We start from the raw sequence: 72,089 nt of genomic DNA on the forward strand, positions 1-72,089 counted from the left end.
TGATAGTTCAAGAGTGAACTATCATAAAAAGAGAAAAATAATTTACAGTGATTCATGTGAACCACTTGTAAAAGAATGATAAAAATGTGATGATTATGATAGTTCAAGAGTGAACTATCATAAAATGAGGAAAAGAATTTACAGTGATTCCTGTGAACCACTTGTAAAAGAATGATAAAAATATGGTGATTATGATAGTTAAAGAGTGAACTATCATAAAAGAAGAGAAGAGGGGTTACAGTCAGCATGCTGTAGGTGTCGAGTGAGTGAAATACTAATCATGTGGGGAAGATGACATGCAATGGGTGCTGTGAATGTGGTGTCATCAAACCATAACAGGGCTGCATTGCTGCCTAAGGTAACATAGTAATAAAAAAAAATGTATATAGCTCATCATCCTGAACCATTTACTTAAAGATGATATATTGTCATCTTAACCGCTTATTTACAGGGAATCAAAGCTACTACCGGAAGGGTTTTTGACCTATGAGGACCCAAGGTGTCCCTTTGGACAGTGTGAAACTTCAGTTATATTCATCTGTGTATAAAGGGATCATGCTTGCTAAATACTTTCAACAAAATGATTGAAGCATAATATATATATATATATATATATATATATATATATATATATATATATATATATATATATATATATATACGTATATATATATATATTATATCTTTATATAATGAATATGAATGAACTGAAATTAGGTGTGAGTCGACTCCTACATTTCATGTTTTCAGTCAGTTTTTCTAAAATGATTAACTGGTAAAAAGAATATCAAAGATGCTACTGCAGGGAATGTAACCAGGTTCCCCTTTTTCTTTTTTTTTTTGTATAAAGGACAAACTACTTCTGGTAATAATGAAAATGTTCTCTATACCTGTAGTTACAGAGGTTTCTGCCAAAGGTGACATTGATAACAAGTAATCCATGAGAGAGGTCTGGGCCGACCTCTTGTTCCGTAACCTACACCATGATCTATTGACGATGTGCTGTTACAAGGAACAGTGAAAACATGGTGCTAATTCAAATTACTACTGCTGAATCAAATCAACATCGTTAGATGCTTACACTGCTGTTATGCCCAGACCCAAAAGAAATCTGATGGAAGAGGTTTAAATGTTACCTTTCTGCTATGAGAGATCTGATGTTTAGCTGAATAAGGGCCAGATAATAAATCAGACGAGACATGAGCTCAAAATACATATTAGAATTCCAAGTGAAACAGATGATGTACAGTACATACAGGAGAAAGAAAAGAAAAGAAAAAAAAAGGACGAATGTTATTAAGAGAAAATGAGGCAGCTCAAATACATATTAGATAAACACGAGGTATTTTATGCAAAATGTGCAGAAATTAAAATCTGAATATCATGATAAAATCAAATATGAAAGAAACAACATCTCATTTCAAAGGAGCGGATTAGAAACAAATTAAACACGAGTCCATTTTTTTTTTTAATGCCAAGGATGTATTAGAACTCTACTAAATATGAGCATAACGTTAGATCATTAAAATTATGACAATCATGAATAAAGAATTTGCAGAGAAATGTAAACATAAAAAAAAAATACCCACTGTATAACTTCGGGAGGAAGCCATGGTCGAAGACCAGATCCCACTCGAAAAGGCCTGATGCTAACAGATAATGAAGATGTTACAGGAGATAGGCATGGGTGTATGCCACAACAAGGTGCCAACTTATGATTGCAGCTGAATAAAAAAAAAGCTAACAACCAAGCATGGTCATCTGTTATAAAAGGAAGATATCAACGGTGAATGGAATTAATAATGATTCAAAAGGGTCTTCTAAAACAATAAGCTGCAGTGTTTTTTTTTTTTTTAAGGGGAACACATGGACTCATACTTCAACAAGGCATGATCGTGCATTATGATGAAAAACTCAGAGGAGGCTGGATGCTCATCAGTTATGCACATTAAAAATGGTTTCCAGACTGAACATATTTTTTTTTTATTTTTTTATTTTAGATCTTGTTTGCTTTAAAGCTGAAATAACTAGTGCAGAGATTCATGACTGATATCCACCTGTATTTATGGCAGGATTACCTTGATGGCTCACACCAAATTTTTATGGAATAGACCATCCATATCAATTCGTGTCTAGGTGTTGTATTCCAGAGACAGTGAGGGGGAGGGGGGTTACAACGTGGGAGCAAACGCTGGGACTTAACATGATGCAAGAATGAATTATCAAAGAAAGTAATCAGAAACTTAAAAGTAATGAAAATGAGTTGTTCACAATGAAACAGGAAATCCAATCAAGATAGGCTTATTAAAGGATGAACAAAACATACAGACCATCGAGATATCACGGTGAAGATTATTCATGATCGAACAGGAAATCAAGACTTATTGTGATCATCAAGATCAGCTGATCATTAATTTGACAAAGAAAAAGAAAAAAATCAACATCGACATATTTTGAACTATCAGAATTCCATAATCAAAAGGAAAGAAAGAAAAAAAAGAAAAAAAGAAAAAAAGAAAAGAAGTTGAACATCATAACGGAGAATAGAAACAAAAATCAAGCCAGGGTTCAGATAAACCACATCGGATGCAAATGACATAAACACGCATTCAGATTTATGTGAACTAAAGGAAATCAAAATAAGCTACAACCAAAAACAAGAGGAAGAAAAGAAAGACAAAAGAAAAAAAAGGAAACGAATTACAAAACAGAGAGAAAGAAAAAAAAAATTGTCGTAATACGATGATTTCGTTGATGTTGCACATCTGCAGATCGATTTTTGCTATGTACAAATCGATGCTGCGGGGATGCTTTAATGGAAAGGAAAAGGGGAAACCAAAAGAGAAAATGAGACGTTAGAGAGAAGGGATGTGGGCACTCACCGTGACCTTTACGCTGCCGACATAATCTTTCTTTGGCTAATTATGAGAAATCAAGAGGAGGGTCGCAACTCAGCTGTGGGACTTCTATAGCTCTGTAGAGGTTCTGAAGGAAGGGGCTGAATGATCGAGAGGCTCGATCAAGGGGAGGAGATGCTTGATCGTGGCGGATGATTGGTTGCAGATGACTTTCAGGAGGGGGACGTCGACAGACTTCCTGTAGCTTCACAGGGGGGAGGTCGATCCTTCTCGTTACTTGGGGAAGACCAGTAAAAAAAGGGGAAGAAAGGGTGCAGTGGTGAAGAAGTGGTCGTATGAAGAACGAGGGTGCGGGGGTGAAAGGCGATCGATCAAAGAGGAGAAGGTGCAGGGGTAGAGAGTCGATCGTGTAAAGAGACATCAGAGGATGGTGGGGTGAAGACGGATGGGGTTAGGGTTCTTCCTGCGGTTTGTTAAATAGGGGAAGAGGAGGTTCGAGAAGGGAGGTGCCGTTAGGCATAGATGGCGGAGAAAAGGAAAAGGGGTTGGAGATGGAGGGTGATGAAGGTTGGTTGTGAAGGCTGAGCCGAGAGAAGAAGAAGGCGTCTGGGCGATGAGGGTTTCGAGCGTGAACGAGAGGGGGGCGATTAGGGTTTATTTGTAAAAACTTTTTGGTTTTTCCAAAAAGAGGCTCCCTTAAAAAAATTTCATAAAAAAATGGTTTAAAAATGATTTTTTTAGCTAAATCGTCTTTAAAAAGTTTAAACTCATTCATTTTTCTTTGAAATTTTCCATTTTTTTGGTTTTTGTTTTATTTTTCAATTTTTTTGTATTTTTTTAGAATAAAATCCTAAGGTTTGCGAGAAATAAAGATTTAAAACTGATTTTTTTGTATTTTTTGCAAAAATATTTACAAAAGAGAGTTTTCTGAGAATTCGGGTTTTTATTTTTGAATTTTTTCTCAAAGAGGGGATCGGATCCGATTTGGATCAAAGTTGGGTCAGAGCTAAGACTTTGGGTCCGAATTCTAATGAATCCAAGGGATGAATGAAATTTTTGGTTAAAAATTTACCCGATTATTCAGAGGACGGAGGTCAGGGGCAAAAAGGTCATTTTTGGATTTTTGGAAAATTTGGGGTGTTCACAATGTTCTCCCCCGATGATTCACCGAATCCCACGTCTGTGTTCGGGGGTCTGAATGAGCACCACGTATACAAGCACATGGGGCTCGTATTCCCGTGTATGTTGACATCACTTAGCATTAGAGTCTGGTGTGGCTGCAAAGACTTAAGTACCCTTTCTTGCTATTCTTCTCATAAAGCGATGGTTTGAGAAAATGATAAAAATACCCTTCATTCAAAAAAGAAAAAACAAATAGTTCAAAAAAAGGACAAACATGTCCTCCATCCAGAAAGTCGAGGATGATGTTGACTCTTCAAAGTCTACACAGCGAAACGAACCTTAATCAATTTACCGATGGTGATCCGGCGAAACGATGGTGAGTCGACGATCCGATGGTGAGTCAGCGATCCGATGGTCATCCGACGAAACAAACCTGAACCATCAAAAATGTCTGTTTGAACTTTTCATCGTCATCTTCTTCTTCTTCCTTCTCTGTTAAACACTGTAAAACCCTCTCTCTTTCTAGAGAAGAAATCAAGGGAGACAAAGAGTTCCCCCTAGAGAAAGCCATGAACATCAACCCTCTCACTCTCTCTCCCTTCTCTCTCTACTTCTGTGCACATCTAATAGATGATCCTATATTGCTCTATCAAATACCGACTGACCTGCACATTGACTGTAGCATCATTCAACTTGATGAGTTGTGGAGCTTGATTCATAGTTTTTTCCCTTACAAGAGGGGGTTTGGGGGCTCCTCCCAGCGTGGGTAACATCATTCAACTTGATGAGTTGTGAAGTCTGATTTAGAGTTTTTGCCCTTACAAGAGGGGGGTCCAGGGGCTCCTCTCGGCGCGGATCCCGCTGCGCGGTCAGCGGGCGGGGGTCCAGGGGGGCGGCCCCTGGCGGGCTCAGGGAGCTCGGGGGGCAGCGCCCTCCGAACCAAATTTTTTGGGGGCCTTCCAACAGTGATTTATAGTATTATCGGGTTTTCCTACAACGATTTGTAGTATTTTCGGGTCTCCAACAAGCCCTACAACGATTTATAGTGTTATCCGGCTTTTCAACAGCGATTTATAGTGTTTTTGGGTCTCCAACGAGCCCCACAGCGATTTATAGTGTTGTTAGATCTCACTATAGCGATTTGTAGTGTCTTTTGCAAATCACTATAGCGATTTGTAGTGTTATTCAGTAAGCAAATCGCTGTAAATCGATACCCGAATTAGGACCAACTTGTCAGGGCCATATCTTCCTAATCGGAGGTCATATTCCAAATCCGTAAAAAGTGGTGTCTTCGTTATTGAGTCTAGTTTATTCCTGTAAATTTAGACAATTTCTATTGTCATTTAATTTCCCATTTTAACTAAAAATCAGACCCCTATTATTCTGTGTTATTTGAGTTGCACAACACCATTCTCGCTTGACATCCACATCTTGATTCTGGCATGCTCCTTGTTGAATTTTCCATTGATTTCTTTCAACCTTGCTTGGAACAAACATATGTCTTTCTCACCACGACACCCTGTGCATTTTTTGACCACGACACCCGGGACCCGTGCCGGGGGGGGAGCCCTCAGACCCCCCTCCTGTAAGGGCAAAAACTCTAAATCAGGCTCCACAATGAATCAAGTTGAACGATGCTATCCACGTTGGGAAGAGCCCCCAAACCCTCCTCCTATAAGGGCAAAAACTCTAAATCAAGCTCCACAACTCATCAAGTTGAATGATGCTACCCACGCTGGGAGGAGCCCTCAGACCTTCCTTCTGTAAGGGTAAAAACTCTGAATCATACTCCACAACTCTTCAAGTTAATAATGTTACCTACGCTGGGAGGAGCCCCCAAACCCTCCTCCTGTAAGGGTAAAAACTCTGAATCAGGCTCCACAACAGTCAATGTGCAGGTCAGTCGGTGTTTGATGGAACAATGTAGGATCTTCTGTTGGATGTGCACAGAAGCAGAAAGAGAAGGGGGAGAGAGAATGAAAGGGTTTATGTTCATGGTCTCCTCAAGGAGAGATTTCTTTTTCAGATAATCCTGCAGTGCAGAGATTGAGTCTTAAATAATCATCTTTGGGGCACTTAAGTCTTTACAATCACTCCTTTTATAGAATCGGTATTTTTTTTGGCACCAATGGAAGAGAGAGTACTTAAGTCTTTGCAATCGCATCAAACTCTAATGTTAATTAATGCTGACAAACATGAGGATAAGAGATGCACAAACTTAAGTATGTGGTGCTCTTTGGGAACCGCAGGCTTAAATATGTGGTGCTCTTTGAGAACCCCCAACATGAGATGAAGCTACCGGCCCTGTTGGGGGGGGGGACATATAACCTGCTTCTGGAGGAGGTCCCTCCTCGTATCGCAGATCCACCCCCATGTTGCTAATCGTTCCCTCATCAGAACGGATGATCAAAGTTAGTACTCCCCTTTGTGGGTAGCTGGGGAGTCGACTTTGGGGAAATTAGGCAATTTTTCTAGTGTTAGTATCTCATTAAAGATGAAAGATTTGTTCCCAACCCCCTTCTTTAAAACCTTGTTGGACCGACCCTTAGACTGCTGCTGCGTAGCTTGACATTTGCCTCCCATCCTACCCTTATCTCCTTTTTGCGGCCCCTTCGTTCCCGAGTAGCCCCCATGCGGAAGGACAACATCTCGCCGTTGGCCGACTCATCCTTGTGCGTCACCCGGATTTCCTCCATCTCAACTTCCTCTTGAGTCGCTTTAGACCCTCTTCCAGCTCTCACCATTGAGTGCTTCGAACCGATTTCCCTTCTGCTGGCTAAGGTTCGTCTTGGATGAAGCCGCTCGACGGGGAGGTCGTTTCGCTATTTTAACAGTGTGCCAATCATCCTAGGGGAAGGATACACTCGGTTCAGTTTTCCCTTACAACTCTGTATAAGGATCCACAGTGAGTGGTAGATCCACATTTAGGGGCAAAACCTGATGCGTGATTCGTATATGATCTCCTGTGAGCAGATACGACCATCTTCGATTTCAATTTTCAAAGATGGTTTCGTCTGAAACCCTAACAGAACTTCCACACAGATTTGTGCGAACGTCAGTCTTTCTAACCCCCCCTTGTGAATGAATCTGCCCTGATGTAGACCCCTTCTAGATAGGCCATTATACCTTCAAAAAATAGTCCTATTCCACATCTCAGGTAAACGTATCCATACAGGAACACAAGTGCTCTCGTCGATCTTCATTGGCATCCCTGAAAGCCATCTGCTAGCAAACAGGGTTCTTCCAGCCACACACCATGCCCGTTTCTTCAAGATGAGTTGCACATCTGATTCACTGGACACTCTTATTGGAATAAATCCCTTGGGAAGAGACGAGAACTTGATGTGTTTGATGGATGTCCATTGTTGGGACAGGCTCTCAACCAAAAAATAGTACTCTCTCTCATTCGGGACGAAGAGCCTGGACATAAAATCTGTCTTCCTAAGATTGATTTTGACGAGCTCTCATGGTGGGTGATACTTCCATCTTGGAGGATCCTTCTCAGCCTCCTCCTCCTGGCGGGATGATTGGCACACTAGGGGGGGCTCCGGCCATGCGGCCACTCCCTCCCTCCGGACTTCATGGTGCGCGCAACCGGTGGCATTCACAAGTTGCCTCCACCACATAAACGGAGCCCTTGTGGGCAGCAACATACATCAACACAATTATGAAAGACGAGAAAAACACAAAGATAGCAGTCTAAAATAGTAAAAAGAGTGCTGTCACAAAGACACGGGTACAAAGGGTGTCAACGGGTCGGGTTTACCCGAACCCAACCTGAACCAAACCCTATAGGATACGGTGATAAGTAAGAAGACTCGTTTAAAACTAGGGTCTAGACCATAAGGTCCCATTAATTCATGGATCTGAGTATAATTTATAAAATTTTATACCAGACTCAGGCTTCACCTGAGTTTCGATTAAGACCCATAATTTTTCAATGTAAAAATAATAAAAAATATTATTTTATCAGGTATAGTTTGGGTCTTATGGGATTCGAGTATGGTTTTTTCTTATAATAGACTCAGGTTTCGAACCGATATATACCCGAAAATCTGATCCAAATCTGATTTCTCCTGGGTCCGAACCAAACCCAACTCGTTGACACCCAAAGACATACACACACAACACCAGTACGAGGGGCGTGTCGTTCACGACACGAGCATGTTGTCAAATCTGGATTTTTTATTTAAAAAAGACTATAGGTTACTTAACTTTAAAATATTTAATTAATAAAAAATTACCTTTTGATATTTTAATACATAAACTGTACTTTTAGTTAAACATTACTAAAAAAACAGTTCTACGAGTCAGCTTCTGATAATCGTATTTGTTCGTGTCCTTTCGTGTAGGTTCGGACACGATGGGAGATGCAAAAGTAAAAAAAAAAAAAGAAAGAAAGAGAAAAAAACAAAAAACAAGAAAAGAAAGAAAAACTTTAATAGTTATTTGAGGTTGTGGGAGAGGTCTGGTTCGTCCCCTGGTTGCCGCCGCCGCAGCACACCATTCTGATCCCTCGCCCATCAGAAACCAAGAGAAAGGCCCCCCTAGGGTCTCTCTCTCTCTCTCTCCTCTGCTTACCGAGATTGAATCGACTGTGTGGCAATGTCGAATCGAAGATTGATTCTCCGTTCGGTCTAAGAAGAGTGGAGGATTCGGGTGTGCTCATTGCTTCGATCCGTGCACTCTGAGAAAGTTTGGGGATTGGTTCTTGATATAATATGGCAACGTCGACGGGCGAGGAGGGGTTCCTGACGGACGAGCAGAGAGAATTGCTGAAGATGGCCTCCCAGAATTCGGCCGACCTCCTCTCGTCGTCCCCGAGGTCCCGGATCTCCCTGCTCCCTGAGCACCAGATCAAGGTCACCACTGGATCGCGCGTGCCCGTCGTCCGGCACGTCCGCCGCACGCATTCCGGCAAGCTCATCCGCGTCAAGAAGGGTGAGTCTCCCCCCCCCCCCCCCCCCTCCCCGCACGGTGGTTGGATGGGAGAGGTGCAGGTTTTTGAAGCCTAATATTGTGTGACCAAGACGATGCACGAGACCAAGATTTGCCTGGTTGTCGCTTAAAACACCAGTTAAATCGTATAAATCAGTGCTAGTGGAGTTATGCATCATTTTCACTAAATATCTTGAATTTAATTTTTTTTGAAGGATCTGTTACGGAAAGGCCAAAAAATTTCTAAAATGTCACACTGAACTGATTTTTCACTTAAGAATGAAATAAGCACAATAATGTTTTGATCCTGTCACTATGTTTTCCTATAATGTTGTTTTTTCTTATTATCATTATTTTAACCTATTATTTAGAAAATCCCCCTAGATTTGCTTGCTTGCGTTTGATCAGGGCGCCTCATTGATTCGTTATCGACTGAACTTTTATGATCAATCTGTAACCAACCTGGGAAGATCAGATATTTTTCCAATTAATACATCTTTATTTGAGTTATATTAGGCATTTGATCCCCCCAGAAGTACTTGAGTCTTTTATGGGTCTAAACATTCTGAAAGCGTCTATTAAATTTTACATGGTGTGTTCTGATATCTTCTAATTTTGGTTTTTGAATAATGAAAAACTATGTCCTTTTGTATATTTCTCGTTTTAACTTGAGAAAATTCTACATTTCACGACAATGGAAATGATATTTGATGATGGAAACCCTACAATATCATGGAGTCATTTTTAGTTGATAAATATCTCAATCAATGCAGTTTATGATGGCATACCGCAGGATCTTTTCTTTTTCTTTTTGCATGATTTTGTGGGAATTAGTTTGGAGACTTGAACTGGGCAAGTCTAAACAGGTTTGCTATATATCATGATGCACAGAATGGGTTGAACAAGTCATAGCAAGACTTAGTTCTGCTCAGTAGACCTATTCAAGTGTTGTTCGAGTTCTGTCCTTTCCATCAATTCTTGAAAAACTTACTCAATTTGGCAACCTGCTGATTGTTGCCTAGCGTCCATCTACTCTTTCTAGTGAACTCAAAGTCTTTGACTAGGCGTGGGGCCTTGATATTGATAATCTGGCAGCTTGGACTAAGGTTGATTTGTTCGGGACTTGTTCAACTTAGTCAAGTGTCTGGGTAGCACAACTAAAACTAGGGCGGAGACAATCAGGTCTGAATCAAACTTTTATTCTCCTTAGACACTCAAGCTTCAAGTTTAGCTCAGGACAATAAGTTACAATTTGTTATATGCATGAGAAGAATGTATCAAGGAGTACACTTCAAGACTTGGGGATGTGTTCACTTGATACAAAGAAGGCATAAACTTAATCAAAATATAATGGTTCCAAGTGATCTTTTGATTCTCCGACGGATCAAGTCCTACTCTAGTGTACTGAAGGATGAAAACAAGCTAATTTCAGTGGGGCCCATCTCCTGAAAAGTGACTCATTAGTTGAAACAGGCTAGAGTGATGTCTGCCGCAGGAACAATTGGTACTATTATAGGGAGTTCTTATAAAAACTGAGACAGCAGTACAAACAGGATCCTGAGGTGAACCTTGTAGTGGAACTGAAAAGGATGAAGTTGGTTTCTTACAAGCAGAAAAGAGCAATCTTTGAAATTGATCCCATATTCCACTAAAACAACATTTAAAGATTATTCCCTTCTGGTAGCTTAGCAGGGGCATCACTCCCAATGGATTCAAACCTGCATTAGTGCAGATTTGTCAATCCAGCTGTTACATTTGTCTCCAACTGGAAACTTTTCAGGCAGATATATAATTGAACAAAATGGTGCAGAGGAAAAAAATGTGTTGGAAAAGATTATGAAGAAAGGTGGGAGCTTGCTTGCAGAGACTGATTATTCAACTGGGTATTGTCATGGAAGTCTGCAGAATTTGACTTCCCTCAGTGTAGAAGTTATTGGAGGGTGCAGATTGTGCGTGGAAAATGAAATGTAAATGAGAAGAATTAGTGAAAGAGTTGATGTGAAGTGTCAGTTTCTGGTAAAGCGAGTCTCATAATACAAATCCTAGTGCACAATGATCTTTTGTGCCAGTCTTCTATGTCTGATGGCTTTCTTTTGGGATTCTTTACAAGGAGGTCTTGGCAGCTGGTGGAAGAGAAAGACTTTGTCGAATTTGGTTACATTTCATCAGGAGCTAACTCTTGCTTCACTAAATTGATTCTGGAAGAGTATGACCTCCTTTCTTCTCATCAATACCGGCCCACTTCTTTCTTTGGTACATGAGTTTTTAGATTATACAGTAAGTAGTTGGAGAGTATCATGGCGATCACTTTGGCAGATGTATTTTGGTGAAGCTGAGTGTATCTGGTGTTTGAATGACAATTAGCATCAAGAAAGTATATGATACTACGACACGCAATAATGCAAATGACTTTGAAACCTTTGATTATTTAGAAGGCTCAGTGAGATAATATATACTTATACAAGGTGACTCCTTTCTCATACATACCTATTTATTATAGTGAATGCACTAATGTCTTAAAAAAAGTACATCTTGTACCAACAGAGGCTTACATGGTGGGCCAAGGTGGGATTCATCTGGAGCACTTCCATATGTAAGCTAGGCTCACATTCATCTGGTTGATGATGATATTTTTATCTTATTGCTAATGCGATTAAAACCGGCTGAATTTTGATGGTCATCAGAAGATGTATTATGATAGAATAAAAGTTGGGTAAAACTGAAAATGTCTGCTTTCATGTATCCTAACATGATTGAAGACTAATTGGTAACATTGTTGGGTTGGGGTTTATAGACAACTTCATTTTGAACTCTCTTTTTGAAGGATAGCCAAAGGGTTGAACAAGGATTGTTGCGTTGCTTGGAAGGTTAAACTAATCAGATCCATTTCCACTGCCAAGTTGTATCATTTATGTGTAAAATATTACTAGCATATAGCATTTCTTTTCCAAACTTAGTTTCCGGAGTATTTAGCTGATTGCATTTGTGTACCAAGCCCTCTTTCTGTTAAGAAGTAGGTCTTCCTTTTCTAAACTAATCAGGTCAATTTTTATTGCCAACTTATGTCATTAATGTGAACTTAGTGGCAGGAGTATTTGTCTGATTGTGTTTGTATTCTTACCTCTATGGCTTAGCCCTCTTTCTGTTAAGAAGTAGGTCTTCCTTTGCCAATGGAACTGCCTTTTTAGAAACGATTGGTGGTTTTTCATGAAGATGTCAGTTAGTAGGTTGCAGTTTTTGCTCTTCCAAACTAATTTGTTGTATTCTTCTTGTGGAGGCTTCCTTGAAGTCTTATCTTTATTTGATAAACTATACATATCTATCAACACCAACCTGAGAATATCATTCACCACATGGAGGTGTTGCTGAGATCCAATGTCTGTCTAGGCGTCATGTTGAACCCATCCTTGTGCAAATGGTTATTATCTGCGTCTTGTTGACTGAAACTGACTACGCATACATATTTTAGGTATACAGGTGCGGAAACATCTGAATGCCGTGCAAAGTGATTTGATTTACATGTTCAATTTCCTTGATTCTCATAGTTATCTTTGATATCTTATTTTTTCTTGAAATGTGAAGGTTCTGCATTCTCTCCCTAACAGCTTCACTGTTTGCAAAAGAAGTAGAGAACAAAGTGCTTGTGTCGTTAATTCTTCCTTCATGGTTTCCAAATTTTTTATTCAACCTTGAATATTCTTCTACAGTGGTTTTGTTATTCTTGGTGCATATGTTGACTGTTCACTAATAGCTTCAAAATTAAACCAATGCTGTTAGATGGTGCCGGAGGCAAGGGAACCTGGGGCAAATTACTTGATACAGATGGAGATTCTCGCATAGATTGTAATGACCCAAACTATGATAGTGGAGAGGTAGTTATTTTCTCCTCTTACAAGTGGTTGAAAATGATTTGTCTTCCTGGTGCTCATTTGTTTTGGATTGCAGGAACCTTATCAACTAGTGGGTACTACTGTAACCACTCCATTTGATGAGTATAAGAAGTCCGTGGTTGCCATCATAGAGGAATATTTCAGCACTGGTGATGTTGAATTGGCTGCTTCAGACCTTCAAGATCTTGGATATCCAGAATACTATCATTACTTTGTTAAGAGGCTTGTTTCCATGGCAATGGACAGGCATGATAAGGAGAAGGAGATGGCATCGGTTCTGCTATCTGCTCTTTATGCTGATGTTATTAGCCCTGACCAGATCAGGCAGGGGTTTATCATGCTTCTCGAATCAGCTGATGACTTGTCCCTGGACATACTTGATGCTGTAGATGTCCTTGCCCTGTTTATTGCTCGTGCAGTGGTTGATGACATATTACCTCCTGCATTCCTTACTAAGGCTAAGAAAACATTGCGGGATTCTTCTAAAGGACTTGAAGTTATACTGACAGCAGAAAAGAGCTATTTGTCTGCACCACATCATGCAGAAATTGTGGAGAGGAGATGGGGTGGCACCACACACATTACAGTGGAGGAAGTGAAGAAAAAGATTGTGAATTTGTTGAGTGAATATATCGAGAGTGGGGAAACTGTGGAAGCGTGCAGGTGTATAAGAGAGTTGGGAGTTGCATTTTTCCACCATGAAGTTGTTAAGAGGGCTCTGATTCTTGCAATGGAGAAACGAGCAGCTGAGCCACTGATATTCAATTTGTTGAAAGAAGCTGCAGATGAAGGCCTTATAAGCTCTAGCCAGTTTACCAAAGGGTTTGGGCGACTTGCAGAAAGTCTTGATGATCTCTCACTTGACATTCCAGCTGCAAAAGAACTTTTTGAACAGATGATTCCAAAAGCTACTGCTGAAGGATGGCTGGATCCTGCTTTGCTGAAATCCTCAGGCATGGTTGGAGAAAAAAGAGATGACAATGATGAACTGAGGCGCTTCAAGGAAGAGGCTGTAGCCATTATTCATGAATATTTCCTCTCTGATGATATTCCTGAACTCATTCGTAGTCTAGGAGATCTTGCTGCAGCAAAATTTAATCCCATTTTTCTGAAGAAGCTGATTACTCTTGCAATGGACAGGAAGAACCATGAGAAGGAGATGGCTTCTGTTCTTCTTTCTGCACTTCATACGGAGTTGTTTTCCACTGATGACATTATTAATGGGTTTGTTTTGCTTTTGGACTCTGCAGAAGACACTGCACTCGATGTCTTAGATGCTTCAAATGAGCTTGCTCTCTTTCTGGCTAGAGCCGTGATTGATGACGTCTTGGTTCCCCTGAATTTGGATGACATCAGTGCTAAGGTTCCGCCAAATTGCAGTGGCAGCGAGACTGTACATATGGCCCGCTCGCTCATTTCAGCCCGGCATGCAGGTGAGAGAATTTTGCGCTGCTGGGGTGGTGGAACTGGATGGGCTGTGGAAGATGCCAAAGACAAGATAATAAGGCTTTTGGAGGAGTATGAAAGTGGAGGCGTAGTTGGGGAAGCTTGTCAGTGCATACGTGATGTCGGAATGCCCTTCTTTAACCACGAAGTTGTGAAGAAAGCCTTGGTTCTGGCCATGGAGAAGAAGAACGATAGGATGTTGGATCTGCTGCAGGAGTGTTTTAGTGAAGGGTTGATCACAATCAACCAGATGACAAAGGGATTTTCCAGGGTGGCCGATGGGTTGGATGATTTGGAGCTTGATATTCCTAATGCCGGCGAGAAATTCCAATCCTACGTTGAATTTGCAAGGAAAAACGGTTGGCTTGTAGCATCATTTGCATAACCTTCAAACCCATCTGCTCCAGGTACCTGATACCTATCCAGTTCTCATACTCACGCTTGTTGCTGTTGGAATCCTTTTAACACATCTGCCCACCGATGGCTTTTCAGTCTTCTTGCTTGTTTGATGGTACCTTTTTACAGTGTAAAAATGGTGGCTTTTGTTTCGATTCTTTTCCTTGTTTTATATAGGACATGGGCTTTTTATTGACAGTTATGCGACTACTGAATTGAAGATGCATGTTTGCTTTGCATGGAAATAGGTCTTTTCTTATCTTGGAATGGCGTTTGCATCACTACCCCGCAAATGTGGATGATTGAAGGTTTGTCCTTATAACCGGAGAAAAATTGCGTCACTCACCGAGTTCAGTGGCGGAAAACCTCGTGAGCAGTTTGCGAGGATAGCTACGATTATGATCTTTTCACAGCTAACCCAGGTCTAATTTTTTTCATTTAAATTGAAAAAACAAAACAAAATTGTTTTTGTGAAAGCCTTGAATTGCACTACTTTTTAATAGGTAGAGACCACCGTGGGGCTCGCCCGCTTGGTCAGCCGGGGGTTGTGAAGATGTTGAGTTCCCGGAGAAATTCCTACTGGCGCATGGGTGTGTTCACATCTTACGCAAGGGAGGGTGGTCGTACTCGTGGGGACCCACCCAGATTTTTCCAATCTTCGGTGAGGGTCCCTCGTCATAAAAAAAGAATATATATATATATATATATATATATATATATATATATATATATATATATATATATATAGAGAGAGAGAGAGAGAGAGAGATTCTACTAGCACATCAAAATGAAAAAAAAAACGGTGAATCAATTTAGAATGCTAATTCCCATAAAAAATGAAATAAAAACGTTTATAGGGGAATTCACCCAAAGAAGGTAAAAATAGGGTTATTTGCCAAACAATACCTCATTCTTTTAGATAATTCAAATTCGTAGCAAATATTCAGAAGTACTAGTTTTTAATCCCTCATACAAATACACGCTTACTACAACAGCCACTATTTTAAACGTGGTTAATGTTTAATTAATTCAAAATTTTACCTATTTCTCTCATACAAACTCTCTCTCTCTCTCTCTAACCCAGCACTTCATCCAAATGAAAAAAAAATCGTACAAATTCAAGGTAAAAAAGGAGAAATAGGATGATCAAATTGGTTTTATCCAAGCATAAAACTAGCGCAAAACCATTACAAATAGGGACACGAAAGGAGACATTAAGGTGGACCTTTCATTTGACAAGGCATTCCCAAAACACTAAATCAAAGTAAACTGAAGACAGCGCTCACTTGTTCAAATTTGTCTTCTACAGTCTGCTATTTGAAAGATCACAACATGAAAAACAAAGAGGACATTGGGCGGGCCAAACTAAAAGATGTGATTGTTAATCACAAGGGCAGTCCTTTGACCAACTTTCACAAGATTCAAGGGAGAAGCGTTTTCAAGTGAAAATCACATCCACAACTTGCACTTACTCATAAGTCACTAAACTTGAGAATGAAGCCTTTGGTTATAAAGCTTTCCACACAGAACGAATCACCCATTAACACCATCAATATTATCAAGAAAATTCCACTAATGTCCTCTCTCTCTCTATATATATATTCATTCAGCTTATCTCAGTTTTGTGTTATTGAAACATTGAAGGTCCAACCCATTTGGTATACCTGAATCCGACACTAATGGATGGTTGCAGAAAGTGAAAATATCTTATGAGTAACAAAGAAAAGAACACAGAGAAGGGACAGCGTAAAAGAGACAAATTGCCAAGTTGAAAGCTAAACCTATCTTTTTCAATCTTTGTAAATGTGAAACCTTTACAGGATAGAAACTTAACCCCCAACCCCAAGGAGTATTCTGGTTAACCATAAGGAAATATGTTATTGAATAATAGGATTTATTGGGTATGAATATGAATTATGGAACAGGGTATGTTTTTGCAAATAACCCCAAAAAAGGTCAAGAAATCACAGGAACCTGCTCTCTTCTGGCCACTTCCAACGGGAAGGTGCTGCTAACATGAACACTAAGTAATGCTATCCTTCCTGCATGATGCCAATATGCAATACAGCACTCAATTACTTTTCAGCAAGAAAATGCGCTAGCCTTCCCCATTTAAACAAAAAGCAAACACCACACGTTATAGCAGCCTTCCCCATTTAAAGAGAAAGCAAACATCACACATTATAGAACTGAAGGCCCAAGCGAATGACCTTTAAGGGGCATACGATACATTTAGACAAGACATTGTCACTATCACGGGCATAGAATTTTTTGCAAACCCACGATGTGCGAGCCTAATGGCCAAAGGCCATGCACCAACACTTTTTCATGTGCTGAATCATTTCATTGGCCCTGCGCACAACCTCGTACGCAGCTGCCTAATGAAAGTTGATCACACGCATTTTCAAATGCGTATTTTATCTAGAGCATAGTCGTCTCATACCAACTATCACTTCTAAAAATAGCAAAAACTTGCCTTAACCTTGCGTGTCATGGAGCGTATTGCGACTCCATGTGTACTCTACAACAAAACCTCGCCATTGAAGGAACAAGACCGTACGACCCCCAATCTGAAGACTAGTTGATGATTGAACATCATAGCAAAGAGCATCACTCAGACTCATTCGCCGGTACTTAGGCATTCACTCGCCTAGCTCTGAGTCACCATACTCAGTTGGAATCACCTAAGGTGATCCCTGAGGCAATTAAACCTAATCCACATGCACTCCCGTGCATCCAAAAGCATGATCTCTTACCTAAACAATGGTGTTCTTTCCAGATCCTTCCAAACCACCCTATTCTTGTTTTTTATATAAATATCTCGAACCCCAAACTCATCTTACCTATTGATTTTTTTCTTAAGGCAGCTAAAGATTAGAAAAATTACCTTCTTTTCTCTCTCTCTCTCTCTATGCTTCACTTGTCGTCCTTTTCCCAAAATCTGCAGAGAAGAATCATGGCTTCGACCAACTTCTCTTCAGAGCCGTATTGGTGTTACACTTATTCCAGAATGGTGAGCCCCACAAGAATCGAGGATGAACTTGAGTGCCCACTCTGCAACACGGATTTCCTATAGCAGATCACTCACAGATCCATCTGCCTCCTATTTTCATTACACCCATGATTCAGACGAGGAGGGTTGGCTTCAGCTGATAGCGTATTGCTATACCAAGATTGTGACGACATTGGATAATGATTCCTGATGTTTCGGCTAGGGTGTCGATGCTTGACATCGGCTGAGGGACAATGTAGGACCTAGTTAACAATAAAATATAATTGTGGTTAACCTTAGACATTGGGTTTTTACCTCTAAGAGTACCCATAGAGGGGTTAGGAGAAAACTTAAATTAATGGTGCACATGCATGCAAAAGTAACTATCAATAATGAAATAAAAGTTGTTCATCCATTGTATAGGCATTAGTTCATGACATTGTTTATGCATTGGTTTGTGTAACATATGATATTGCTAGCATGTTTTGAAATGAGTTATATTGCAAGCTTATCTGAATTGTTATGTATGCTTAAAGGCTTTTTTAAATGTATGTTAGTTCTGATGTATGTTTATTTTCTTATTGTTGGATTATATGAGGTTTCGTACATAGAACTTTAAGTTCTCACCCATGTTTTTAAAAGTTTTTTTTTTTTCAAATGATGAAGCTCAGACTTAGCTAAACAACGTGGTGGCAAAACTGGCTTGCTGGAGGCGATGATGTTTATGATTTAGTTGCCAAGATTTTAACTATGCAGGGATTTAATTTAAAAAACTTATGAACTTAAAGTTTGAGTTTATTAAATTGATTATGATTTGAATTAAATTTTGTTTTAAATTAATTAATGGTTTGATATAGGTGTTTGCTTGGTGGATATAAATATGTGATCTACCCCGGATCCATGGGTTTGTTTTTCACATTTATTTAAAAATGTATGGTCATTTATATATATATATAAAAAATTCATGTATTTTCAAGGGTGAGTTTGGGGTCATTACACTCTCTCTAGATAATCAAATATTCTTTAATATTAATCATGATTTGCATGTAAAAGCTCATATGCTTGTATTAAAATATAGAATTTACAGGTTTTTAGAAAATCAGGATATTATATGAGAAGACAACTTAGACTTACTCATTTTCTTAAAAATATTTTTAAGTTTCTTTTAAACCTTGATAATATATAAAAATGTATAATATATATATATATAATACATATATAATATACATATTATATAATATAATTTATAAATAAATAATATATAAAAAGTAGTGATCATGCATACATTTGCATTTTATTCATCTTTATTTATGCATGTTTTGTGTTAAAATTGCTTTAAAAACCTATTTTTATCGTTAGTTTTGAGAAACTGTATTGAAATCGAATTTATCAAAAAATTACATATTTCAAAGCTTGCCCTGCATTTTTCAGTGTTTTATTTAATTTAGAAATTTTTAATTAGTGTTTTAATTAGTTTAAAAGAGTTCAAGTAGGAGTCCTAGTTAGTTTAGGAAGTTTGGTTTTATGACACACATTTTTCAAAAGACCCTTTTTGAAAATTATTGAAAAATTATTAGACTTGCTTTGAAAAATGTGTTTTAACCTAATATTCTAATATAAATAGTCATGTCAAGGGCTGAAAACATGTTTTTTCAGCAACCCTCTTGCTTCCCTTCCTTCTTGCCTCCCTCTTCTTTCTCTCCTTGTTCTCCTCTTCTTCTTTTTCTTCCTCTTTTTCTTCAAGCTTCGAACCCTTTCATCATCGGCAACTTATTCTTCTTCATCGGAGCAGCGTGGAGGCAGCTGGATCAACCATCTCTCTTCTCAACCAGTCTGTCGAAAGCGATCCGCAAGGGAGACATTGGAACGTGCGATAGAGCCCCTTTCGTGTCCTTGAAGTACCCTCTAAGGTTTCCTCAAGCCCTCAGAAGTGCCCTCAGGGAACCCTTTATCAAACCATACAAAAGTGTTCAACCTAGAAGGGACAAAAAAGGACCACAAAAGCCTCAAGCACTGAAGACTCTTGCTTTTTTTTTTAGACTAGGCTTTTATTTTATTTAATTCAATTCAATTCAATTCATTGGGGTTGTAATAAGGTCTTTTATTTATTTTGTTTAAGCCTTTTGCGTAGGGCCATACTCTCGTAGTTAATTATTTATTTAATTAATTCTTTTATTTTGACAATAAAGAGTAGCTTAGCTTGTATGTTGAATACAAATATTTTCTGTTCCCTGAGATCGACCTGAACTCCACCACTCGTGTGAGCCATTTTTTTTATATTTTTTATGTGTGGCTTTCACTGGATTTTCATTAAAAATATTATTTTAAAAAGGGTTTTCATAAAACTCACACCAAATTTTTAGCGTCGTTGCTGAGGAACGGCGAAATGCAAGTATTCACTTTATTGACTTGTGTTTGTTATCGTATTTTAGGTTGTTAGTTTACTTTCAGTTGATTAATTAGGATTGTTTAGTTTATTTTCCTATTGATTAATTAGGAATGCTTAGTTTACTTTTCGTACTTATGATTAGAACCACGTGTTTGCACAACGTAGAGACCAGTTTACTTTTTTATGCACATCCCACCTATTAAGATACCTTTAGAGGTGACTGCGCACGATTGGTACCGTGCCCTTAGTTTGCTTTTTGCAAATTTCCTGCTGAGTGCAAGTGTGTGGTGTTTTGTTTATTTCTAGCTTTTCATTATTGCCTTTTATTTTACTCGCTTTGTGGTTTGCGTGGTTTGGCCGCTTAGTGCGTTAGTTAGGTAGAAAACCCAAATTTAGGATGTTTGTCGCACCTATCTACTCTGTTGGTGCATGTAAGGGTGGTGATCACTCGACCCCGGCTTGTTGAGCCTATTGAGGATCCCGAGTTTCTCGTTAGGAGAGCCCATCATCCTATCACTAGGGTCGACGATCAGCCTTTTATTCATCCTCTTAGAGAGTATTTCATGCCAAATCAGTACACTCCCGCCTTCTGCATCACGAGAATTGATGTAGGAGCGAACTGGTTTGAGTTCAAGGCCAGTGTAATCCAAATGTTACCATCTTTCTATGATCTTAGCAATGAAGACCCCTACTGTCATCTCGATGAGTTTATCGAGATCTGCTCCACAGTGCAGATCAATAATTTTGGGGATGACACATTGAGGTTGATGTTGTTTTCGTTCTCTCTCAAAGATAAAGCCAAGCATTGGCTAAAGGCCCTCGATACGATTCAGATTACCACTTGGGAAGGAATGCAACGTGAGTTCCTCAAAAAGTACTTCCTAATTGGCAAGATGAATCAGTTTTGTAAAGTCATAACCAATTTTTCTCAGATTGATGGAGAACAATTCTATGAGACTTGGGAGAGGATGAAAGATCTTCTCCGCAAGTGCCCCCACCACCAGGTGCCCCGTTGGCAACTGGTGCAGTATTTTTATGATAGCCTGACCAAGAAGGATAGGCAAATGGTTGATTCATCGTGTGGGGGCACATTCATGCTCAAGAGTGAGGATGATGCATAAACTTTATTTGAGAATTTAAGTGAAAATATCATGCATCATGCCTTGTCTTTACGGCTCGATATGACCACATCTGGGCCTAGTGGTCCTAGGAAAGTTGGGATTTTTAAAGTAGGGTCCGAGCACGAATTGCAAACCAAAGTTGACCTGTTGACTAGGAAGTTAGATCAATTCCTAGCCAATTCATCTTTGAGAAGTCTAGTAGAAAAAGTGTGTGAGCTATGCGCTAGCCCTGCACACTTTGTTTTCAAGTATGCGGCAACACCGCTATATCCTGAATTCGTTCAGGAGTAGGTGAAGGTTGCCCAAGGTTTCGCTAGACCCGTGCACGATCCTTTTGCACCTACATATAACCCGGGATAGCGAAACCACCCCAATTTTGACCCACCCCATCAGCTCTCCCAGATACAATATAGACAAAGTAACCTTTCACAAGGTTACTCACGTCCCACATTACTATTGATCCACCCTACGCTTAGTTTACCTTCTCCTCAGGAGCCCACATTAAGCTCATCTTTTCAGGAGAAGTTGTTAGAAGCCTTTTCTGACATTAAGGTCACCCTCTGTTCTCACACGCAGTCAATAGCGAAGCTAGAGACACTGATGGGACAATTGGCTGAGGCCTTAAGCAAGAGAAGCGAGGGAAGCCTCCCAAGTCAATCTGTTGTCAACCCGAAGGATAAAAAAAACCCATGTATCACAGCTTGCACCCAATAGAGTTCCACGATGAGCAGGTCAACTCTGTTATGTCCTTTCGGAGTGGGAAGACATTCCACCCTATTCAGAAATCGACTAATGAGCCCATTGTCATACCTACTGATCAGTCGATCTCCTCCACCAAGCCCCAAAAGAATGGGCAGGACCCGCAACTTGAGTTTTTATCATATATTTCCTGAGCCCCAGTTTCTCAGGCCTTAGGGCAACCGATTGCTTTTAGCAAGCAAGAGACGTACATTCACAAGATGCTTGACATAGTCAAACAGGTTCACAACAACCCTCCATTGCTTAATGCCGCCTATATTGATAGTAGATCGGTTTTTGGCTCTTTACCATTTGAGAATAGTTTTCACGTGGAGACTAAACTCCGTCCTTCCAGTTTATAGAGTCATCGTAAGGTGCATAGGAGTAGAGTTGGAGGAAACATAGTGCGCAGTGTCATAAATGACACTGTCTTCCTTAGAACCCCTGATTGAGCGTGACTTCATGTCCATTGATCTCATGGACGATGAAGGGTCATCAGAGATTCGTCTGGTTGAAGACGTAAAACATAGCGCTTTATGAGAGGCAACCCATATTTGTGATGTACCATTAGTAGCTTTAGTATTTTTTTTGTTTTTAGGTAGTTTTTCTTCATGAGCGTCAAGCCTAGATCATGTATTCATTGTATTCTTTTGCATATTTCTATGAGTTGTGAGACAGGTGGAACCTATGCAGAGTCATTCGCATGTCGTATCAGGTAATGTTCTACAGAGTGGATCAGGTGACTTCTACTCTTTTTTCTCTCATTTATTTTCGTTTTCATATGCATTCACTTAGTTTCATACAAGCATGGGGGAGTGTCACTGATGACAGTGTCATTCAAGCATGGGGGGAGGGTGTAGTTTGCACACCCAAACTTTTCATGTCTTTGTACTTGCATTTTTTATGTCAACTCATGAAAATTGGGGTTTTAAGGAATAAGTTTGAACTTATATGACTGCTTTGCAACATCTAATGTTTTTAGAGAATTTTTAAGCCCCACGAAAAACTTTTTTTGACGCGAATATAAAAAATCGTGGTTGTTTATGTGGATTTCAAAGAAATGATTATAGATGCATGTTAGATTCTATTTTGAATCACAAGTATGAATATGCACAATTTTATTTTTGAAAACTAAGCAAATGAACATTGCAAAGGAGCTCAAAAAGTGAAACGAGCATACGTTAAGTTGTTTGATATCTTTGTATTTCCCAGTAGTTAGGCTCATACACAAGTTGAAGTGTTTGAGTTTCATGTCGAAAAGGTTAACGAAGAAAGTCAATTCTTTGTCTACATTGATATATGTGGACTATTTTGTTTGAGCAAGTAGAGCATGAGGGGTATTTACACCTGGTGCCCTAAAGTCATCTGGTTTTGGAGCCACCGGCCCGAAAGCCCGTTACATGGACTTTATAGAGAGCCTAATAAATATTGACATTGCACATGACAGAGAAGTAGACTATACATAAACTATAAAAATATTGAAGGTCTAGTGACTCGAGCAATTAAGTCTGAGGGATACTTTGTATCTGGTGCCCTAAGGTCGTCTGGCTTGAGAGTCACTGACCCAAAGCTCGTTATATGGGTCATGAAAACTGGAAATTCGATATAGTGCTTAATAAAAGAAAGAGAAAAATGTGTGAAAATTTGAAAATCAAGAAAAAGAAAAAGAGCGTAAAAGAAAAAAGTTCACTGTTTAGAAGCAAATATTAAGAAAACCTGTGTAGAACATATATGAGTGAGGATAAGTAAATAATAATATGTATGTATTTGAATTTCTGAGAATTAAACTTAAATGATTATGATATTTAGAAAAGTGAAAGAAAATATTTTATTCTGTGGTGGCAGGTAAAATACCCTAATCATGTTTTGATAATATAATGGCATGAAATATTTGTGAAAACAAACTTCTTGGCTGTCTAATGATTTTTAAAGTTGAATTTTATGCATACATGATATAGATGTTTGTAGGTAGCATCACTGTAAATCCTCACGAGACCTTACTCGTTCACTGGGGCAACCCAGAGGTTGAAAGGGCTTGTTGCATATGCTAAATGCAACCGTGATTCCTACGAAAGTGAGTTAGGTTTTTATTGTGTCTAGTTTAATATTTTTGTTTTTGCTTCAGTTTACTCGAGGACTAGCAAACGATAAGCATGAGGGTATTTGATCATGCATACATTTGACATTTTATTCATATTTATTTATGCATGATCTGTGTTAAAATTGTTTTAAAAACCCATTTTTATTGTTAGTTTTGAGAAACTGTATTGAAATCGAATTTATCAAAAAATCCCATATTTCAAAGCTTGCCCTGTATTTTTCAGTGTTTTATTTAATTTAGAAAATTTTAATTAGTTTAGAAGAGTTCAAGTAGGAGTCCTAGTCACTTTAGGAAGTTTGGTTTTATGAAACACATTTTTCAAAAGACTCTTTTTGAAAATTATTGAAAATTTATCGGTCTTGTTTTGAAAAATGTGTTTTAACCTAATATTCTAATATAAATAGTCATGTCAAGGGCAGGAAACATGTTTTTTCAGCAGCCCTCTTTCTTTCCCTCCTTCTTGCCTCCCTCTTTCGTGTCCTCGAAATACCTTCTGAGGTTCTCTCAAGCTCTCAAAAGTACCCTTAGGGCGCCCTCAGAAGGCCCTTAATCAAACCATACAAAAGTGTTCAACCTAAAGGGGATGAAAATGGACCACAAAAGCCTCAAGCACTAAAGACTCTTGCTTTTCTTTTTAGACTAAGCTTTTATTTTATTTAATTCAATTCATTGAGGTTGTAATAAGGCATTTTATTTATTTTGTTTAAGCCCTCTGCGTAGGGCCGTACTCTCGTAGTTATTTATTTATTTAATTAATTCTTTTATTTTGACAATAAAGAGTAGCTTAGCTTGTGTATTGAATATGAATATTTCTCGTTCTCTGAGATTGACCTGAACTCCACCACTCGTGCAAGCCGGTTTTTATATTTTTGGTGCCTGGCTTTCACTAAATTTTTATTAAAAATATTGTTTTGAAAAAAGTTTTCATTAAACTCACACCAAGTAGCAAATAAAATAAAAAAATCGGTTAAAACCCGTGATCTCTTACCTAAAACGATGGTGTTCTTTCCGCATCCTTCCAAGCCAACCTATACTTGTTTTTTATATAAATATCTTGAACCCCAAACTATCTTACCCATTCATTTTTTTCTTAAGGTAGATAAAGATTAGATTCTTTTCTCTCTCTATACTTCCCTTGTCTTCCTGTTCCCAGAATCCGAAGAATCATGGCTTCGACCAACTCCTCCTCACAGCAGTATTGGTGCCACACCTGTTCCAGAATGGTGAGCCCCACAAGAACCGAGGATGAGCTCGAGTGCCCACTCTGTAACACAGATTTCCTATAGCAGATCACCCACATATCCATCTGCCTCGTATTTTCGTTACACCCATGATTCAGGCGAGGGTAGGTTGGACGAGAGCAAAACCAGGGCGGCCAGGAGGATCGGGTGAACGAGAGGATCATCCTGATCGACCCTTTGAACCAGGCGAGGAGGGCAAGTTTCAGATGCCCCTTGAAGAGCAGAAGTCGGTCGGTGGAGGGGGTTTAAGTCGTTGGTGGGGAAGGCATCAGAAAAGGGGCACCATCGGGAGTGAAATCGGCATGGGAATTGCCAACTACCACCATCGACAAATGTCACGTCAATTCCACGATTTACATATTTTTCCTCCCTCCCAAACGGAGGAAAAACCTATAAATTCCAAGAATCCACTCCGGTGCGGCCAAGATTCCAAACAGTGCCGTAAGGAGTGTGAAAGTGAAGAAATGAGAGGAGGATTGCAGGTAAGCGAAGGAAACACATTTCATAAAAACCCAATCAATTTGTGAAGGCTTTTGTGCCATCATGTGACATGCCTTCCTTTCTCATTTCTCGCCACCCATCAACCAACTGTATAGAATGCCAGTCTGCATTGATGTTGAAAAGTATGGAATCATGCAATTATTATTATTATTAGTTGAACTCTCTCTCTCTCTCTCGTTTAACATCTTGCTTGGTAGCAAAGAAAATGCAACAAGGTTATTGCTGAAGCCACCAATAACATCCTCGATAACTCAAACACATTTAGTTCATTGTAAGTTATGAGTCTTATGACCACCTTGAGAATTAATTTCAACCAATTGTTCGATCTTGAACGGGCTTTCCAGTAAAAACTTTGTGATCCGCTCCATTTACCTTGTTGATCAACTGGTTCTCGGCTTGATTATTGGGACCCAACAACACCCATCATTTGCATCTCGGAGCATCACTCTTTGTTTTTTTCTGATGCAATGTGCTTGCATCTGATCCTGAATTATTGAAATTGTATGAACTTCAAAAGACTCCAACCGGAGAGAGGTGACAATCATATATCATAGGCATACCCTTAACAACATAATTGCATGAATATAAAAGACTCCAAAAGTTGCATACCAATATATATCTTACCTCCAACCTTCAACACAGCCACATCGGAGCAAATCCAGTGATCAGGCCCAAGTACATTACAAAATACTCGGACCACACAAATTACAAAATCACTATGAGGTAGCGATTTTCTGTGGTTCGTGTTCTACACAGAAGCTGCATGCAGTAGCAATTTTCTGTGTTTTGTGTAGTCTGAGTACATTGTAAAGTACTCGGGAATGATCACTTAACCTCATGCTAGGCCAGATAACTGGGTTATAAAACAAATAAAGACTTCTGACAAATAGGCAGTTTTCAGGAATGAACCAAGAGAACAGAATGGGGTCTAGAGTTCAAATCCCACAGAGGTTATCCCCCAGCTTGCCTGTCCGAAAAAACTTCAGAGTAAAATGCATATACTGATTCATTGCAATAATAAGATAAACAGGTGAATGAATCCGCTTATGATACCTAATTCTTTCTAGAATAAGGGGCAGTAAGATGCTTTGAGCACCAGTCATGCAGTCTGCTGTTCCCCGCTTTTCATGTTAACAAATGTCGCAGTAATTTATGCCCAGCATGAACCAATAAATGGATATAAACACAAGAAAGAAAGATCATGTCTGCGGGAATAAACTCTGTACTAGCCAAAATTTCATCTCATTGACCGAATAGGCACCTCAAGTCCAGTTAAAAAAATAGGCTAGAGTAGCAGCAGAAGATAAAATTCGGCAACTGCATCATATTGAAATAATTGGACTCGTCTTGGATCTGCAAAAGTTGAGCCACTGAGCATGGGATTCCAGATATTTGCAACTCTTCCCCAGTGTTACATGACAAACCATCAGAGCATTATCCTCCTATTCGGAAGCTGTACAGTGTACAACCCACCTGATCAATCGAGACTTCCATTGACGCTGCCGCCTTTGTTTCCACAACTAAATAAGACAAATTTCTCAAAGTGAGCTCGAAATTGCAATGGTTCAGGAAACAGATTATCCAGTCAATGCCCAATCGATGGGGTAAAAATGAAAAAAGAAAAACAACAAAGAAAAAAGAAATGCATGACAATTGATTTTGTATTTTGATGAACAGAACTGGAAATAGGCCTAAGCATACCTTCCTGATACGAAACTTGGGAGCTTTCCAACAGTGCAATTTCAACCTTGACCTTGAACATTTGCTTGTCCTACAAGAATTGATGGAGCAGGCAAAAGAAGGGTCAAACTCTAAATGGTTCACAAAGCCATGCTAAAGCATGATGGGAATAGTAAATGTACAAAATAATAGATTCATTCATGAAAATCAATACTCCTAATGATTATCGAATCACCATAACATTGAGACTTTCTTTTTGTGCAAAACTTAAATTTGATCGAGCTCCATTGAGAGCGGGGAGGGCAGCAAAAAATGTGGACTTTCAACAGCCATAGGTAGATTAGATCATTAGACCACTCTGGTGGGTGAAGGGAGCAGCAGAGGGGTTTTTAACTGCTTAGGGGTGGGCTATATGGCAGGCCGTCATTCTTTCCCAAGCCCCACCACCTGAACCAGGGTTTTCCCTCATTAAATATCAAAAAAAAGAAAAGGTAGATTAGACCACAAACAACCAGCTAAACTGGAAAGACATTGGAGAGTGCTACTTAAGAATCACATAGTTATACAGGACACCAGGAAAAGAAAGACCAAGGCACTTAAATGGGATTTGTCCTTCCAGGCACTCCAGTGAAATCTTGGCACCTATAACAAAAGCTTAAGATGCAATGATGCATGGATGTAAACAAAACACTAACACCAAAATCAGAGCACTTTTAGATAACAATCCATTGGAATGTGCTTTAGCCTATTGGTAGATACCGAAATAGTCAACTGTACAGAATCTTCAATTGTGAGCTGGAAACGAATGCCTTCCAATAAAGCTACTCAACCATCTTATCACAGCGCCTCAAAGTTACACCGGGATAGATTTAACCTTTACGTCTTCCAAAGAACAATTCAATCCTACCTAGGTAGTTTTGAGATCAACACATATATATCAGTAAATGCATGCTGTATGTGACAATGTTTTATAACCTGATTGCATGTACTACTGAGCTATGATTCAGATGTAACAAAATTACCGAAATAATACAACAACAACACAACAACAACACCGAAATAATAGTCTTCTCAAATAAAGAAAAAAGAAAAAGAAACAAACTTGCATCACAAGAAATTTGTCAAATATTCTGCTAAAACTGACACACAGTCAAATTGAATTGCCTCAAGGAAAATAAGACTTATAAGGCTTCGTACTTATCCTGGTTTCTGAATTTTTTCATGGACATAACTTGTGAACATGAACTTGAAGAGGGAATGAAGGAATCATCTGTGCAGACATAGGCTTTGAAGGATGCCTCCCTGGGATCAGAATGTCCAAGCTCTTCATGAACAGTGGCTTTCGGTTCCACTGAAATGGCACCATCAGAAGGTTGTAGCCTTCTCCGGAGTTTGATGGCCATGGGAAAGCAACTTTTGTGGATTTTGGATGTATCAAGGGATTGATATTGAGGATCATGATGTTTAACCTCCTTCAAGGATCCACTTTCGAGCACAAAACCACTCATTGGATTAACATTTGATATTTTCTGATACTTGCCAACACCATCATCTAGAGTGCTTTTCTTGAGATCATCAGGAGTGGGTATTTCTTTAGGATGAAGGGCCACCTTTTGCACCTTGTTAGAATCTGATTTCTTTATACATGGCAAGAAATGGCACACATTAACCTCAGAAAGCCTGTTTTTATGTCTTCTTCTCCCATTGGTTGTTTGATGATGTCTGAGAGGTGTACTTGAACGGTTCTCATCAGCATTAGTGACTATCTTTTCCGGTCCATTGTGATATGATTGCTGAGCCTCCACACTGAATACTGGATAAGACATCGGGAGGAGATTAATTCTGATTTCCATGTCACAGCCCAACACACTCCTAAGAGAGTTTATGATATGCTTCTGTGACTTTTCAGCCCTCAAAACTTGATCAGGATGATGGAATTGCAATTCAGCTATTCCAAGACCTGCAGTCATAAATACCAAAATATGTCAACTCAAGTGTTCAGTATGCATTATCAATGATATGCATTCTGTTTTGCGATGCGAACATCACATGGATATGTCAATGACTTCAAAGATAACAGATTCAATCCCTTAGGTGAAACTTGTCAAAATAATTTCAAGGCACCATTTTCACTGATAGTCCAAATTTTACTCTGGCCATGGGAATTAAAGTCATTAGCAGCCCAAGTTGAAGCAATGGTTTAAGAATTCAGTATTCTTAAATTAAAGAAATCCAAGAATCCTGGATACTAAGCATGTACAGTTTGGTACACAACCCTGATTGGCTCCAAAATACAAATTTATCCATCGTACCTCAACCAGGGGCAAAAAAAGGTCAGATGTGGTCTGGATCATGGTTGATTGATTATTTTATCTCCTTCATAGCACGATTTTGTTTCTCAAGTCTTTTGTACTTTAACCAATTGTGCTTGTTCAATTTGACAAGAATGCTACCATTCAGACCAACTAGAGGACTAACCAATTTAAGCCACGCTTTCCTTAGGAACTGTTTCACAAAACCGTGGAATTTCAAGTAGTCTTGAGGTTAGTGTTACAAGTCACAACTTAGTGCGAAGGAATACATTTTCTATTGTAATACAAGTAATAACAATACTCCAGCATAAATGTGGCCAAATTTGCATCCTTAAAAGGCTCTTTGGCAGCTGGTCTTTTTAGGAAATAAAAGTTCTGGTCGAAAATGGTCATCATTGGGTTAATTCAGTCAAAGCAGTATGAGATCTCAATTTCATTTCAAAAGGATTTTACTTGTCAAACCATGGATGACAGCTACTTTTACAATCTTGGGATAAAATCTATAAATCAGATTAACCATCAAAAGTAGTGCAAGAAAAAACTATGTCACATATAGCAAAATGTGAAAAATGCTCCAAGAGCAGATGCTATAGAAAAACATTTTGTCGAGGGATATGACAAAGACTAGATGAAAACATGCACAAATTTCTTGTAGAATGACTGATTGGCACTTATCTTTATCAATGCAAATGGATGACAGCTGGACTTCCTTTTCTAGAAAGTCTTTCAGAGTCTTTGACTGCAGATTTGCGAGGGTTCTTCTCCAGATAGCATCCAATTTGCCAGAATTGTCACTCTGCGACTCTAGCCAATATGGTTCATTAACATCCACAGCATCAATCACTGAGTTCCGCGAGCTATCCAAAGGAAAGGATGCACACGAGAAGTTATCCTCTGCGTTTGACCATATTAAAGAGGTTATAAGATGTTAAATCCATATATTTTGACAAATCTTGTCTACTTGTGATCGACTCATCAGCAACTGCAGAGATTAAAATAGAAACCTTTCTGCAGCTTACCTCTCAGTTCAGGTGAACCCTGGGACGTCCAGGGACGGGTAGGGTTTAAGGGTGAAGAAGATTCCATATTACCAAATTGTAAGAGTGCCACAGTTAGCCATGTAGTTTGATTCTTTGACATCCTCAGTTGCTTTTCAGTTTCAGAAAGTATTTTTAGTGAATGTCGCAGTTTCTGTAAGTCAACCTCAGTCACTGCAACATGTGTACAGATATTTGTTAACAAAAGATATATACTCAAAATTAGATGTGCATATAAAAGATATTATCAGCAACAAGAAAGGGATTCATCCAGTAATGGGGATGATATGATACAGATCTCAGCCATACCAGGATAACTTCTGTATAGACAGTGAAAGTTTTGGCACAAATTATGAAGCAGTAGTGTTTTTAAATTAAGGACATCAAATGAAAATTGACTCTGCTGATAAATGAACAATATGCACTAGATGAAGGTACATCAGTATGATGATTCTGCAATCTCTTAACAAGCATCTGTCATTAGAGTTTGCAATTCAGTGGCAAAACATGAGCTGTTGCAGGCATGTAGAAAAGCTATAAACATCGTCATCATGAAGCTGAAACATAAATTTGCAGTCCGCATGGTCCAGCAAGATGAATAAGCACTTAAACTTACAGTTATGCCTCTTGAAAAATTTTCTACTGATTCCAGAGGCTTTCCATTGGCGCCAGCCTGCAAGAATGTCCATAACAAGATTTGCCAATTGTGAAACCAAGGCCATCGGATCAATTCTAGATCTCATAAGCTCCCTAGCCCTTCTTACTGTGTTGGATGTGTCCGCTGACAAGGCCATGTCCAGTAAATCCAACAACTCATCGTCAGATATAACTCCAGTCTGAAAAGCAGTCCAAAAAAAAAGGAAACAATACAAGGAAGTTGTCATTCTTACTGGAAAAAGAAAATAGCATGGATGATCCAAGATCTTTATCCTCAGGATGCACTTCATTCCAGCAAGTAAATTTATCTTATTGTGCTCAAGACATCATGTAATAAAATCATGTTTTCATAACACACAACAGTAACCTCCTAAAAATTTTAGAAGTTCTAGATCTTCTCAAGCTCTTTCATATCCCAGGTCACAAATGCTTCACGAGATAAAAAGATTGAAAGAAGTAAAAAGTACCACTTACAAGTTCATGTAGTAGAGGCAGTGTGACTCTTTGACCCAGTAAAGCCAGCTGCTCAAGCATTGTTTCTGCATCTTGAAGAGAGCCATTGGATTTACCAGCTATGTAATCTAAAGCAGCCTTATCAAAATCAATGCTTTCTTGAATGCAAAGTCTATGCAGCCTGCCTACGATCTCCTTGGGCCTTATCTTGGAAAAATTATACCTTTGGCAGCGGGATAAAGCAGTACGAGGCAGACTATCAGGATCGGTTGTGATAAATATGAACACAACATGCCTAGGGAGTTCCTCAAGGCACTTCAAAAGAGCAGCCCACGATTCCCCATGAAGTAAGTGGCATTCATCCAATATAAATATTTTATACCGTGACGTAGCTGGTGAATGGATAGTGGTATGTTTTAGAAGCGACTTGAACCTATGCATATGTTGAGTTTTTCCAAAATCAATATCTTTGATATCTCCACTCTGCCCAGATGAGAATGCTATGCATTCCAAGCAGAAGCCACACGGCCTTAGCTCTTCCGAGGAAAGACAATTCAATGCTGTAGAGAAAACTCTAGCAGTCGATCTTTTACCAGTACCATGAGGACCTTGGAAAAGATAAAAGGGGGCTATTTTCCCTTTCAAGACAGCATTCTTGAGGGACTGAATCACTAGATTTTGACCAACTAGCTCATCAAAATTTTTTGGCCTGAACTTCCGACTTAAACTTCTTTGAACATCATCGGAACGCAAACTCAGTTCTTGGTTTTGGTATGTCAATGCTAAACCATGTTTGGTACTCTCGGAATGATGTATAACACAATGATCTTCGGCATCATCAAAGACCAAATTTTCATGACTACAGAAACACCCGTTAATACGTTCCTCTCTCAAATGCGGGATATCTTGTCCCGCACTTCGTAACAAAGGAACAGAAGGGCTCGAAGTCTCAGACATGTATCCCTTATGAAAAGCAATGTCATTGTTCCTACACAACTTTGGTGACTTTTTTCTAGAGCAGCGGACCTGACTGGATGATATGCCGCACCTGCAAAGATGGGGGAAGAATCTATTCCTGAATTTCAGGGTTCTACTGGAACAACAGCAAGCAAATCCATCTCCACACTCAAAATCCTCCTCATTGTTTCCCCACAATGGCTTCACATACTTTCTACAATCCATCCTGCCTTTGCTTGGTTCAAACCCATTGCTGTGGCACTCGGACACAGGCGAACATTGGCTGCTCACATGCTTCACATCTTCTTCTAATCTATCCAATGCCTTGATCATCTTACCGCATTCCAGCCTTCTCCGGTCACTTGAACAGTTTTCCCTTGCAGACATCAAAGGCGAATAACAACGCTCACTTTCCAGCGGATAGCATGGTGAACCCGAATTCGAATGGGGAGTAGTTGAAGAAAAGCACACATCATTGTTGGAAAACACTTCTTTGAAGTCTTTCGGTTCCAATTTCTTGCTCCTGTGATTTCCATTGATCTCCTTTGGGTATTTGAGCCTGCATTCTCGCACCAACACCTTGTCATCATATCCCCCTTCTCGGCTCGATACAGACGCATTCGATTCGGCATCATGCGGCCTGCGAACACTGCCCTTTCTGGCAATCCTAACGGTGCCCGAAGCACCAACTTGATGCTCAACATCAAACTTCTTCCTTCCCCTGATATATTCATCATCTTCCGTCGATGGCGCAACTGACCGCAACCCGCATTCGCCATCTCCCTCGGCAAAGCATGCATCCTTCCTCCCACCGCTCATACCGGCATTGCACGACTGAGTTTCCCAATCAAAGTTGTTGGTCAAGGCAGAGAATCTGTTGATGGAGTTGGTCATGGGATCCCTCAAGGACCTAACTCTTCTAAGAGCAACTAGTGTCTTAGAAATCGGTATATCAACAGAATGGCGAGCTTTTTCCATGTTCTTCCTTGTGGGGAGCTGAGTGGGAAGAAGAACAACAATAAAATATCACCCCAATGCCACGACCCATCTGCATTTCATAAACCCCCCACAAAACCCCAAACTCCCTCCTGCATGCACCAACATATCCCATCCAATCAAACTCTCCATCTCTCTATTCACACAACCAACAACCATGCTAAAACTCACCAAACACTGATCTTTTCAAAAACCTAAAAGAAAAAGTAAAAAGAACATCAAAAGGGCACAGATTTTCTGAAAATGAAAGAACAAAAAGAAAAAGAAAAAGGGCTTGCTGTGTAAAGAAGAAACATACCGTGGAGAGGAGATTAGAAGCCTATCTGACGCCAGAATCTCCACCTTCCTCCTCCCCAACAGCAATCATTTCGGTAAACGATAAAAAGCAGAGAAAAACGCTGAGAAAACATAAAATCTCTCTTTCTCTCTATTTGATTTTGAAGGTTTTGCAGTTGCCAGGAGGAGGACTGACAGGAGGGGGAGCAGATGCCTTCTGAGAGGATGGGAATAAATGCAGGGGAGGAAGCAAATAGTAACGAGATATTGATAGCTCTCACCAGCAGCTGCCATTTTCTGCTCATTTTTTTTTATTTTATTAGAGAGAGAAAGAGAGAGAGGAGAGAGAGAGAGAGAAACAAGAAGGGTAGAGACAAGTTGATCAGAGCAATCACAGGCCGATGGTCTGCAAAGCCGTTGCAGATTTGGTCTCTGCCTCGTAAGAAGAGAACAAGCCCGCGTCTCGCTACGCAACGTCCCCGTTGGGTCAATGGAATGACGGGCTTCTTAACTATTTCGTAATTCGCTCAAATTGTTTATCGCTAAGAGATACGTCGTTTCCCTCTCGATTTATTCTTTTTAACCTCTCCAACTCCTCTCTGTTACTGCGCCCAGTCGATGCAATTGCAGGTCTGTTTTTGTTTTGCGGGTGAAAGTGAAACGCAAAAAGCTGTTTTACGGTTGCCATTTACGCCGTGCCGTAACACCGGCGCGTTGCAAGCTGCGCGGTGGGGCTATAAATGCAACGGACACTTCTCGTAGGTCTATTTGAAAATAAAGCCCGACGTCTTTGCGTGGACACGTGTAAACTTGAGAGGATGATATAACGAATCGGGTCGATGGTAATCGGGCAGCGGGTCTTTCTGATGCTATTCATCTTTTGTGACGAACACGTGACACACACCATGTCCATATTGTGTGACCCGAGAAAAATTTCGGGTCTCACGATTTTTCTCGGGTGAATGCCGTCTAAAGCGATGTCATCGATTCCATTCCTATCGTATGGGTCCAAAATCGATACGAAACAGAGGTGAATCGGCTTATTTTTTTAATTCATTAAAAAAAAGTTAATATTTTTTAATAGCATTTTGTTAAATGACATGTCATCTCCCAGTTAAAAACTGGCCTATTCACACGTCAGAATCCTGGATCATTTTGAAAATGGATTTAAAGCCGATACAACATTGATATTGATATAAAGTGTACATGATGGACGGCTTGAAATAAACTCAATGAACTTGATAATGGCATCACTCATCATAGAGACCCCTGACCTGATCTGCCCTTTTTCTCAACGTTGTGGTTATGCCCTGAATCTTTTGGCCACCGATTCAGCTGTGTATCCACGAGTGAATTGTTCTGTATAGGTCCAAAAAATGTGTCAATCATAATGATGTTGGGATAAGCCAACACACAGTGGCATATGGTAACTTTTTCCTTATAATGTCTCTTCCGATAAACATAAGAAAAACAAGAAAATGAACGATTAGGCTAACCCATTTTCCTGCTGTAGGAGGAAAAAACGTAAATACCTTCTCTGAGTTTTTCAGCTAAAAAGGAAAGAGGGATCCTGCTCGCCGACTGCTGAAGGAGTCTGCGCTCATTGGAGGGCTGCAGTCCGGTTGAAGAGCGAAACTCACCCTATTTTAATCACTAGTGCCACCATCATCGATCTAGTTCTCCGATGGCGGCATCAGCTTCCTCTTGTTGTGCACAGGTCCATGTTTCCCCAACATTGGGTTATGGGCCCACACCCCGCATCCGTTGCGGGCTCGATGGCATTTTCCGGTGATTGTCACCATGAGACAACAGAGTTTTTCTAGTAGAACAACATCGCCATGGGGTGACATTGAGGTGATGGCAGTCGACAATAGGTCGCCCATGTCACCAATAGTCAGCGACTGTCGCCGTGGGGTGACAGAGTAACAAAAAATTGCTCGGGTTTTTAACTGTGGCCGTCGGGCTGCAGGAGTTTTCTCCATCACCGAGAGTAGCCACGGACTGTTGCCGAAAGGGGGGCTGTTTTTGTCGGATCTCCAGTATTCCATCCGACGACAAGCAACATAAGGGTTTATAAAAACCCCCTTCTCCCAATTTTCGTCTGCCATTGGGCAGCAGGGGTTTTCTTCTCACCACCGTCTGCAGGATGCCGTGGATGCATCGACGGGAAGAGGCGACTTCCGTCTGCCGCTTCACCATCGTCGTTTGTCCAGCGTCACGCGACATCCAAGGCGATGACACACCTTTTTGGCTTCCCTTTTTTCCGTTGGGCGAGGTGAGAGCATATGTCATCGGAGGCCATTCGAGGCTGGTGCCTTTTCTCCGCCGTGAGCCGGTAGGCGACGTGGGTCGCCGGCATACGACATTGGTCGTCGGCAAGCTGAAAGGGTGAAACCCCCTTTCCGGTTTCACCGATTTCTGTAAACAAAAACCCTTAGGTTTCTGTTTTGATTTTTTAACGGTGGAATCAGATAGAGTCCGAGTATGGGTCTGATCCAGTTAAAACTGGATCCAGCTATGTCTGACCCAGATTCGGTTAATACCGGGTCTGACCCAGATTCGGTTATAACCGGGTCTGACCCGAATCTGGTTAATATCGGGTCTGACCTGGATCCGGTTAATACCGGGTAAGACTCAGATCCGGTCAGTAACCAGGTCAGACCCGAATCCAGTTATAACTGGGCCTGACCCGGATCCTGTTAATACTGGGTGAGACCCGGATCCGGTCAATAACAATGTCAAAGCCAGATCCGGTCAGTAACCAGGTCAAACCCAGATCTGTTTCATTCTGGGTCAGAATCGGATCCAGTATTTAACTGGATCAGACCCGGATCCAGTAAGGGTCCAGGCATTATTTGGCCTGAACTGGATCAGAAATTGATTCGGCCCCTTTCGGGACCGGTTCAGAGCTATTTTTGATCGGTTCCTTCTAGTTTCTCATCGGTCCCGAGCTACTAAGACCCTATTTTCATAAATATAAGAAAATACAGGGATTTTGACATACGATTATAGGGTTTTTATGAAGTTTTGTTCATACTTGACACCGGTTCATAAGGTTCAAAACTAGTTCGGACCCTTGATGACCGGTTCAGAGTTGTTTCATACCGATTCAGAGTGCTTTCAGACCGATTTATGCCTGATGACTCAGGGTTTTACCCATTTAAGCTTGACTTTTGTTATTGTTCATGCGTTTATTTATAATTATGCATGCATAAATGTGTGTATAGTAGTGGCATCAAGGATAGCTAGATGACTTAGTGAATTTATGTCACCAAAGTGACTGAATACACGCATGTTGTCAAAATTTTATACTATCATATGGATTTAGCCAATATTACTGTTGTACTTAGATTCATGAAACGATAAATGACCCAAAGGTAGTTTTATCGTGTTTGAAATTTAGGTAGGGTAAAATGAGGCAAATGTGTTGAGATACATTCACATGTGTATCCAAAGGTACCATGTGTTGATGGTCTAGCTTCACATGAGCCTCAGTTTTACCAACTATGGTCGGTAGACATTGTAATTATGCGTATCAGAGCTCTTACCAAAGTAGGACTCTGATGACCCCCTACACTCACCTAAAAATAAGCATATTCAGGGCCTTTTATTTATTGCTTTTTTTATCAAGCTTGTCTCGTATAAACTTTCTTTTGATACGTGTCTTTTGTCATGTAGTTTCTAGTTCTGTGATTTTAGATGGCTCAAGTTATATACCTTTTATTGATTGATCTAACTTTAGTGATTGAAAAAAAAAAACTGTTCTTTTTACATTAGGGTATATGGATTTAGATCTGGCCCTAAGGATAGATGAACCCACTGCCCTTGCTGATCAAAAGATTGCTTTTAAAAAGTGACAGTGATCAAATAGGCTTAGCCTATTGCTTTTGCAATCTAAAGTAGCTAAGAATATTCGCAGTGTTATCCTACAATGCAGGACAATAAGGGAATTTTTAAGTGCCATTGAGGTACAGTTTGTGAGTTCAAATAAGGCCAGGGCCAGTACCTTAATGTCAAAGCTTATAACTATGAAATATTTTAGAGGGGGTAATATTCACTAGCATATTTTGGAAATGAGGAACATAGTGTATCAGCTGAATGACATGAAGCTGGCCATTTCTGATTCTTTTCTAGTGCATTTGATTATGGCGTTCTTACCTTTGGAGTATGGACCTTTCAAAATCTCTTACAACACACATAATGATGAATGAATATGCAATGAACTTATGTCCAAGTGTATTAAAGAGGAAGAAAGATTGAAAAGAGAGAAGGTGTAAAGTGCACATATGGTATCTCATGGCTCCAAGGTAGGATCAAAGAAGAATGCATTCAAGAAAAATGCTAAGAAGAAGCCAACAGAGGATAAGACATCCCAAGGCAAACAATCTGACTCTGCTCCCATAAAGTACTTCTTTTGCAAGAAGAAGAAACACATGAAGGTTGATTGCATAAAGTACAAAAAGTGGTTGAAAAAAAAATAATTTGTCATTTGTTTCTCATGAATGTAATTTATTATAAATTCCTTAAAATAGCTGGTGGATTGACTCTAATGCTATTGTTCATATTTTCAACTGTCTACAACCGTTCTTGAACAGAAAGAAACCAACAATGCATGAGAAGAGCATCTATTCAGAAAACAAGATGTGTTCGCATGTGAAGGGTGTTGGGACCTGCAGGATCACTTTAGATACAGGCGTAAATTTGGATCTTCATGATGTCTTTTATTTTTCATCATATAGTAGAAACTTAATTTCAAATTCAAGATTGAATAAATTTGGATATTGCTTTAAATTTAAAAATTCCAAGTTATTCATATACAAAAATTCAATTGAAATTAGTTTTGCATTAGTCTATGATGGTTTGTACAAATTAAACGTGAAGATCCAAACTTAGGAGTCTTTGACTTCTGAATACGCATTGGTTGGAAATAAACATAGCATGATTAACGATAAATTCTATATGCTTTGGCATCGAAGGTTGGGTCATATCTCTGAAAAGAGAATAAAGAGACTCGTAAATGAAGGGATCTTAAAATCTCTAGATTTTATCGACAATGACCCGTGTGTTGATTGCATAAAGGCTAAGCATACAAACACATATAAAGAGGTTGTCAAACGTAGTAGTGAGATATTCATACAGATGTATGTGGACCGTTTACCCCCTGTTACACAGGCGAGAAATATTTTGTCACTTTTATTGATGACTATTCACGATATATGTAACTCTACTTGATTTTCGAAAAATCTGATATTTTTCATATGTTAAAGAAATTTAAGAAAGAACTAGAGAAACAAATCAATAAAGTTATTAAGATAGTCAGGTCTGATAGCGGTGACGAATATTATGATAGGTTTACTGAGATGGGGCAAAGGGACATACCATTAGCGTGATTTCTAAAAGAGGAAGGCATTGTGTCTCAGTATACCATGCATGGTAGTGCCTACCAGAGTGGTGTAACTGAAAAGAGAAATCGTACGCCTAAAAAAATAGTTAGGGCCATGTTGAATTATTCAACACTTTCCATGAAGTTGTAGGGTGAAGCCTTAAGGACTGTTGTGCATATTTTGAATAATGTTTCTACGAAATTTGTTCTTAAAACTCTTTATGAGTTATGGATAGGTAGGAAACCATCATTGTCTTATATGCACATATGGGGATGTCCTGCAGATGCTAAGTTGTATAATCCCCACATTAAAGTCTTTGATCCAAGAACACCCAGTAGATATTTCATTGGTTATCCAGAGAGATCAAAAGAATACAGGTTTTATTGCCCATCTCATTCACCACAAATTGTTGAAATGGATAAGGCTAAATTTCTTGAAGATGGTTTAGTAGGATTAAGTATGCTTCAAAACCTTGGTTTTGAGAAATTACAGGATTCAGTTTCACCACCTGTTAAAGAAAACATCGAAAGATACCATATTATTATTTCTAATGATGATGTAGTCGATCACCCGGATGTTGATGCATAAATCCAAAGTGAACCTATTGTGGATAATGTGAAAGAGCACAAACAGAATGAACAGGTTCAATCTGAGCCTGAAGAATGACCTGTTTGGAGATCCACAAGAGTTAGAAAATCTGCCATACATCCTGATTATGTAGTGTACCTTCAGGAGCCTAATGATTTCATAGATATAGATGATGACCTGTTGACTTTTATGGAAGCTGTTGAAAGCAAACAATCTTCGCACTGGATAAAAGCCATGAAAGAAGAGTTGGACTCTGTGACTAAGAATCAAGTGTGGAATCTTGTCAAGTTACCTAAGGGAGTAAAACCCGTAGAGTGTAAATGGTTTTTTAAAACCAAAAAGGACTCCAAAGGTAACATAGAGAGACATAAGGCAAGATTGGTTGCTAAAGGATTCACCCAGATGAAGGGCATTGATTATAATGAGACATTTTCTCGTGTCTCAACTAAGAAGTCAATGAGGACAATTTTGGCCCTCGTAGCTCATTATGACTTAGAGCTATATCAGATGGATGTGAAAACAACGTTCCTCAATGAGGATCTGAATGAAGATGTATACATGAAACAACTTTTTGGTTTCTCTGAAGATGATCGTTTGATTTACAAGCTTAACAAATCAATATATGGACTCAAACATACCTCCCGACAGTGGTATATTAAATTTTTCCAAGTCATTGTGACTTTCGGGTTTACAGAAAACATTATTGATCAATGTATATACCTTAAGGAAAGTGAGAGTAAGTTCATTATATTGATATTGTATGTTGATGATATTTTGTTGGCAACCAACGATATAAAGTTACTTTCAGAGATAAAACAGTTTCTTGCATCACATTTTGATATGAAAGATACGGGTGAGGCTGCTTATGTTCTTGGCATTGAGATCTGTCGAGACAGAGCAAAAGGTTTTCTAGGCCTCTCCCAAAGATCCTATATAAAAAGGTATTAAAGCGATATGGGATGGATAATTGTCCTCCTGGTTCAACACCCATATCAAAAGGTGGCAAATTGAGCCTAAAGGATTATCCACAGAACGAAGTGGACAAAGCACAGATGAGTGCTTATTCATATGCATCAGTTGTTGGCAACTTGTAATACGTGCAAACTTATTCACGTTCAAATATTTTCTTCGCAGTAGGGATGCTTGGTAGATTCCAGTCTAATCCAGGCATATCTCATTGGAAGGCTGCTAAAAAAGTCTTGCGGTATTTGCAAGGGACAAAAGACTATATGTTGACGTATCATAAAGTTGATCACCTTTAGGTCATTGGCTACTCAGATGCGGACTTATGAGGATGCATTGATAGTAGAAAGTCTACTACTGGGTATGTCTTCTTACTTGGTGGGGGAGCAATCTCTTGGAGGAGTGGAAAGCAGACGACCACCACTGCTCACACCATAGAGGCAGAATTCATAGCATTGTACGAGACTACCTTGCAGGCCATATGGTTGAAGAACTTCATATCACAGTTAAATGTGGTTGATTTCATTGAGAAGCCATTGAAGGTCTACTGTGATAATGAAGCTGCGGTGTCCTTTTCAAACAACAATAAAAGTACTATGTCATGCAAGCATATGGAGCTGAAGTATTTTGTTGTTAAAGAAAGGACAAAGACTCATCTAGTGCATATTGTCAATATTGGTATAAAAGAGATGATTGTTGATCCTCTTACTAAAGGGTTAGCACCGAGATTATATTCCAAACATGTATTGAGGATGGGCTTGTTAAACTCTTTTTAACATATGCACATGAATAAAGTAATCACATACAGTTTATTGATTCTCATTATGGTTGTTATTAATCTCATAAGGATTTGAGATTTAACTAAGGATCTGTAGAATAGATTTTTTTTAAAGGCCAATCTATTCATCAAGTCATTCCCATAAAGTTTATTGGTTTATCGTCGGAACAAGTGAGAGAATGTTAAGATAAGACACATATAGTGGCAGTTATCCACATATGGTAACTTTCTCCTTATAGTGTCCCTTCTGATAAACATAAGGAAAACAAGAAAGAGAACAGTTACGCTAACAGTTTCCCTGTTGCTGCTATATAAACAGGTGTCAATGAGAAACCCGTATGAGGAAAAAATGTAGAAAAGGGTTAAGGAAAAGTAAATACTTTCTCTAAGTTTTTCAGCTAAAGAGGGAAGAGGGATCCTGCTCACCGACTGCCGAAGGAGCCTGCGCTCATTGGAGGGCTGCAGTCCGACTAAGGAGCGAAGCTCACCCTATTCCAGCCACCAGTTCCATCTCCATCGATCTAGTTCTCCGATGGCCGCATTAGGTACGCACTCCATGCTTCCTCTTGTTGTGCACAGGTCCCTATTTCCCCAACAAATGTTACATGTGTTAAAACTATTAAAATAATATTAAAAAATATTTTTTTTGGTATTTTTATATTTATTAAAAATAATTGATTCAAGTATTCAGAGTATCGATTTCCTGCCGATACGATGCGTATAGGCGGATAACTCACTGATACTGATAACATTACTTTTTTCTTCCTTAAGTTGCAGTTGACTCTCACGTTGGTGTTCAAATATAAGACTGAGTTTTAGGGATGTAGACATGTCCAATTCGAGGGTTAAAACTAGGTATTAATGAAACCAACCATAAAATCTTAGCCTAATTGGATTTGAATTCAGATTCAGAGTCAAATGAGAAATAGGTAACGTTGAATTTGAATCAGCTTAGCTAATCATATATTTCTTATATGTAATCTAGTTGGACAATCCATCTTATTCGGGGTGCGAACTCGGGTAGCACAAAGTGCATTCTAAATCTAACTATTTGGATTCCAGCTCAATTGAATAGAATCCATTTACAGCCTGACATGATTTTTTTCTTTATAATCCAAGGGAAACCCCCCCCCCATCACCTCTTCATTCCCATGTGAGTTGGGGAATAACAAGAAAGGGACTTGACTTTTCCCACAAGTAGGGCTGTCAATGGGTTCAATATGTGACGGGTAACCAACTTGAACCCGAATTCTCGGGTATGGGCATGGAAAGTGACCGGTACCGATTTGACTTGAGTTTTATGTATTAATAAAAATATTTTTTAAAATTATGTTGGTTCGGGTTTTGGATTCTATTTTTGCGTCCCATCAAAACTCGAACAGAAACCCCAAACCCAATTATACATTGTACGGTTGGGGTCTGAGTCAACTCTGACCAGGCTTTGACCCAATCCATTGTCAGCCCTACGCACAAAGGCTCCACTCATTTGGTAGTGGTGATTTGTGAATGTCACCAAGTTGTTGAGACATCATAAGTTCAAAAATCATGGGTAGCATCCCTTTCCCCAAGGTCAAAGCTGGGTGTACATTCTTTGGACAGGGGTCTCATGGGTTTTACCAACCATAGGCCAACCAATGTGCTATCAATGATAGGGAAGGAAGGCCTTTTCCCTTTGACTATAAAAAAAAGAAGAAAGGGATTTAACTTTTGGGTGTTACCCCACTACAAGGATGAGGATTAATAATGATGATTTTTCTCACCCCTATTGCCCTATTTATCACCTCTATAGGTCTGTAATAACGACAAAAAATGGCCGCTAATTATTAGCCTTAGTTGAGTAATAATGGCGATATTTATAGGTCACCATTAATGTGTAACCCAACACAGGCCAGAACTGAATATACCAATAGCAGTGACCCACCCTATAACATCGACCCACCTTATATTAACGACACACCATATAACAAATATATTTTTATGTCATCATTATAGTCTATAAAGGCGAAAAGTAAGTCACTGGTATAGGCTATTACAATGATAATTAAGCCACCGTTATAGGTTCTAACGACAACATAGGGTTAAGGCTTATAACAGCGATATAGGAATGTCATCGTTATACGCCTTAAACCTGTAAAAATAATATTTTTATATTAGTTTCATTTTTTATTTTTACATTACATTAAACAAAATGACAAATATAATTCAAATATACAGTTCAAACATCCTCAAACATAACATACATTCAAATATAAACATACACTTCTCCAACTTCCTCAAACATTCGTACTCTTCGACTTCCTCAAATATTCAACTTTAAACATACATTCAAATATAAACATATACTTCAAATTCGATGATGACTCCATACCGAGAGAATAGGGATTCTATAATGCCTCGAGCCTTTTGCTCTCGCATTATTCCCTTTTTCTTCTTCACACTTCAAAAAATAAATATACATCTTCTCAAACCCTCTCCCTTACATTCTCTTCAAATCTGCAACAAATACACTCCAAAAAACAAACATACATCATCTCCAATCTCCTCCTCTACATCCTCTCCAAACCTGCAACAAACATAAAAAACAAACATATATCATCTCCAACCCTTTCCCCTATATCCTCTTCAAACCTTCAACAAAAATATTTTAAAAAATAAACATACATCATCTTCAACCTCCTCCCCTATATCCTCTCCAAACCTACAACAAACACACTTTACAATAACAATTCAAAAAAAAATTATCAAAAAGATAATTATAACAATGTTAATGATGATGTAGCAGTATGAGGATTCAGTTTGATAACTTACAATTATTTTAATCATATTACGATTGAAGACTCGATAATGTTTTTGCCTTTTCCTACACTTTCATGAGAATCTAAAAAATATAAAGATAACATTAAAAAAACATCTCTTCTCAAACATACATCCATTAAACTATAATCATACACTTCAAACATCAATTCAAATATAAACATAAACTAATAATATTTAGCATTATACTTTCTAAAAAAAATAAACTTAGACAATAAGAAACTTACCCTCGTATGATAGCTCTAGAGGTACGAAGACGATCTACTAGTTTATAAAATGTATTCGTTGTTGGTTCATATCCATCTATTTCAGTTTGTAAACAACAAATTAAGAATCTATTAGATTAAACATATTTAGCACTATACCATATGAAAAAAATAAATTTAGGAAATAAAAAACTTACCCTCGTATGATAGCTCTGGAGGTACAAAGCCTTTTATTGTACCCGACTTGATAGACTGAAGCCTTTTGTTACTTGATTTGCTTCTAATGCACAAAAGCCACTCTGGTTGTGGTGATGATATTTGGATTCGGTTGCAACCTTTATCTTGCATGAAATTACACATCAGAATATTTATCAATCATCCTCTAAATCATCTCAGTGTAACGACATGGGATCTCCGTCGATGGTGCGGGGTTAATAAATCAACCCATCCACAATCATCCTCCTAATATGCATCGTTGTCCTGTTCTTCGTCTGTTCAAATAAAGGTAGTAGAATATCATACACATTTCTTGGTATTATCTTTTGCACTATATGTATCTTGCTATTTATGAGATCTCTAATATAAAATACTTTCATAGCATGAGAGGCTAAAATAAAGGGATCCTCCTAGTTAGATGTACAACCATAAAAAAACTCACATCTTTTAACAAATGTAGAAACTCCTTCTTATGCATACTCGAAAATATGTATTATGCATGTGTTTATTCAATGTTGCACCACTTCTGTTGAAGTGCCAGTAATGACATATCTTTCTGAGCCTTAAATCTTCTTGTGCATTTTTGTTGTCCTTTATTTTCTTCTTCACATTGACTAGTGTATATAAGATATTGTCACATATGTTTTTGACAACATGCATCACATTTAAATTGTGTCTTAGCGTTAGTGATGACCAATATGGTAGTATATATATATATATATATATATATATATATATATATATATATATAATCTAGATATAGTTTGTTGTCAGCATATTCTTTTCTTTTTTCAGCAACCCATACTTTTCTCAAATCAACAATAATGTTACTTAACTGTACCTCTACTTCACCTCCAAATAATTCATTTGGTGGCCCTCTAAGCTTCACTTTACCGTCAAACTCCTTATTTTGATGACATCATGGGTGATTTTATGGTAAGAATCGATGGTATATCATGTAACACGTCTTCTTGCCAAACTTCAAGTTATCTGACCTTGTATCAATGTTGCAAACTAAATACACAAGCTTTTCCTTCGTAAATTGCCTTAATAAGTTGGCATATGCTAAAAAATCATTGATAGTCCACATTATTGCTGCTCGCATCTAAAATATCTATTTAGTTAATGCATCGTACATGCTAATACCTTCATCCCATAACTCGTATAAATCTTTGATTAACAGTTGCATGCAAACATCTATTTCATTTTCAGGTGCCTTTCACTACAAGAAACCTGTGGATTAGCGACGACCTAAATTCGTCGCTAAGCCGTCGCTAAACTGTTTAGCGACGGATTAGCGATGGATAGAGACCATCGCGAATTTTTGCTCGTTAATTGGCAAAAAATTTATCTGCCGTTAATTCCATCGCAAATTTGCGACAGATTAGCGACGGACATTATCCGTCGCTAATCTGTCGCTAAATTTAAAAAAAAAAAAAAATTTGATCCCTGTCGGGCGGTATTCCGGCAGCAATAAGCCGAACTTATACCGCACCCGACAGGCATTGCACAGACTTGTATCGTCCTCCGTGAACCGATGCTCTCCGGCATCGCCGTTCTCCATGAACCGGCGTCACCGTTCTCCAGCAATCGCTCAGCCTCGTCGCCATCCACCGTGAAACGACGTCCTCCGAAGTCGTCACCGTCGCCGTCCTCCAGCGTCGTCGCCGTCCTCTGGCGTCGCCGTCCTCCGTGAAACTGCGTCCTCCGAAGTCATTGCCGTCCTCCGGCGTCGCCATCCTCCATGAAACTGCGTCCTCCGAAGTCGTCACCGTCCTCCATCGTCGCCGTCCTCCGTCGTCGTCGTCCTCCATCGTCGTCGTCCTCCGACGTCGCTGTCCTCCGTCGTCGTCGTCCTCCATGAAACTGCGTCCTCCGAAGTCGTCGCCATCCTCCATCGTCGTCGTCTGCCGGCGTCGCCGTCCTCCGTGAAACTGCCTCATCGCCGTCATGCTCTCCAGCGCGCTCTTCGACGGGGAGAGAGAGATTTAAATCGTGCGCGCGCGGTTGATTTAAATTTCGAACGGGGAGAGAGGGAAAATTTCGCGGTCGGTTTAAATAAAAAATTAGCGAGGGATTTTTTCCGTCGCTAATCCGTCGCTAATTAGCGACGGATTAGTGACGGAAAAATTTCCTCGCTAAATCCCTCGCTAAAATGGTTTTCTTGTATTAAGAATTAGCGACAAAAAATTGTTGTCGTTAATCTATCACTAATTAGCGACAGATTAGCGATGAAACAACTTTCATCGCTAATCTGTCGCTAATTAGCGACAGATTCATGAAGAAAGTTTTCTCTAGCTAATTTGTCGCTAATTTGCGACGGAAAAAATCCGTCGCAAATTTTTATCGCTAATTAACAATTTTCTTGTAGTGTTTGGTTTAGGGATGAGTAGGAAAAGATCTTTCATACACATCCATGAAGGAAGAATATACAACAATATTATTATGGGCCACATGATATATGACAAACTCTTATTTTCGAATGGATTGAAACAATTTCTTGCTAAGCCGAGATGAACATTTCAAGATTTTGATGCGGATAATATATGTTCTCTATCAAACTCCTTATACGTTGTAGAATCTAATAGATGAATTAGTATGTTCTCATCGTTTGTATCTTGGGTCTTCTGCCACATTATATTTGATGCTGTTTTAGTTGTCATGAACAAGCATTGAAACCTCAACTTTACAGAAAAATATCATGACACTTTTTGAGAAATTTTTATTTCTTTGCCTTTGTGTGATTTTCATCTTGAAGCATTGTACTTTGGTCAAGTTTCTTTTTTCTTATACACCTCCCAAAAAGCATGCAGTCATTAACACATGCATCTATCTTCACGTAATAAAATCCGATGTGATTCACAAATTTATTCGCTTTGTAGTAAGAGTTTGACAATCTTTTCGACTCGGGCAATGCCTCCTTCAACAAATCAATCAGCATGTCTAACAATTTATTACTCCAATTATTCATTGATTTGATATGTAATAGCTTAAGAATGAATCTAATTTTGTTAACTTTTTACAACCTAAATATAGATCACTCCAGACATCACCCATTAAGTCTTAAAGGGGCTTGCGATCGACATCAATGTTTAAAGCTAGATCCAATGTTATCTCTATAATAACATCGTTCAATATTTTTTTGACCTGATCATGAACCTCTGTCATATCCTCGCTCTCATTATGATGTGCATGCACTGCATCTACGTGGGTTTGGGATACACTCACATGAGAATAAATATATTTCATAGTAGAACCACGTTCAATCAAGTGTAGTTTGATCAGTAGTAGAAGTTGGATTTTTTTAATCTTGCAGTCCCAACATGGGCATCACATTCTACCAGCAAAATCGACATGAGCATGTGACACTTCAATGAATCAATCAGTTCTCTCTCTCTCTCTCTCTCTCTCTCTATATATATATATATATATATATAAGGTTTAGAACTTCTATCGTGATTGTGTATCCATGATTGATCCATATTAACATACGGTGACCCCACTATATTGAACAAGAGAATCTTTGATCAGTAACATTTACAAATAAAAACTCAAATTTCTAAACCCCATTCAGCATGTATCATTTAGCACCTACCCATTACTCTCTCTCTCTCTCTCTCTCTATATATATATATATATATATATATATATATATATATGGCTGGATATTAATATCACACATCATGCATGATAAAATGAAATGTACATCTAAGTTTTAGTACTTGAACAAAAAAAGCATATTTCTACTAGAATCTTTATAAAATAATAATGTATATGAAGGATGTTACTAATTAACATAAACTTTGTTAAACCACATCATTGACATCTTGTGACAATAAATTAATTTTTTTCAGAAAATATGTGACAATTTAACATAATCTCTCTCTCTCACTATATATATAGTTCTAAATTTTGAAGTGTTTCACATTTGAAGAGCAAAAACTGATCCCATCTTAGTGCAAAAGATAATAGCCACAGAAAATAGTTCGAGTGTATGCTGCCCCACGAGTTTTCGAGTGTTGTGTTTGTGACGACAAAAAAAGACATGCATCGAACTAAAGAATGATCATTTTCAGCAACAGGTTCCATTAAATTCTAGTAACAAATAGTAGTTTGCCATCAACCAAGTTTGTATATTCTAGAACTGATCTACCATTTGGTATAAGTGTATCTTTCATGCCCGAACAAAGCTAAGTCTCAAATTTTGAATTGTTTTATTCATACTTTAGAACATTAAGATCCAAGGGTATATGTTTGACATGACATGAAACATCACCAAGTTCATAATATACATGTTCCTACCGTTCATCATATTATGATTTTGGTATTTCTTAAGGCATGTTTAAATGTTCTTGTTTCTGTGTTCAAGGTTGGATCTGGTGTGGGGCCCATGCCAATCTGAGGGTCATGCAAACAGGAGATCTTAGATCCGAGGATATGAGATCCCCCATATCCCCTAATTCCAAAACCGTGTATTTCTAGCCTGATCGAGGGGTCAAGCCAAAGATCCTTGGATGTGAATCTCCTAAGATTGATCTTAGATTTTCTTCCATCACATAGGAAGGGCTCGGTCACTATGGTGACCTCATGGCAATCTATTTGATTGTATCAAAATGCCCAATAAATTAGGATCTCCCTATTTGAATTAGGTTATTTTGGGACAAGCTAATCATTTATCATAAAGAGATAAACTTCAAGAGAATCATTCAGAGTTCCTGCAATGAGGAAATGTTTAGTACCATACACGATATATAGATCTTTCAAAAAACAAGCATGCAACAATGAGGAATTGTTTGGTGTTTTGGCTCACCAAACCTACCAATTCATCAATTGAAAAGTAAAGGATGCAATCTCGTGTAAAACTAAACCAAAATCACAAAAAGAACAAGATGAAGAAGTAACAAAAGAAAGGAAAATTAACGAAACAAACATGCAACTTTCTCTTGGATGAACTACAAATACCAAATTAGTTCTCACCATTGATTAACCCAGAAACCCCAATTGCAACATTAATGAATGTTAAATACCAACGATGGGAGAGAGAGAGATTGAGAGTGTGAGACATAAAGAGAGAGATGCATACTAATGATGGGAGAGAGAGGACCGATCCTCGGTCCAGCGGCACCACCTGAGCAGGGAGGAAGGAGAAGATGGTGCAACGGTCACGAGAGAGAGAGAGAGAGAGAGAGAGAGAGAGAGAGAGAGAGAGAGAGGTGGCCCGTCGGGCCCTAATTATAGACTCTATAACGGCGACATAAATGTCGCCGTTATAGAATAAAATCTATAATGACGACATAAAAGTTACTGTTATAGAGTAAGACCTATAACAACGATATTCCATGTCGTTGTTATAGAATAAACCCTATAACAACGACACTGGTATGTCATCGTTATTCAATAGACATAAAATATTGCTTTAAAAATATTTTAACAACAATATTTAATGACCACAAATGTCACCATTAAAGATATATCTTTAATAGCGATATACAAAGTCACCATTATAGAGTCAACCCTATAACAACGACATTTGCATATCATCGTTATTTATCTTTAACGGCAACATTATCTGGCTGTTAAATATTGTTGTTTAAGTGTTTTAACGATAATATTTAACAGCAAAATAATGTCACCATTAAAGATATATCTTTAACAACGACGTGTGTGTGTAGGAGCAACGCATTCACGATGCGGCCCATCTCACCATTATTGATTATCAATAACGACAAGTTTCATGGCCGTAGTAGATTAATAACAATGCGATATTTATGTTGTGGCTATTACTTAGCAAGTAGCGGGGACAAAAATCTTGTCATTAGTGATTGATCAATAACGGTGATTTTTTATGTCACCGTTATTGAGTCGCCGCTATTGATCCTCATCCTTGCAGTGCCGGTTAGCCAATTATGTATATGTAAGCTCCAAATTTAGTGGGGGTGAGGCCTTGGCTGCTAGATGGGCGGTCAAGGTTTGATTTCCGTGGATGTGGCCCCTCTGCCCAAGCCAACAGGTAACATGGGCAACAAGGGCAGGGGTCGTAGCATGGGCCACAACTGTAGGTATGACAGGCTGAGTCAGCACGACCAGGTCTTTCAGTTTCTTTTTTGAGTTATAAATCCAAAAAATAAAGCTTCACTTTTAGGCAAAACGTACGTGGTCCCTTTAACGTGACTTGAAATGAACTATTCATCCAAATAATCTCACTTCTTCTATGCAAAAAATTCAATGAGCTTTTTGTTTTGTGGGCCCTCACTTTTCTTTCACTTTCCTTTTTAACCTGTTTTACCATCAATAAGCTGAGCTTGTAGCCATCTAGCCAGTTGAGCGTGTAAGTGGGCTTGGTGAGTTCGGACTCGTCTCGAGTTCCTTCATGCCTGATTTTTTGAATTGCACTTAATAATTCAATATGAAGTCGAACTGACATGAATGGATTTTAGGGTTTGGTATTGCACCAAGTGAGGTGTAAACATGAGGTAAACCTACCTCACAATGACACACCAACTAGAGCACGTGTCATGGGTGAAACGAATGGACATTATTTTAATACATATGAACATTATTTTAATAAAATTTTAATATTTCTAATGGCATTTTATAAATACATTATTATATATTAAAATATCAAAACATAATTTCGTCAGGTAGTGATGGAACTGTTAAAGACCAAGGGAAGTTAGTTGATGAGAAGAATAGCAAGGACAAATCTTTGGAAGGCGGTGGACCTCCAAGTCTCCATATCAATAAGGCGAGCTCTCTAAAAGGATTTGATGAAGTTGGTAACTTACCTAAAGCTGATGAGGAAGGGATTCTATGTAATGAAGGTAAGGAAACTTGCCATCAAAATTGTAATTATAATAGAGGAATTCCTGAGAGTGTGGGAACGTGCAATGTAACCAAGAGAGGAAAGTCTTCCTCTCTAAGCTTATGTTATCTTTATATTAATGAAAAAACTCTCTCTGACAGAGAAAGATAGAGCGAGAGAGAGGTAAACTTGTGGATGTAGGATCCTACACATGATTGACCAGGTTAAAATTTGTGTGTTATTCTATTGTTTTGAGTGGGTTTAATCTTTCAGATGGAATCGAAGCCATCTCTTTCATCATCAGCATAGTGGTCGTCCATGGTGGTCTTCGAGTTCTCAATCTAGCTAGATAAGTTCTTCTATCAGCTCTCCTCTTCTTGTTCTTCTATCCCCAAATAATTTTCTGTATTTTTTGAGGATTAAGTTAACTGCTAATAACTATGTCATAGAGGCATCCCAATTTGGTCCCTTTCTTATTTCAATGATTTGAAGGTTTCAGAGATGGGTCTAAGCCTAAGCCGGATGAGTTTACTCAAGGTGACAACTTATTGTTGTCTCAAGAAGCTAAATTATCTGAAGGAGATGAGTGCAGATTTGATTCTGGTGAGGTGAATTTTGTGCAAAAGAATAGTCAAAATTATTTTCAAAATAATAATTGAGGTGCATTTAGAGGTAACCTAGGTGGTCAGTAGGGCCAGTTTAAAGGAACGGGCCACAATTGCTATTTTGTAGGGGGGCCCTTCAATCAATCTGGTCGGTCTTCAAGCTCAAGCTAATCAGGTGGTTCAGGGCAACAAGTGTGCCAATATTATGATCGGATTGGACACAACTAAGACATGTCGTCTTATTAATAGTGAGAACCAGTCAATTTCTGCACCCCATGCCTATCTCGCTACACCTATTGTGTCAGGAGAAGACTCATGAAACCCTGATTCTGGGGCTTCTCTGGTTCCAGATCTGAATTCCATATCACAACATTCAGAATACCAAGGTGTTGATTCCGGAAGAATCAGTAATGGTGCAGGTCTAAATATATCTCATATTGGTTCTCTATATTGCATTCTAATAATTCTGAATTTACTTTAAATAATATATTACATGTGCCTGACTTGACTAAGAGGTTGCTTTCTGTATAAAGATTCATCCAAGACAATCAAGTAGTTCTAGAGTTTCAACTTAGATACTCTTGTGAGATGCTAAAATTAGAAAGAAATTCCTGCGTGAGAGGTGAAAGATAGATTTTTTTCTATTGATTTTTTTAGTAATAATAAATTTTCTTTTGTTAGTGAAAAAGCTAGTATTAGTAGGTGGCATGGTAGACTTAGACGTGAGAGTCTTAAGATAGTTTTATAAAGTTATTGAACATTATGATTTACCTTATGTAAATGAGTGTTTTAATATTTGTTCAACATGTCAACTTGGAAAACAACATGAACAACCTTTTTTAAGAGTATATTACGATTCTATTGAACCTCTTGAAATTTTCTTTTATGATGTTTGAGGGTCAGTTCTTTGGGTGTTAATGGTGCCAGATATTATGTGATTTTATTGATGGATTTTCAAAATATATATACCTGATTATTTTTATTGAATAGTAAATCAGATGTGCTGAGTCTATTTAAAAAAATTAAGGTGCTTGTTGAAAATATTAGTGGTAAGAAAATCGTATTTATATACTAATAGCGTTGGTCAGTATCTTGCTACATAGTTTTTTAAAAGAATCAAGAATTGGTCATCGAGTTTTCTGTCCTCATACATTAGAATGGAATGGGATCTCAAAACGAAAACATATGCATGTGGTTGATACAAGATTGACTCTTATGGCTCATGTACCCCAGAGATTATGAATTTATACATTCTCTATAGCTGCATACCTCATAAATAGGTTACCTACACCAAACATGAAGTGTCCCCTTGAAATTTTGTTCAATCATAATTAATAACTTACAAACCTACTGCATCTAATTAAATAAATACTAGTTAAAAGCAAAACACGTTAACTAATATCCTAACTATTTGATTCTAATAAGCTTTAAACTAACCTAATGTGACATGTAATATATCAATGTTGGCTTAAATCAACATGTGCATCAGTCAATGTTCTCGTCAGTTAACGGTTGCATCCAATAATGTTTTCAACACTTAACGTTGCAACACTCAACGTTGATTCTTTGACAGCGTCAAACACGCCAGTTGTGTGTGTGACGTTAAGTATTTAAACTGTGAAAAGAAGAAAAAAAACGATGCAGCAGCATGGATGGACTTGATAGCGTTGTTCACGCTATGATTAATTAATTCAACCTCTTTAACGCTGGATTAATCATGGCTTGAACAACATTTTCTTGATTTACGCACTGATTGCTGCTTAAAGAACTAAAAAAAAAAACTGGATGACTTATGCTATGCTGCAAGAAAGAAAAACGCAGGAAGCTTTTTATGTAATTTCTTACGAACACAATCTAATTGAGCTAAACACAGCAATGATAAAAATTGATCTCTGCTAAAAGAATCTATCTACTTGCAGAAATCAATAAAGAAACGGTGGAGAAGAGGTTTACCTAGGTGGCTTTCTTTTGATGGAGGGGTTGAGAAAAAGAGTAGTTTTTACCTTTGATCGGCGCGTGCCTCCGTCGAGTAAGGTAAGAAGAATCGGCGACAGAGATACGTTAGAAGCAAGACGAATTCGAGAAGAAAAAGAAGAGAACGGGAGAGAACCGGTTGGAATTTAGAATGAGGAGGAAGAGAAAAGAGAGGGAAGAAGATGTGTTTTTCTCAAGAGGCAAAAACATGGAGGTGTGCTGGAAAAGTTCTATTTATAAAAAAAATTAGGTCAAAACACGATTTTTATGAAAGTTCATTTTTAAAAAAAAAAATTCAAAACAAGTCTTTCTCAAAAACATGTTTTTCAAAAGAGTTTTTTCCTAAACTAATTAGAATTAGTAACTACTCTCCTAATCTAATTAAACTACAAATTAAAAACTTCTAAATTAAATAAAATACTAAAAAAATACTGAAAAAATACAGGACAAACTTTAAATTTGGAGATTTTTCGATATTTTCAATTTCAATGCGGTTTCCCGAAGCTAACGATAAAAATAGTTTTTTAATATAATTTTATCATGGATCATGCATAACTATAGATGAATAAAATGCAAAATATATGCATGATCAATTCTCAATGAACATTGAATATCATAAGGCATGATCAGTGTAAAGTGAATTGTTATACATGTTGGTGCTTGTTTAAAAATGATCATGAATTGTATGTTGTTGCAGTCTTTATGTATGCATATGGACATATGACATGATGATAATGATGTATGATATGAGCATGTGCGTGGCTTGGGTGTGAGACAGGGTTTGGTGGAACCTATGGATGCCTATGGTGCATGAAAGACAGAAAATATATATATATGCACATAATCACATAATTGCCTCGTGGAGGCCGGGCTCACAGTATTAACTGTGGGATCTGAATTGGTCAAAACAGACTTGCTTAGAGAATCTTCAGTGGAGAGATTGGGCTGGTGAGCCTGGGTGCATGTGTTGTGAGTACATGTAATTTAATTTATGAGACCAATAATTAAATAACACTCATGACCCATTTGGAACAGGTCATTTGGACTGGGGCCCACTTTGGAGAGAGTGAGAGTACACATGATCGGATGCTTGTTGAGTTGTTTTGGAGAGTGGTCATGTCTCCTGGTCTCCTGTCTCCTGTCGTAGGGGGCCTAGACAATCATGTGTCCTAGGTGGTATGCCCAAAATCTTTTTAGAGTAGGAATCAATTTTGTGCAGGACCACTGAGAGTTTCTCTCCGTTACAAACCACTCCAATGAAACTTCGATGTGAGGTTATAGATTCTTCAGTTTAGTGAGGTTAATAAAATACATGGCATGATATACCTCTCATTAGATTGGTTGAATCGAAGTTAGGAACCCCGAGAGTTTACCTTCGAGAAAGAGGAAAGGTGGAATATAAGATTTCAAAATAAAATCATTGAAATATTTTAGTTTGTGCATAAATTGTTATTTCATTGGCATGATGCATTGTAACATATTTATTTCTGTAATATGAATGCAAGTATGATTAATTATGTAATTATGAATTATGCTTAATTTTAATATTTTGATATGGCATGGTTTATATGATATCTGAAAATGTGCCAATGTTTATTTATGTGATTGAAATATTTATGTTCACATGTTTTGATGATTACCTACTGAGGTTGTGGACTTATGCATCTACTTATAATATTTCAAGTAATGAGTAGGCTGAAGGGTGATGACAGTAGGCTCGGAGTGGCGCCAAAAGGGTCACAGTTCTTTAAGGCTTTGAGAGGACTTAATATTTTTATTATTTGGTTATTTGATTGAGTTTTGTAAACTCTGATAATGGTTGAGACTAGTGATTGATTTATTTTAAGTGAAACTATGGTTTGATTTAATTATTCTTAGTCTTACTTGTGTGTGTTGTATCTCTAACTCACCCAATGCTTGAACCGTATTTAAGAAAAGTTTTTATTGTATTTCTTGAAAATTGTGTGAAGGGTTTTTTAAAAAAATCTTAAATTTTTGGTTTAAAAAATTAGGGTGTTACAACTTTGGTATCAGAGCTTATTAAGAAAATTATGATTCTTGGCTCGTCGAGTATTCAGTCATTACTGTAAGTATAGTCCATTTTAAGTTTTTGATTTTGTTATTATTGTTGCTTGAAAACTGTAGTGTAATATGAGAACCTAGACTTATGCTAGGGACACTACTTAGGAATTTGGTTAAAATTTTACTCAGTTTTCTTGGTGGTTTAGATATCGTGGGTCAGTCGATGAAACAATATTATGGACACCCTGAACAACCTCGCAAGGGTTGTGAGCAAGCAGGCCGAGGCCATGGGAGCCAACCTGCAGCAGGTGGCTTAGGACAGACCGATCGTTGGGGGTGGCAGCATGTCTTATAAATAGTTTATGGACATAGTTTCACCTTCATTCATAGGAAAGACGGATCCTGAGGCAGCAAAGAACTAGATTAAGGACGTTGAGCGTATCTTCTAGGTTCTTAAGGTTCCAGAAGACTAGAAGGTAGACTTCAAGACCTACAGGTTTATAGATGATGTGAGGAGGTAGTGGGAGACCACCTATGCAGTTCATTATCAGAACAGACCCTTGACTTGGGCACAGTTCTGCGAAGTCTTCAATCTGACGTATTTTTTGAAGCCTATGAGGGACAAGAAGATGCAGAAATTCCATGATTTGAGGCAGACTGGTACTCTAGCAGAGTATATTTCAAGGTTCCACAGTTTGAAGTGCTTTTGCCTTAATTTGTACACAAATGATTAGGATTGGGCCATGAAGTTTGCCCAAGGTCTGAAGCCAGTCCTGAAGACCAAGGTCTTTACACGATGACAGAGGTCAATGAATGAGGCCATTGAGGTGGTGACTCTGTTGGAGGACGACTGGGCAGAGATGCTGAAGTCATAGGAGAAACAATCTAGGCAACATTCTGGCAGTTAGCGAAAGCATTTTGGTGAAAAGGGATTTGCACCACCTGCCAAGAAGAGCAAGAAGCAGTATCCGCGCAATGAGTAGGGAGTAGTATGCCCTAGGTGTCGCCATGGTCATTCAGGGAAAGCCATGTCTTTTTGACATGTGTGCATACCTTCAGTGCAGGTAGATGGGTCACTTTGCAAGGAGTGTCCCCAACAGAGGAACAACGATGGGAGGCAAGCAGCAGCAGGCCAACCTTAGCCCCAACAACAACAACGACAATATCAAGGGCAACAAAAGAAGGCTACGGGAAGAATGTATGCTACTACAACAACCAAGTTGAAGCATGATGCTGATGTCATCGAAGGTACTATTCCTATAGCTGGTTTTAGTGCTCGAGTGTTATTCAATGCTAGATCAACTCACTCTTTTTTTGCCACACATTTTGCTTTATTGTTAGATATACCATCTATTACGTTGGGTTACACCCTAGAGATAGTTACACCTTTGAGTGGTAGGACTATCGCCCGTGAGTGCCCATCAGAAGTAGAAGTGTTGGTTGCGGGGCAAAACCTATTTGCCAACTTGATCATCCTAGATATGATCGGTTACATCATGATTTTGATGATGGATTGGTTACATGAGTACTATGCTTGTAGGAGGTAGATATGTTTTATTCGTCCAGACCAACCTATCTTTGAGTATAAAGCAGGTAAATCGATGGAGAAGGTGAAGTTGCTTTCAGCGATGAAGGCTCAATATCTAGTTGGATGCGGTTGTGAGACTTTTTTTTGCCAGTGTGTCTTTGGTTGAGCCCACACTGACCATGATAGAAGAGCTAGAGGCCGTGAGGGAGTTTGAGGATATTTTTTCCGAGGAGTTACCTCTTAGGTGAGAGATGGACTTTGCTATTGAGTTGGTGCCTGAAACGACCCCAATCACCAAAGCTCCATTTAAAATGACGTCAACTGAGCTTGAGGAACTCAAGAAGCAGTTGTAGGAGTTATCAGATAAGGGCTTCATTCGACCGAGTGTGTCACCGTGTGGAGCACCGGTGTTGTTTGTTAAGAAGAAAGACAATTTTTTGTGGTTATGTATTGATTATAAAATGTTGAACCAAGTGACGATAAAGAACAAATACCCTTTGCTGCAGATTGAAGACTTGTTTGATCGACTTCATAAGGCTAAGGTAAATCCTAACTTGTAATTTTGGGTTTTGAAAGATCGTAAAGGCATAGCTTTTTATATGATTGTTGATGGATTGCAGGTATTTTTTAAGATCGACCTGAGATCAGGTTATCACTAGCTCAAGATTAGGGATGAGGATATCTCTAAGACAACGTTCAGGACCCGTTATGAGCATTATGAGTTCTTGGTTATGCCCTTTGAACTTATAAATGCCTCGACAACATTTATGGATTTTATGAATAGGATATTCTAACTGTATTTAGATGCATTCGTGATTGTCTTTATCGATGATATTCTTATATATTCTGCGAGCAAGAAAGAGTATGAGGAGCACTTGATGATCATTTTGAACACCCTTAGAGAACATCAGCTATATGCAAAATTCTCTAAGTGTGAGTTCTGACTTGATCAAGTGATGTGTTTGGGTCATATCATATCTAAGGGTGGTGTTTCGGTGGACCTTACTAAAGTGAGTGATTTTTTTCATGAGCATTAGTATAGAATTTCTGAAAATTCTTGAACCTTAATGGGTAAACTTTTGGTATTCTAATAGGTGGAGGCAGTATTAAAGTGGGAGCAACCCAAGAATGTTGAAAATATTAGGAGTTTTTTTGGACTGACTAGATATTATAGGTGTTTTATACATGATTTTTCATGAATTGCTTTGCCGATGATGAAGCTTCTTCATAAGGGAGTGAATTTTGCATGAGATGCCCAGTGTGAGGAGAGTTTTAAGATCTTGAAGCAGAAGCTTACTACTGCGCAAGTATTGATGTTGTCGGCAAGGCAAGGTGGCTTTATCATATACACAGATGCCTCAGGCATAGTTTGGGGTGTGTTATGATGTAACACAGAAAAGTTATCGCGTATGCATCTCGTCAGTTGAAGGTTAATGAGAGAAACTACCCTACTCATGACCTAGAGTTGGCGGCAGTGGTCTTTGCATTAAAAATATAGAGGCATTACTTGTATGGTAAGAAGTTTGAGGTTTTCATAGACCATAAGATCCTCAAGTACCTTTTTATGCAGAAAGAGTTGAACATGAGACAAAGGAGGTGGCTTGAGTTCATCAAAGATTATGAGTTCATGATCGCTTACCATCCAGAGAATGCAAACGTCGTAGCGGATGCTCTTAGCCATAAAGCAAAAGGAGTTTTAACAGGCTTATGAAGTTTGACTCAGGATCTCATTGAGTGGAGACCCTTTAGTGCTGAGGACGGCAAGATCAGTATCGCCAGTATGACTGTGATGATAGAGATTATAGAGAGGATCATAGAAAAGCAGAAGAATGATCCCAAGTTTTTGCAGTCGGTAGCTGCATGTTAAGAGGACAAGTCAGCTCTGCACCTTCAAGAAGATAAGCATCTGGTATGGGAAGAGGTTATGGGTACCTAGCAACCCTCAGATCAGAGAAGCAGTACTTAGTGATGCGCATAAGAGTAAGTTTACTATACACCCTGGTAGTACTAAAATGTTTAAAGACTTACAAATGAATTACTGGTAGAGCGGAATGAAGTGGAAGATAGCAGAGCAGAGTATGTTTCGAAGTGCTTGACCAGTTAGCAGGCGAAGATAGAACATCAAAGGCCTCATGGTTTATTGCAGTAGATTAAGATCCCTCAGTAGAAGTGAGAAGCTATCACGATGGATTTTGTTTTTGTTCTACCTAGAACTCGTAGGGGTAAGAACGTGATTTCGGTGATTATAGATCGACTTACTAAGTCAGCCTGATTTCTTCTAATCAAGACCAGCCAGTCCTTAGAGAGTCTAGCAGATTTGTATGTGTACAAGATCGTGCGACTTCATGAAGTACCTCTATCGATTATCTCGGATCGAGACTCATATTTTACGTCAAAGTTTTTGGGACAGTTGCAGAAGGCTTTAGAAAATCAGTTGAAGTTCAGTACAATATTTTATCCTCAGACAAATGGTTAGTCGGAGAGGATGATTCAGACTTTGTAAGATATGTTGAGAGCTTGTACCTTGGATTAGAGAAGTGAGTGGGATAAGCATGTTGTGTTGGCAAAGTTTGCCTACAACAATAGCTACCATGTGAGTATTGACATGGCACCACACGAGACACTGTATGGACGGCCGTGTAGGTCACCAATATATTTGGATTATGTTGGTGTGCATACTTTAGACACACCAGTAGTGATAGATCACTACATTGGGCAGGTGTGTAAGATTCGTGACAGACTTTAGATGACTCAAACTAGACAGAAGAGTTGTGCAAATCATCGACGTGAGAGCTCACATTCGAGGTTGAAGATTTTATTTTTGTGTGAGTTTCTCCTGCCAAGAGTGTGTTCAGGTTTAGAAAGAAAGGAAAGCTCAGTCCTATATTTGTAGGATCGTTTAAGGTTTTGGAGAAGGTAGGCGCAAAAGCTTATAGGGTAGAGTTACCACTCCAGTATGAGAAAATCTATGATATGTTCCATGTGTCAATGTTAAGGAAGTGCGTACCAGACCCATCACACGTGATTTAGTATGAGGATGTTGAGGTACGAGAAGACTTGACTACAGAGGAGCACCCAATAGAGATCATGGACCGTAAGGAGAAAGTGTTGAGATCGAAGACCGTTCCATTAGTAAAAGTACGTTGGCAACACCATGATATTGAGGAGTGCACGTGGGAGCCTAAGGCTAGCATGAAGGAGAAATACCCTTACCTATTCGAGTAAGTACAAATTTCACGGATGAAATTCCTTTAAGGGAGGTAGAATGTAACCTCTGTGATTTTGCTTTAATTTTTAACTTTTAAATTGTTGTTAAACATGACTTTTTATTCTGGCAAAATTTGAGTCCAAATTGACTGAGCAGTGTTTTGGACTCAAACCAGGATCCATGAGAGGCTCAAAGGGGTCATGCCTGACCCAGTGGGGTGACAAGTACAATTAGGGTGGCTCACAGGGGTTCAGGGGTGACTCAAGGTTTTTTGGATCTTAGATGGGTTAGGTTCGGATCCAAACTTGAGTTTGGGTTCAGTGTTATTTTGGATCTTATGTTTGGATATGAATCTTTAATTTGGTTTTAGATTTGGATCTTTTTGTTTGGTTCCTAAATCCAACCCAACTGAGGATTGAATCTGGATCAGGTTTTGAATTTGGATTAGGTTTTTGGATCTAGATCATTTTTTGATTTGGACCCAAGTGAGATCCACTCAAGGTTCTAGAGACCTCATTAGGGGGTCTTTAAACCCTAGAGAATTCTAGAGAGAGTGGGACACCCCCCTAGTGTACCCCATAACTAATTAGGTTAATTAATAGTTAATAAGTAAAAAATTAGTTAATTAAATTAATTAATTAATTAATTAAGAGTTTAGTTAGAATATCATTGAAATAAGATTCTTTGGGATCAACCTAGCTAGTATCACATTAGGGTTGGACTCTAGGGAAGAGATGCCCCCCCTTGGTGGGCTTTTCTAATATAAAAAGAAAAAAAGAAGAAGTAAGTCTCTTTCTTATTCTTTCTTCTTCCTCCTCTTCTTTCTTTCTTCCTTCGTTCTTGAAGCTTTTTCAACAATCATTGAAGCTCCTCTAAGGTTCTAAGATGAGAGACAAAATTTGATCTACGTTTGAGAACCCGATTAAGGTAGGTACATTCATCGCGTAGGCATCAATTTTTTCAAACACATGAAATATGCATGGGATGATTTTTAGATCTAAACCAATGATGCATCAAACTTTGAAACACTTCTCTAAGATTGAGTTTCAATCTGGAGAACATGTCTTTATGGATCTTTGTTACCATAAAATTAAAAAGAAAAATGATTTTCGAAATAGGATGATTTTCGGGCTTCTTTTGTGAAAAACATTTTGGGAAAAGCTTCTTTCTTATTATTTGCTAGATCTTATTTGTTTCAACATGTTTAATATATTAATATTATGTTATATTGATGAAATATAAGTTTTATAAATTCTAAAAATTCGTTATATCTTGAATTCATGTTCTTGTATGCGAAAATCATTTTAAAAAAGGTTTTGGCAAAAATGTTTTTAAGGTTTTGATATTTTTGATAAAAAAGTTGATCTAATCATATATAATGGATTATTTCATGTTTAGCATAATTAAATAGCATGTTAATGTATAAAGACTTTATGTTTACATGATTATTTAGGGTTTCTTATGATTATTGCATAGATGTAATCTTATTTGAGGGATTTCTTGATGGTTTTGTGATTCTTGGATGATATATTTTATTGTTTTAGCAAGATTAGCATGAATCTGAGTAAATATTTGTTGTATGATGAGGAAAATATGTTTAGAGCATAAAAAATTGTGATTATATGGATTTTTATCATGAATCTTGTTTTTGCTTGATGGATCTTGCATGAGTTTGAATCTTAACTTTTTTGTCCTCATTTTTTATCCTGACCTGTTTTAGAAAAAAAAACTATATCTCTATAAAAACAAAGCCAATAAATTAAAATAAAAATACTTAAGTGTTCTACACATCCAGAGCTTGAATTTAGAATATTGTTTTGCATCGTTTGGATCAGTATTGAGGCAAAAACGCCCATTGCAATAGAGTATTAGTTTTCTACCATGTTTGAAGGATTGTTCTGACCCACGATTTTGATGGTTTTAAAGACCCAACTAAGCTGATAAAAATAAATTGGAAAACATCTGGGTGAAAGGTAATATATATAAGAGAATCATTTAAAAAGGGTTTTGTCAAATGATTTTTCTGTAGGTCTGGAGAAATTCTCCAAACTGGAATAACTTTTTACAGATGACAGGATATGTCTTATATTTTTCCTTAATAGGCTTTAGTCCAAGAATTTTTTTGATTTTATTATAAAAAAAAATTCAGTTTTGTTTCTTGGGCTGTGTTTATGAGATATGAGGAGCCATCCTAGTAAAATTGAAAAAGTATAATTTGGTTCATGTTATTTTCGGTGGGTTTTATAAAAATGGGTTGAAAGGAATCTAAATTTACACATTGTAACATGTATGTATGCTTAAGTTTATATTAAAATTTGAGCTGATATGCATGCAAACTGAATGTATTTCATGTTATTCTTGATTTATAACCATTCATACGACATTCATTGTTAATGAATATTGAATATCATAAGGCATGATCAGTGTAAAGTAAATTATTACACATGTTGTTGCTTGTTTAAAAATGATCATGAATTGTATGTGGTTGCAGTCTTTATGTATGCATGTAAATATATGACATGGTGATAATGATGTATGATATGAGCATGTGTGTGGCTTGGGTATGAGACAGGGTTCGGTGGAACCTATGGGTGCCTGTGGTGCATCAAAGACATAAAATATATCCATGCATGTAATCACATAATTGCCTTGTGGAGGTCAGACTCACAATATTAACTGTGGGATCTGAATGGGTCAAAACAGACTTGCTTAGAGAATCTTCAGTGGAGAGATTGGGCTAGTGAGTCTGGGTGCATGTGATGTGAGTACATGTAATTTAATTTATGAGCCTAATAATTAAATAACACTTATGACCCATTTAGAACATGTCATTTGGACTGAGGCCCACTTTGGAGAGAGTGAGGGTACACACGATCGGGTGTCTGTTGAGTTGTTTTGAAGAGCGGTCATGTCTCCTAGTCCCCTATCTCCTGTCGTAGGGGCCCCAGACAATCATATGTCCTAAGTGGTATGTCCAAAATCTCTTTAGAGTAGGAATCAATTTCGTGCAAGACCACTAAGAGTTTCTCTCAGTTACAAACCACTTCAATGAAACTTTGATGTGAGGTTACAAATTCTTCAGTTTAGTGAGGTTAATAAAATACATGGCATAATATATCCGCCATTAGATTTGTTGAATTGAAGTTAGGAACTCGAGAGTTTATCTTTGAGCATGTGAAAAGGTGGAACATAGGAATTCAAAATAAAATTATTTAAATATTTTAGTTTGTGCATAAATTATTATTTTACTGGCATGATGCATTGTAACATGTTTATTTTTGTAATATGAATGCAAATATGATTAATTGTGTAATTGTGAATTATGCTTAATTTTGATATTTTGATGTTGCATGATTTATATGATATCTGAAATGTACTAATATTCATTTATGTAATTGAAATATTTGTGTTCACATGTTTTGGTGATTACCTATTGAGGATGTGGACTTATGCCTCTACTTATAATATTTGAAGTAATGAGTAGGCTGGAGGGTGATGATAGTAGGCTCAAAGTGGCACCAAGAGGGTCATAATTTTTTAAGGCTTTGAGAGGACTTAATATTTTTTTATTTGATTATTTGATTAAGTCTTGTAAACTCTGATAATGGTTTAGACTAGTGATCAATTTATTTTAAGTGTAACTATGGTTTGATTTAATTATTCTAGTCTTACTTGTGTGTATTGTATCTGTAACTCGCCCAAGGCTTGAACCGTAATTAAAATAAGTTTTTCTTGAAAATCATGTAAAGGGGTTTAAAAAAATAATCTCTAAATTTTCACTTTCAAAAAATTAGGGCATTACATTATCAGTCTAAACCTCACATATTTTTGGGTTATAATAATAGCAATCACGATTATATTTTTCTGAATCTTATAACTCAAAAGATTGTTATATCTAGAGACTTGACCTTTGATGAGTCTACCTTTACCATAAACATGACCTTAAAGTCTAAGCAGTCAACTCAAAAACCTATTTCAGAATCACCAGTTCCTATCTCTATTATTGTCATTAAAGATGAGCCAGCCCATACCAATGACAATCCAATTCAAGAGCCACCTAGTCCAAACCCAAGAAGTCCTTCAGAGCCATCATAACCAAATTAACTTGAGTTGCCTTGGATCGATCTTGGTCCCTTACCCACCTCAAAAGACTCACCACATGATTAACAAAAGCCATGATAATATTCTAAAGCCTAGGTTGTTTACTGCATCTAAGTACTCATTTTGTATGGATTTTTTGATTGAGATGTCTAAAGACCAAGAGGTGTCCTCCTTTGGACAAGCTATACAGGTGGCAACAATCCATGAATGAAGAGTTTCATATTCTTATGAGAAACAAAACTTGGTTTCTATTGTCGTCTAGTTTTTCTCAGAACTTGATTGGTTGTAAGTGGGTATATAAAATCAAGAGAACATATGATGGCACTCTTGAGAGGTATAAAGCTTTCTTAGTAGTCAAATGCTTTCACCAAAAGGAAGGTGTTGTTTTTTTTTTTAAACTTTTAACCATGTTTTGAACCCCACTACTATTCATATTATCCTATCTCTGGCTCTTGATTGGCCATTGAGACAACTAGACATGAATAATACATTCTTTAATAATATATTAGAAGAAGAAGTTTGCATTGATCAGTTATAGGGGTTTAGGGGTATGAACATCCTCAGTTTTCTAACTATGTTTGCAAACTCTACAAAGCCCTATATGGGTTGAAGCAGTTGCCACACGCTTGGTTTCAAGAGCTGAGCAATACTTTGATCACATGGTTTTGTCATTTCTAAAACAAATCATTTGTTATTTGTGTTCAGAAAAGATGGGCTACAAGTTTATATTCTTGTTTATGTTGATGATATTTTGGTTATTGAAAATTTTGCTTTGTTTGTTAAGAATATTATTAAATCTATTGGCAAACAATTTGCTCTTAAAGACGTTGGGGTTCTTCACTCCTTTCTTGGCATAGAGGTGGTTCATTCATCTCATGAAATTTTTCATCTTAGAGAAAATATATTATAGATCTTCTTATGAGGTCGAACATGGTTTATGCAAAGCCTATGTCCACTCCTATGACTTCATCTACCAAATTGTACAGATGGTGCTGACTTTGAGAATCCTATACTCTACAGAAGCATTGTTGGTGCTTTTCAATATGTGACCATGACTTGTCCAGATCTGGCATTTAGTATGAATTGTGTTCGCCGGTATATGCACTGACCTATTGTGGAACATTGGTATGCAATTAAACGTATTCTGAGGTGCTTAAAATACACCATTTAGTATGGATTGCTTATTAAGCCTTCTAACTCGAGGCAGATTTTTGTATATTGTGATATTGATTGGGTTGGTTGCCTAGATGATCAGAGGTCCACATCAAGTTATGCAGTCTATCTTGAGCAAAAATTAATATCTTGAAGCTCTAAAAAACAACACATTGTATCTTGCTCTAGTACTGAAGTAGAGTATTAAGCAATATAGCCAATGCTGCAGTGGCATACGTTTTTATTACAAGAAGTTGGTTTTAGTTTACATTCACCTCCTACAATTTGGTGCTACAATGTTAGTGTGTTAGCACCAAATATCTTGCTGCTCATCCTATCTTTCATGGAAGAAACAAGCACATTGAAATAGATATGCATTTTGTATATGAAAAGATTGCTAAAAATAACTCTATATGTGTTAGACATATGTCTTTAAAGGATCAGATTACACATATTTTAACAAAACCATTGCCAGTGGTTCAGTTTAATATGATGAGGTCCAAGCTCAACATCATCTATATGATGTTTAGCGTGGGAAGAATTACAAGGACAACTCATTGGAAGGTGTTGGACGTCCAGTTCTCCATATCCATAGGGAGAGCTCTCTAGAAGGATTTGATGAAGTGGGTAACTTACCTAAAGCTGATGTTGAAGGGATTCTATCTAATAAGGCAAGGGAACTTACCATCAAAATTGTAATTCAAATTGAGAAAATTTTCTAAGATTGTAAGAACGTGCCATGTAACCAAGATTCCTCTCTAAGCTTATGTTAGCTTTATATTAATGAAAAACCTCTCTTGGTGTATGTTGAGAGAGAGAAATGGTGTGTTCTATTGTTTTGAGTAGGTTTAATCTTTCAGAGCAACTTACCGATCATTTCCCTCTTTCACCCCAAAATAAATTGCATAGTGCACCTCAAACTCACCTTCGAAGGCCTATGCATGTCAATGGAGCATAGATAGCAATACGTGAATCTGCGATTTAAAAGGTTTTGCAATAAAAAAGACATGTGAAAAATAGCATAAAAAATTAGTTCAAAATAGGAAAATAGTATACACCGCTTTAATTTGGTTTTAACTTGTAAACAGGTTCAATAAAAGCATATACGATATTTTTTCCTTGAAGATCAAAATTGAGCCCAAGAACTACATGATTCAATTTCAAAACAAGGTGATCTAAACCCGAGATAAGACGAGATTTGATCATTAAATGAGCTTTTAATTATTTTTTATAAATATAAAATTTCATATTCTAAATTTTTCTCACAAAAATAACAAAAATCTATCATTTTTTTTTAAAAGACTCATTTTTTTTTTAACTTCTATTGAAAAATACGTCTTTCAAATGAAGTTTTGCTAATTACTAGAGTTGGAGTAGCTGTGCATGGTTTTATGGAGGAAAACACCATGAAAAGTAGTTATCGTCATATGGTATATAATCGATCATTGGTTATATTAAATTCCCACAGCACCTTTAGATCTGGTACGTGAAAGTGGGGCGTATGCAGACCTTCATCAAGTGGGATGTAAGGTGGTGATGGAATATAACCAGTAATTTGGTTACATGCAAATACTCTTAATGTGATTAGGAACCCTCGTCAAGAGCCAGGTCACTTACCAATGGTGGCTCCACTTGTCTGACCGGACCAGTTAGTGCAAGTCACCTAATTCTGTCGGGACGTTGCAAGTTCGAACCCCAAATGGTATCGTTGTATAACTGGTAGGGGACTGCCTAACCCCAGCTTTTTGTGTTGAAAAAAAAAGAACCAGGTCACTTAATGAGCCCTCCTCCCTGAGGAGAGGGTGTTGCGTGTGCACCCTTTGAACATGCACTGTAGCTACAGTGCGTGTTCCTGGTCCCCACTGAGCCCAAGCATTCAAAGCCTGCTTTAAATTGTCCTCATTGTAACTTCATGAGAAAATAACCAAGTTGCCCCAAGGGGGGGTGGCATAGTGGGGTGGGGCCTTGGCTGCTAGAAGGGCAGTCAAGGTTTGATTCACATAGGTATCGCCTCTCTCGCAAGTCAATACGTAGCCCCAGGGGCAGGGATCCTATCTTTGGAGTTTAACGTTGCCGGCACGACAACAGTAGGTATGGCTGGCTGAGCCAGCATGATTAGGTCTTCGTGCCGAGTGCGGTTTCTTCGGGTTATAGATCAAAAAAAGAAAAAAAAATAACCAAGTTGGTGGTCTCCGCACCCTCATTAAATTTTCACATCCTAATTAATTATCAATCAATATTTTTCATTGAAACCATAATTTCATCAACTATCTTGAAAGTTGACTCTCTCGTAGTATGATCCTATACCTCACGCTCCAAAATTTTCAAATACATTTACGAAATACCAAGGGCATGTTTGGTTGGCCTCAAATGAGAATCGTTCAATAAGGTAGTGTTTGATTGGTGGGATGCAGTCATGCAACAGGGTATGACCCCTATGTGTGAAACCAGACAAGGGACGCAAGTGTCCCACCAAAACGAATGCCTTGCATCATCATTTTTTGGGACAATACAGCAGTTCAGGATGAGTTGTCCTGTACTATTGCATTCTGACAAACGTTAAAGGGGAGCGTTCAATGCACCAAACAAACAGTTCAGGACAACAGAGTGTCAGGATAGCATCAAGTACAATATGATTGCACAAATATTTGTGCATTATGTACCTGTACACACTCCATCTCGAGGACAAACCTATCAGTTGTGGGGTCCAAGCCCTGATTGAGGGCAATCAGGTGCTTAATGCACAAATTTTGTACGGTACGGTTGTAGGGGATGCTACAATACCATTCTTTTTGTGTTTATTGGAAAGGATGTAACAGTCTTCACGCATCCCATCATTTGAAATATGATGGAACCCATCCTATTTCAAATGATGGGATCCCTGTTTTATTCCCTGTGTTTCTTAATAGATGTTATATATTACCGGGATGCTTGAAATGGATGATTTATTTACAAAATTTTGAAAAATTTGAGAGGCCGACGAGACGTAATAATTCAGCCTAACATTTCTCATCTACCCATTGTCGCAATAGGATTCCGTTTCTCAGGTTCAAGGATGAATCAGTGAGATTCAAAATCACGATATAACGCTTTTTTACTCACTTCTCATGTGATTTCAAATCAAATTTTCCGCCCCGCCATTTTTTAAAGATAAGATCCTGTGCCTTTTGAAATCATGTCACATGAGATGCAATCAAACATAGAAGTTCCAAAAGTCACGGCCAACTTGCATCAGATATTACCCAAAGCTACGTCAATGTATAACTCACTTTTAGTAGGAGACAAGGCCCACATGTCTGGTTCCAAACAAGAGAACAACCTTTTTTCAATTGTTTAAAATGCCTTCTCATCTAAAGAACAACCGTTGAATTGTTTTTTTAGTGAGAATTGAACAACCTCATACTGTTCTTCTTTGCCATTATCCATTATAGAGCTGGGGTAAACGAGCGAAGATTCGAACAAAGTTTTTTCAAGCTTGGCTCGTTCATGTGGCGAGCCCAACTGGGCTTGAGCCCATGGTGAGCACAAGCTAAATGATGAGAGCTCGAGCTAGGTCATTTACAGGGAAAAACACTGTTTTCCAAAGTTAAAGTAACTAAAATTGAACTCTAAACCTACTACCCCAATCTCAAACAGGCTCATTTACACAATAAATACAAAGTTTCAAAATCAAAGCTGTAAGCAATAAGATTTGAAAACTAAACTTATTGATTGCAAGTCAAACACTTCAACATCTACACTATATATATATATATATATATATATATATATATATATATATATATATATATATATATATATATATATATATATATATATACCTATTACTAGTTAACGAGTCTACATGAGCTGAACCGAGCCGAAGACCCATGGTTTGTGTTTTGGCTTGCTCGGCTTATTTAATTCAAGAGTTCAAACGAGCTCTTTATAAGCAAAACACAGCCAAACCTCGAGCAAAATATCTCAGTTTCCCGGCCCTATACTAATTATGAGCTTCATCCAAGGTGGGCCCATGGCAGGCCTGGGTTTGGTCAAGGTTTTAGGCCCGGGCCCATTAGCTATCAGGCTGAAACCCCGCCTGTTATATACGTGGGTTCAGTCTGGGGCACCGGCCCAGCAGACTACCGCCCCCGATGGGCCTGAGTTATTTTTTAATAATATAAAAATTAATTAGTGCATATATAGTAACTTGATAACTATTACTATTTACATAATTAGTTACTTTAATTTTATAAAAACTAAAAAAATAATTAATTGGGTGCATGAAAAGTTGAAAACTGGTTAATTATTTCTATTTTACCAATGGATTTGGGCTGGGCCGGACCCGGCCCACTTTACATTGGCGGGTTGGGCCAATGGGCTGCTTTTCAAACCTGAGCCCATTTAAAACCGGGGCAAAACCCAGCCCGTTAATTAGTAGACGTACGGGTTGGGGCATCTCTGGGCTGGGCTGCACTTAAAGCCCAGTGGGCCGAGCTCTAAACGGCCCGGCCCGGCCAGATGCCCACCCTAGCTGCAAGAGACCCTGTCCATCCCACTCATCTTGTAATAAACAGTATCCAAGGTACTTTGAGCCACATCTGATCAGAACCATACCAGCTCATTTATTACTCGTGGCCGGTCATGATGGGAGAACAGACATGCAAACATATGCAAGACTGGATCAGGTGCCCAACTCTATCATATAAATGACCCAACAGGAATATAAATGAGTTGAATTCGATTCAGATGTAAGATTTTACTGAATCTGACCTAATGAGATACAGACAACTCGGGTACATTTGACAGACCAACCATGGCCCAAGCAGGGATGTTATGCAGCAGGGCCAATTGTTGGTGGAGGTCTGCTATCTTGAGCAGCATTTTTTTTTTCGGTAAATGTAACTCTGAAAATGTAATTTACATGGTTCATTTAGTGAGGATTTTTTTTATCCGTAAAACACGACTCAAGGTGTACATATATATGGGAATGCATAAAAAGGTTCTGTATCATGATACCTTATGGTGGTAGACAGTCTTGTTGGTACAGATCTAGTCATCAAATGGTAGATCTAACTGTAGAGATGTGTTTAGCACGATTTATTTATTATGTTAGAAGGTTTTATTATTTTTAATACATTCATGAATGTAAGGGTGGTCATATTTGATTCCATCTAACACTTGAAAATAGTAAATACATAAAACATGTTAAGCATAATCCAAATCCTAGATTTTGCATTTGGAGTATGAATTTATGTAAATCAGGTGTGTATCACAATAAGTTATGGCAGCACAGTACCACCATCAAGCACCCCCTATATATATATATACACCACAAGGAAAATGTCAATTAACGACGGATATTAGAGACAGATTTTTTCTGTCACAACTTTGCGACGGATGTAACAACAGAAACTTATCCGTCGTTAAGATTTGTAATATTGATGGATGTAGCGACGGAAAACCTTCCATCGCTACATTCGTCGCTACGTAGCGGCGGCTTAGAGACGGCCCATTTTTGTCGCAACACACGCGACAATTATCGATGGATTGGGCGATGGATGGTTTTCTGTCGCTACTTAGCGACGACGTTAGCGGCAAAAATATTCCGTCGCTAAGGGGTCATATAAATTTACGATAGAGTTGCGACGAAATTAAGCCGTCGCCA

General features: G+C 38.3%; 2 protein-coding genes across 2 annotated transcripts; one reads left to right on the forward strand and one right to left on the reverse strand.

Moving 5' to 3' along the window:
* Positions 1–8,427: 8,427 nt before the first annotated feature.
* On the forward strand, positions 8,428–14,889 carry LOC149811683 (MA3 DOMAIN-CONTAINING TRANSLATION REGULATORY FACTOR 1-like). The gene is made up of 3 exons (XM_089992655.1): positions 8,428–8,921; positions 12,696–12,790; positions 12,864–14,889. Exons 1-3 carry the CDS (start codon positions 8,702–8,704, stop codon positions 14,637–14,639), a joined length of 2,091 nt encoding a protein of 696 aa, XP_089848781.1. The 5' UTR covers positions 8,428–8,701; the 3' UTR covers positions 14,640–14,889.
* A 12,067-nt stretch (positions 14,890–26,956) lies between these two features.
* LOC149811684 (AAA-type ATPase family protein) lies at positions 26,957–34,435 on the reverse strand. The gene is made up of 8 exons (XM_089992897.1): positions 34,124–34,435; positions 31,894–34,019; positions 31,379–31,598; positions 30,745–30,936; positions 30,314–30,619; positions 28,611–29,373; positions 27,435–27,504; positions 26,957–27,253 (listed from the first exon to the last, which is right to left on the reverse strand). Exons 2-8 carry the CDS (start codon positions 33,805–33,807, stop codon positions 27,176–27,178), a joined length of 3,543 nt encoding a protein of 1,180 aa, XP_089849023.1. The 5' UTR covers positions 33,808–34,019; positions 34,124–34,435; the 3' UTR covers positions 26,957–27,175.
* Positions 34,436–72,089: the final 37,654 nt, after the last annotated feature.

Source organism: Nuphar pumila, chromosome 17 (genome assembly GCF_984573655.1).
Source record: "Nuphar pumila chromosome 17, dmNupPumi1.hap1.1, whole genome shotgun sequence".
Lineage (NCBI taxonomy): Eukaryota > Viridiplantae > Streptophyta > Magnoliopsida > Nymphaeales > Nymphaeaceae > Nuphar > Nuphar pumila.

Bases quoted from the DNA above. Each gene is read 5' to 3' on its own strand.
- LOC149811684 (XM_089992897.1), bottom strand. From the start codon at position 33,807: ATGGAAAAAGCTCGCCATTCTGTTGATATACCGATTTCTAAGACACTA. The intron at 30,937-31,378 runs GTAAGTTTAAGT...CACATGTTGCAG, and splicing joins ATTTTTCAAGAGGCATAACT to TGACTGAGGTTGACTTACAG. The intron at 29,374-30,313 runs GCATCTGCTCTT...TTATGACTGCAG, and splicing joins CGACAAAATGTTTTTCTATA to GTCTTGGAATAGCTGAATTG.
- LOC149811683 (XM_089992655.1), top strand. From the start codon at position 8,702: ATGGCAACGTCGACGGGCGAGGAGGGGTTCCTGACGGACGAGCAGAGA. The intron at 8,922-12,695 runs GTGAGTCTCCCC...CAATGCTGTTAG, and splicing joins GCTCATCCGCGTCAAGAAGG to ATGGTGCCGGAGGCAAGGGA. The intron at 12,791-12,863 runs GTAGTTATTTTC...TTTGGATTGCAG, and splicing joins CAAACTATGATAGTGGAGAG to GAACCTTATCAACTAGTGGG.